Here is a 58,839-nt window from a genome sequence, read left to right as displayed (position 1 = left end):
AAGAGCGTGGGAGCCTTTATAGTGTGTCTCTGTAGGCTTGCTGATCAATAGCGTTGCTTTCTGTGCTTGCCCTCCATTTTAGGGGAGAATCTCCCTCTTGCACTTGTGCTGGAGTCCTTTTATGATCCCTCCCCCTTCCCACACTGCTGACCGAATGATCTCTATACCTTGGTACCTTGGGAAAGGCCTGATTTACTGAAACCCCTTTGGTTACCAACCCTCACCTGTGGCCACGCCGAACAAGGAGCATTTAATATTTGACTGTTCCAGAGCTTTCTGTAAACCAAATAAGTCAGCTCCAAGCCCTGCCAGCCCCACGAGCCTTGTGTCGTCCCAACACCTTCTGATCTGGGCCTTCAGGTGGGAGAAGGAGGGTGGCTCATCTGGACCCGCCTCTTCCATAGTCCCTCCTGACCTTTACTGATGCCAGCCACGTTCCCTCTCCAGGCAGCAATGCTTTCTGCACTGCCTGGCTCAGGCCACAGCGCTGGGCCTTACTGAGTACTGCTCCTCAGGCTTCAGACGTGCTGAAGTTAGAGCAGCTGTGGAGTCTGTAGACAAGCTGTGTGCTGCAGAGCTGAGCTGCAAAGCTGAGATCCATGCTGTGCTGTGCTGAGGCTTGCAGCTCTGGCAGTCATGAGGTAGCAGACTCAGCCACAATTGTTCTCCAGTGAGCAAGGGAAACTAAGATGGTCATCAAGATGCATCTGCAGATTGCAGTCAGTCCTGCCATCCCTCTCCAGTTTTACCTCAGTTATGAGGAGAGAAAGGGAAAAAACCAAAACAAAACAAAAAAACCTGTTTGAGAAGTTGGACTTGGACACAGTGGCTGCTCACTTACAGACTTCTTTAGGATGCAGCTGGAGAAGTGGAAGTTTTCTTACATTGAGGAGTGCCAGGCATGATGAGAAAAATTGCAGTACTGTGTATGGAAGGGGTGAATTTTGGGGAATGGGTAAAAGCACTCCAACAAAATGAAATCCCTTTAGTGTAATAATTTTAAGTAAGAGGAAGGAGGAGACTAGACTAAAATTGCCTTTCAGTGAATACTCTTTGAGGTCATTTGGCTTTTCTGTTGTCATTATGGAAAAAAAATATATATCTGAACAGCATCAAAATGTGATATATTAACTAAATAATAGAGACATTTGTCCTTTATTTCTTCCTGTGAAAATCTCAAGGGAATGCAGTCCAGGTTTCATCCTTTCTGGATCTAAGTCAGCCAGAGTTGCATTTATTTTCTTAGCGCTGTTCTCATTCCCGAAAGGAGTGTTTATTAGAAATAGGTAACAGAAAGCAAGGTCATCTTGTGCCAAAAGATTCTTCTAAATCTGATGTGTTTTTGCTTCAGGAACTTTAGATGTACAAATATTTCTGTGGGTTTGGGAAGGGAACGAGCTGTTTCCTTTGAGGTATCAACACGAGCATTTGGGGGCTAAAACCTTGTCTCTGCTGGGACACTGGAAGAGAGTTCTAAGGCCCTTATGTAATTTAGGGCTCATGTCAGTGTTGATGAATGGACTTTAAGAACTGTCAGCCTTTGTAGAAAGCCTGGCTAGGGTACTGGCGAGCTTGGCACTTGAAGCCCAGATCCAGACCAGATAGAGGCCGCACATAGGGAAGCCAGGCCAGGAGAATAGCGGAACAAATTACTAGTGACACCTAAAGGAGGAAAAAGAATTTAGAAAACATCACGGATTTGGTGTTCATGGTTTGATTGCCACAATTATAAAACTACATCAGTTTTCATCAGGTTTTCACTGACTGTTTGACTAAGCTGGATCCTATTCTAAAGTATAGGGACTGTGCTTTTGATCATTGGCATTGCAGTGAATTGAGGGGGAGGGGTAAGGAAAAAAACCAGAAACTTAGAACTAATAAGTGAGAGATTTTATCATTAAAAAAAAAAATCAAATGAACAACTTGTTCTGCAGAAGGGTGACGTCTTTTTAGTTCACTTGTTTTCAAGTTGAGCCTTGAGCCTGCAGAAATTCAACTTTTCCAGTGAGGAGTGAGTGTGGCTAAAGACGTGAGCACTCACTCTTCTCCCCGAGAGCCCTGGGCTGACAATAACACTGCTTTTTCTTGCCCTGTGCAAGGCACGGCTAATGGACCTGATTCCTCCTTGTGGAGAAATGTGTTTTCCAGAACTATCAGAAAGCTGGTGCCATGGCTAGCAAAGACTTGTACAATTTCCCAATAAGAGCTGCAGAACAACCTGCAGCAGACAGTGAGGGTCTGCAAAGCAAGTGTGTTTGTCTTGACACTTACCCCAAGGGGATTTCCAGTTGTTTGCTTGTCTTTCCTCCCTCTTCTCCTTCAAACTACCACATCTCTCATCTGATAAAGGTGACATCCAGACTGATGGAGATATAAATGTACCTTCTGTGGTTTTTATATAGTTACCTTCCCTGGGTAGTAGTGCCTATCTTTAAGCTGTTTGCTTTCAGGGAACTCATCAGTTATATGAGGAAAGACTGGCTAGCCAAAGCTTTTTTCACTTGGAAGAAAAAAAATATCCTCAGTACTGCAGCTGAACAGACTGACATTCAGGAGTAGGTATCTTTCCCTGTGAGTTACCAATTCAAACTGTAGCTGAATGAACAGGGCCCAGAGCTGATTAATGATTTATGGGGAACGGATTGATGTTCTAGTTCAAGGGTGAATTCACATCCCAGCTGGAGCTCAGTAGTTTAGCTGTCAACAGTCCCAGGAAAATGAAGCAAAATAGATCCTCCTAGAGGACTGGAACATAGTGGTAAGGGAATCTGAAGAAAATACTGCACCAGCAATGTTTCACTTCATTCATACATAAAAAGAGAGGGTTTATTTCAGTGGTAGCAAAACTGGCAATGCAACAATTAGCTGTGCTACTATACAAGCTCTACACAAAATAATTGTGGACTTGCCTGTGAAACATTTTGTGTCATAATCCATCATCTTTGGGTGATATCTCTCCCTCGTATGGTTTTGTGACCTTACCTGATAGTCTTTGTTATGGACGCATAACAGAAAACACCGATGCATAAAAGAATGAACAAAGTAGGAAGGCACCAATCATATGGGATTTATAGATGGAAGAAAATATTGCCCTTACTCAATCTGTTTCATGGGGTGCATACTTGTGGTCTAGAAAAAGTGTATAAACACAGTTACTTGCATTTGAAACAGATAAAAACTGTATGTGTTGATTTATGGCTTAAAAAGTCTTTTGAGAGGCATATATCAGATTGAATGCTTGGATTCTGTTTTTAAATCAGTTCAATGCTATGCTTGCATTATAATAAACATTTCAGAGCAGAGCTCCTGATGTCATTCATGTGTAAGGTGCCAAACTTGGTACCTTATACAAGGTGTTGCTATTATTCTCTGTGTTAGAGATGTAGTAAGAACCAAGAAATCTTTACCGTTGCAGCTGACTGTGCAAGGGGTCCTAGTTCATTTCGGGGAGTAAATGAAACAGCTCAGGTACTACAAAAAATTTATTTGAGCTGACCTGTGTAATTTTACTCCCGAAAATGAAGTAGGAGTAATCCCATTAAAAACTAATTTCAAAACCTTTGAAAGTCCACATGTAGAGGGAAGATAGTATAAATTTAGTTGGGGGAGGAAGAGAGATGGGGGGGGAAATGGTTTAACTATAGGAAACACAAATATGAATTGTATTCATCTCAGGTTATTACTACTAAACCCAAACCAAAACCTCCGAGCAAATATGGAAAGAATCCACACCAATTCTTGTTAAGGGAAGTTACACACCTCTCTGGCATTTCATTTTCATGCAGGTTAATTTTAATCCATTTATTTTCATGATACATACATAACACAAGAATTTGGAGCAGTAAATAACAGTTATGTTGCATGTCCATGCTGAGGTGCTAAAAAGCAATTTTATTTAAAAGCATTGTATTATGCATCTACCCCTTAGATTGCCAAAAATAGGAATGCACATGCATGAGATGGGAAGACTGAAGTAGGACTCGGGACTGATAGCACTGAGGCTTTTGGGGATGTGTCTGGTTTCACAGGATAAAGATCACTCCTCCATTGCCAGACCAAGAAAGCTAACCTATGCAATTACGAGAAGGGGTTGGGATCCGTTCAATATAACATTTAAAAAATGTAATGTCCTGCTTGGTTTTCAGAAGGGGCAAGACACTAGCAGATAAAGGGAAACTACGAAGTTTATAATTAGAATTTCAAATTACTGTGGCAGTTGAACTACCTAAGGGTTTATAATTTTAGAAAAAAATTTAAGATGCATTGGTAGATGAAATATGCACATTTTTGGATGCCTTTGAAGAAGGGCATGCATGTCTCAGTGACATATTGACCACATTAAGGAGCAGAATACATTTAAACATTGCTGATAATGACTGAGATTTCTACAGGGAGTAGGGTCCCTAAACCATTTCCAAACAAAACTGAAGTGGGTCAAATCATCTAATGATTCACTGCAAGAAAATTATTAACATTTCCTCTGATCTCTGAAGTTATAGAAAAATCAGTGCCACTGCGGCTAACTTTTCCGTAACACTAGAACACTGACCAAGCATGACTTTCGATGAGCCAGAGACATCTGTCAGCAATGAGTAACAAGTAACGCGTCATCCAAGCAAAGAGAGTGAGTAGGTCTCTCCGCTGTCAGTAAAGAAGGGAGAGGAGGTTGTTTTGGCACAACACCTTTTACTTCAGATCTGAGAACTTAGTTGTGATAGTTTCTTTTACTCTTAGGATTGCTCCAGTCAACACTCTGCACTAACTATTAAGCAGTTCCATTTTGGATTATATAATTTAAGCAAAAATATTAAGTGTTGCACTTTTTTCAGCTCTAGTCATGGAGCACAGCAGTGTTGGCTCTGTAACTGTGACTGACAGCAGTGTCCCTGTTATCTGAAGTACTGATGTGTTTGGGGAAAAGCTGCTCTTCTACATTCTCTTCAGATTGATGTAAACACCATCAGTATCAGCAAAATTATCTTCTAACATAGGAAAGAAATATTGATTTGTATCAGATAGTGTTATATTATTAAGGGTATTTAAATCAAGTGGTGGTCTCCAGAGGTTTCTTTTCCTCATTTTGATTGTTTCCTTTTTTATTGTTACTTTTTATTTTAAAAAAATTGTCCAATTCTGCAAAACAAAGGCACTAAGTTAATCATTAATTCACAAAATATCCAACTAAATATTCTAAAACCTTCAAATTAAAACAAGTGAAGGGTTATTGTTTCAAACTGTGAATTAATTCTGAAGTGACAGGTAGATGCAACCATTTGTAGGATTTGCCTATACTTCCTGAAAGACAGATGTGCCAGTTTTCCATAGCTGACGATCAAACTGCTTATTTTCTTCCTGAGACCAAGTACAGCACTTGAAACTCAGACTTGTGCTGCTTTTCCTTACCTAAATGGGAAGGTAGGTCCCACTGAAGAATGGCCAGTCCTGAGACACGGAAGCTGGAGCTGCTGTCCTGGAGGCTGGCACTGCTGTCGGCGCTGTCAGCCAGCCCTGCCTGAGGTTTATTAACAAAGAAGAGGCTAGAAAAGTTACAAAACTCCCTGGTTCTCCGTGCAGCTGCTTAAAATAGTTATTAGCAATATGAATGCTGCTGGTACTATTTTACTTAAAAGACTCACTGAGAGGCATAACCGCTCCTCTAGGCACAGGCCTTTGAGGGACCTTCACAGATGCAAAGGGCATGGTGACTGGCTATAAATTGAATAACCTTGCCAAAGAGCTGGCTTACTTTTAACCCTGTTTGCCTCTAGATTAGCCATGGAGACTTCTTGTACAACCTTCTGCATTCCTGATTCCACAAGAGGTATTCAGGGAAAAGGGACACGTAACAAAAACCAGCACGCCGCAACTCGGGCTGTGCCACAAGGGAAGGAGCACGATGAGTATGCTGTTACAGAGGGAGAGTGGTATATCTAAGATTCTAATGGTAACAGACAGCTTTAGGACTACTAGTAACAACAAAACCAGAGAAGTAGTTTGGCGAGGAAAGAGAAGAATGTTTGAGTACTAAAATTGTATTTATTTTATTTTTTTTTTAAAAAAACAAAACCCAAATTGACCAGTGCATGCTCACACAACAGACTTGAAGATCCAGCTACAAAGCTGGGCACAAATGAAACCTGTCTCCAGAAGCAGCATAAAGACTGCTAGTTAAGTTTTTTGAACACAGCCACCAAAGTAATTTCTGACATCTTTATGTAATTTACTGAAACAGCAAATTCTGTGAGCTGTGATTTTAGGAGTGCTGCTGGTTTAAATGAGCAGGGTCCCTTGTATCACAGGCTGCCACAAGGTCTGGACAAAAAGCAGTCAGCAGATTTTTCAGAAGCTGACTGTCAGCTGCAAGGTTAAAACTCTTCACATAGGAAGCACAGATTTCTTGGGGATGGATTATTTCAAGCTCCTGGAACAAACTCCCACAGGAAGCAATTAACACCTTAAATATCACTTTTTTTTCAAAACGCACTTTGACGTTGTTTTTATTAACAAATGAAGTATATATAGGGCATTAGAATAACTAACTGTATTTGACACAGTGAGAACTTGCTGATTGATGTACAGGAGAGTGCTCACATACCAGAACTATAATTAACACCACAACAAATATATTTATTGACTTGGCAAAGTCAGAAGTTCATAGTAGTAGTGTGGAGTAGCTTACAACAGTCATCTGAGATAATGAAATAACATTATTATTTTTTGATAACATGGTCTAGGTTATGCCTGTTTTTATTGTGACACTTTTAAGGAACAGATAACTGCATTTCTTGTACAGATGTTCTGAAAAAAATCTAGCTGGGGAAAAAGTATTGCCCTTAGAGCAAAATTAATATTCAATGTTGAAGAACAGTGTGAAAAACACTGCTGAAAGATTTATAGTATGCCAGTAATTCTTATGATCTCACAGTTTATTAACAAACCCACAAGAAGTGTGTTCTTTTGGCGTACATTAGGCCGCATTTTGAAGACTTATTATTGCTTCACCAGTTTCCAGAGAGGACATTTCTAGAGGCAGAGACCTACATCTATAAAGAAATTTAGTTACCTTCTCTCAATGCACGTATGTGCTCTCCAGAGCTATCATTACTAGCAAAACTTAATTATATAATGAGATTCTTTAAACTACTAAACCACCCCTATTTAATGCAATTGTTAAAAATCGTATTTTAAATATGTGCTTATAAACTAGTTAAGATCTGTTCTGTGAGTATGACTTGATTTCTTCCCAAACATAACAGTCAAAGCAGTTACAATAAAAAGTGCATAAAAAATTATTAAAGATTTTACAGCTTGAAACTGTGCCTGAGAAAAGCTAAATTACTGTATCAGCAACTTGTACTGAAGGTATCTTCAAGCATATCTTTGGACCATCAAGCAAAGACTGCACAAATCTGAGTACAAGTATAATGACTTTGGTAAAATAGAAGGGTAAGAACTAGAAGCAGTAGTTCTCTTGCACTAAGGCTATTTGTCTGTGGTCCTAAAAGGCAGTTTTGTCCTTTTCAATTTTGTTAAATGAAGATAGTCTGGCTTTCAAGAAGAACACATCTCCTAAAGACATACTTGACCTTTTCTTCAAGCTGTTGCTTTGTTTACTGTAACAGAACTTGAAAATGCTATGCTTTTCAGCCAGCTTTGTCATATACCATAGTGAATACTGCATTTAGAATGTAATAATGTGAAACTGACCCCCACCAAAAATGTAGCAGGTTTTAAGGTTTATTTCTGAAGTGTCAATATACACTGTATTAATTACAGATTTTTTTAAAGTTATCATATTAATGAAAGGGGTTTAAGTTTAATATAATGACAAAATTATAGATATGAAGATATCTGAATGTTGTAACCATTCTCTGTTGTCACGGTGCCATCCGGGTAATGGTGTTTCAGTCTTTATTTCTGGCCAAGTTGGGACAGCTAAACATGAAGAGACAGAAAGCCATTAGGTTGCTAATCTTATTCTTTCAGTCAAATTAATATCCAGTTCATACTGTAAATATTTCTGTCCTACAAGCTTTGTTTGTCTCTTACAACCCAAAGTATGGTAGTAATAGAATATTTAATGCATACCCTCACAAGAGAGGATCCGAGCTTCAAATCTGAAGATTTGAATAAAACTCAGAGGTAAAGGTGCAGCATACACAATCAAGTCAACAAAAAAGTTAATTAAGCTCATTGAAGAGTTATACGTTGATAAGTACCATTTGTCTCCTTCAAGTGCAACAAGAATTAATTTAGTTCTTTAAAATGCAGTTTTGAATAACGATTTATTCTCATCTTAGTTGGAAGTAAAAAACCACAGGTGGTGACAGCTACTGAAGGGCTGCTATTTGCTGACCCCCATGAATAATTTTTATCTTGCATTTGTATTGGAATGAGGGATAGAGAAGTAATTGTGATGACAATGTTTTTACCAGCACCAAAAGATTGATTTTTAGTATAAGTATGGGCATCATCAGGCTCCCAGTAGGCCAGTATAGCAAAATTTACAACAACGGCTTAAGATCACAGTTGAATAGCAGTTTTTAACTTGTAAAAGTCACTAGAATACCCTGGGAAGATATGCTATTTGATAAAGTATCAAGAACTGAGTACTTTTTTTCATTAGCATTTACATTCAAGGCAGTTATGAACTTATTCACCTCCATTACCTGTGAACTCACATTGACAATACAGGCCTTCAAAAATTAATTAAAAATAATGTGTCCAAACGCCCATTTCAATAAAGTGGAAATAGATAACAAGAACATGTAACAATCTTTCATGAATTAGGGTTTTTTTGTAAAAATCCATGGAGACATGTAAAGGTAAGTAAGTCAACACACAGGTAAGCAATAAATATTACAGAGGTTATCAAAGGTACCTACCTGTTTTATAAACTGTGTAGCATTAAAAAGTTCACTGCAGCCATACAAGACATGTTTGCCTTGTTTACCCTAAAAACCAAGAAAAGTCAGGAAGAAATCATGTGTTTAACAGAGTAGCAGAAGTGGCTTAAACTAACTGTAAAAAAAAAAAAAAATCTTGATGATGTTGAAGTCTTACACTTTTGGGTGGAAAAACAGTTGTTACACCAGAGGAAAAAAACCCTGGAATTAAATTGAAGTGGAAAATGAGAGACCGGAGGCAGAAAGTAAGTGGGAAAAAATGGGGCATTTTACACATTAAACTCACTAAAATGCTAAGTTCTCTGACATATCTATGAATGGCTTGTGGAAGCTAACAACCTTACTTGAGCAAACCCTACCCCTTAAGATAACTGGGCCTTGTGCTAAGAGTAGTAACAACATATTTACTGTTTCTGTTGTTAGAGCCTGAAAACTTCAATCTGTAATTCAATTCCATATGATGATGACGTTAAAACCAGAACTGTTGTTGTAAAGGCATCTGAAACAAAACGTTATGTTGATTTCAATAATAAATCTAGTTTGCAGTAAGGCTACCAAAGTGCTATGTTAGCATTTTGGAAGTGAAAACTAAGTAATACATGGCTTCAGATTGAGTTTATTTCTAGTGTTGGGCTAATAATCCCATGGTTCCTCAAAATTCAAACACAGATTTGAGAAATCTGTTTCACTGTTATTTTGCATTTTCCCATATTAGTTAGGTAAAACTTACTGAAGAGCAAAATAGGAACATAAGCCTTGACAAAATGGTCTTGTTTCATGTATATTACCAATCGTACAGTTTCAGCAGAAATTAAGAGCAGCAGCTTTGAACAGTGCTTAGCTGGTAGTCACATGGTAATTGTGGAGATGGTAATCCAGGTTCAGGTCCTCATCTTTATTAATTTGGAGTGGTTTGCAGTAATAAGCTATTCTTGTCGCTGAGCAGGATCTTGAGCTTGCATCTTCCCAGGTTTCAGGCCAGGTTTTTCAATCTTGATGGCCAAACAGGTATGGTTTTGATCTAAACTGGTATTTGACAGTTTCCACTTTCAGTAGTATGACTGAATAGCTTTTGTTTCTGCCTAGGACCCAAAAAAATATTAAACTATACAAATATTTGTGAAATGGGACTGTTGCCTTTCAGGCAGCTCTAAAATACATCAACGTACATGTCCAGTCTGTCATACGTACTCTTCTAAAAGTGCATTTTTAAAAATGTGTATGCTTTTTATTTAATCACTTAGTCTATTCAAACAAAGAGCTATATACCCAAGTAATTACTGGAGCCAGGTTGAAACTGCTTAACATCTGGAAAAAAAAAATAACCTCAGTATGCCTCAAAGTCCAGAATTTCTTAATGACTGGAAAACTGCATTGGATTTAAATGTCTTGTGATAAATGACAATGTCTCTCAGAGGCAGATTGGAACAGATTATCACGCAGTACCTTTCTAACCATCTACAAAAGGAAATTAAAGGACATGCTAAGTTCTTTTGTACAAAACACTATGCTAGTCTCCTTTTGGAGGTTCTTTATGGCTTGCAATTTTGATGACATGTTTTCAGCATGCTGAACTGAACTTAGCCAAATATTTATTTTAAGGCACAATCTGCCTTATTGACATTATAAATATTTGCTTTTTGACCATGTGAGATTGTCCATTCTAGCACAGAACTGCAAATACTTGGATTTGAAGGTTCCTCTTAATTCTCCTACAAAGAAACCCCAGAATGTCAAAGCTGAATGAACATTGCTTCCTGTTTTAGAAAGTTTTAAAATACTTTCTCTGTGCTTTCAGAGGCAAACTGGCAAAACAGATAGTGCTTAGAAAAATAAAACAGTGAATAAAATCTTTGTGGTATCTGCTTGCAAGAACAGAGATGTTGATTTTTATTCTGGAGGAAGACTGGTTGAATATTAGAATAATTAATAAGCTACATCTGTTGAAACCACAGATGCTGGAAATGTACCACATGGAAAAGCAAATTTTATTGGATAAGTCTGTAAGAGTCACCTGGGAGAGGAAGACAAGTCTCTGGGGGGTGGGAGATGGAATTAAGGCTTTCATTAATCTTTCTTGTTTTTTCAAGAGCAATGGCTAAGTGGAATAAAGGTGTGGGAGTCTTCCCCCCTTGGGAGGTCACTGCCTGCTGACCAAGTACGCCATCTGATTGGAGAAATGTCCAGCACCCTTCAGCTGTGACAAATAATGATGAGGAAACCTCCATCCACAGGTTCCATAAGAAGAAAAACTACCTTCAACCTCTGACTCTCCGAAAGATCTAACATTGCCATTCCCACAGTTTCCAGTTCCTTCTGTCCTCTCCATCTGTTTACAGGATCTCCTGTTTGCCCTCTTATTCCTCAGAAACTTCAGCTTCCTGACATGCTGTATGAAGTGCCGAGCGTTTAACTTTACATCATACTAATGCTCTGTATATATACATTACATATATGCATACACAGGAAACCTCAGCTGTGCCAGTCTGCAGCTACATATCAGAGAGGTGTATTAGCCTCTAGGGGATTCAGAGTTTTATTTTAGTAGGAAGTAACAAACATACGTCTTAAATACACACTGCTGGGCATCTTTTGAATTGATATGGCACCTGACCTGGCTTTTGGTAAACTAAGGAGGAGGTCAAAAGTTTAACAATGCATTCTGTTACAGGCAGCTGCCCCCCTGAATGCTATAATTAGTTATCAAGAACAGTGATAAGTGCTAAGCTGAGCATAAATAATTTTTTTAACTTACATTCCTCTTTCTCTCCTTTCCCCTATCCAGACCAGCTCTCTTCCAAAATGTCTGCCTGTTAAGAGGGGGAAAACAACCCAGCACGCACATTCTGACTTTATGTTCTTCAATATTCACCTGGACATAAAATTCTCATGTGCTCGTTTTGTGGAGGAGGTGTTTTTCAGTCAGGAATGCTCCCTATTTATTCTTTTGTGTGAAAAGCCTCAATCCAGTCCACCACAGGACAGGATGATCATACCATGAACAAGGTTAAGATTGTGAAGGAAGAATGGTATGCTGCTGCTCTTAAACAATTTATTACCCAATTCAAAATTTTATCAAGGTTCTTTTTGTATTTATTTTATTCCTGGAAAGTGCTTGAATCCCACCCCTGCCCTCCAATAACTGTGGTGATGTAGTGACTTTTCTCCATCCACTGATTTTTGGTATATATGTGTTCTGCTGGGCTGGACAGCTGGAACCAGAGAAACGGAACTGTTACACCAGCATGACATATCTGGTTACACACTTTTGTTCTTTGTACATATGACACCCCTTATGATTTCTACATGCAATCAAATGATGCCGCATATCAGGAATGAGCTTCCATTAACTCAGTGAAAACTTCTAAATGTGGGAAGTAACAAATGCTTAGATATTGATGCCACTTAGATCTGTGCTTTGACAGAGAGCATAGTATTTGCATTATGTTGGCTTCTATAACAAGACATTATGCTCAAGTAAGGTTGTTGTAAAATAAGATACTGTTATCTGTAGGCCTTGTTTTGAACTGACTTCATGGTTGTTGCAGTTGCAAACAAAAAAGCACTGTGTAGTACCTCCTTTGTGAGATTTATGAAAACTAGAGAATTCTGAGCAGTTCCTTACTTTCAAGGGTATGATACACTACAGCTGCTTTATTTCACAACAGCAATTGAAAACTAGTGACAGGACTCAAACAATATGAACAGCCAAACCGACAGCACTGGATAGTTCAGTATGGAAGACGGGTTAATTCAGTTAGCTACATCTGCTGACAGCTTGACAGGATTTTCAACCATTTTAGTGTGAAGGAAGACAAAATTAAACAGAATGCAGTTTATTTACTCAATTCAAAAGTGCCACATGAGCAAAAATACCAGAAACAGTAACTCCTTCTTGTTCTGAATTAATAATCCACATTTTATACTGATTTCTTACACACTTTTTTCTCAGACTCTGTATATAATAGGGATGTTAAGGCTAATTTCATAGACGTAATCTTCTAAATAATAAATGTTACTAAATACCTGCTGAAGCTGGTTTCTGTCAGGAAGTTATATACTACAACCGACAGAAGCACACATACCTTTATGTAGTCAATAAGATTTTGATATTCGATATAGTTGCCTCCTCCGACTACAAACACTATCGCCTAAAAGGCAACACACACATAATCAGCCTATGCATTCAAATTCTTAACATTTCAGTAGTAAACTGTATACCATATCATTAAACCTACAGTAAAAATCATCCTAATCACACTCCAGTCTAATAAGAACTGGAAGCAGAATCACTATCTTCCTACCTGAGAGAATGTAAGAATTTTAGTAGGATGCAAAACAACAAGCTGAGAACTTTTATCATGCCACTATCCCCTACTAAGAAATATTTGAAACATACGCAGTTTCAACACATTACTTTCTTGTGTGGATATGTCTCCAGTGTCCATAGGAACAGATAAATATTTCCATGGATGCTTGAGAATTAATTTGGGACACAAAATACTTCTGTTATAAAAGAATATACTTTTTCATTATTTCCCCCCCCTCCTGCTTACTACTGGTAATAATCTACAATATTACAGGTAAAGGCCATCAGTATTTTCTGGGCTATGTTTAAAAGGAAACTTAATAGTTGCATCTTTCTGTTAACATTCACTATCCAATATTGTTTGGCTACACTATATGAATTTTACGTAGACTTTATGTTACTACTGACATTTTTGCTATGACCATCTGCTAGCCATACAGCACATGGTATTTCTTTTGTTCTGGAGCATAATTAGGACATTTCAAGAGAAATCTGAGACATTTGTATATTGCCAAGGCAAAGATTTTGCTTATGAAACTTGGTAGGAAGGTCAGATAAGTGAGACTTACTATTTGCAGATATTTATGTTGAAAAATACTGAAAGTTACTGGCATTTATACAAAATGACATTATTTGTTGTTTTGCTTTTTTCTGTTAGTTGCAGAGACTGTTTAAAATACTGTCACTTAGATCAGTGGTCAACACTGATGTTTAAGGCTAGACAAAGGATTAAATCTAGAGAGCATTCTAAATATCTGGTATAAAAATGGGGGTTTCAGATTGCTGAGTACTCAGTTATAATATTAATAAATCCCTGTAATTACCTCCAGAAGAACTTTCTAGATTTTTTTTTTCTCCAGTATTAGTTAATGCTTACACAGTCCTTAGAAGATTAAAAGATTTCTTCAAAATAACAGCTAATTATAATTAATACTAGATATAATTAGTCTAAGTGGTTTTTGAAAACACAACCTCTCATTTTCTTAATCAAGATCATAAAAAATGACTGGTACTTCAGGATTATTTTTTTTTTAACACATGAACATTGAAAAAATAATTTCTACATGACTTACCTCCTGGAATGGATTTTTGTTTCTTGGAACTGAGCTACAAAAAGAAGCACAAACAAACTACAACTTAAATTTTATTAGACATTAATATAAATATGCAAAATAAGTATCATGTACACATAATGATTATGGAATACTATATAATATTAGACAAAGATATAAAATAGAATAATAATTGCCTTTCTGCATTCCTTCTCCAAGTATTTTATTTAAACTATCTGTTACGGAAAATCATTCATTCTACAGGACTGAATACATGAGTAAATAGGAGTTTTACTTCACCTGTTTTAAGGTTGCTGTTTGAATCATAAGCTTTACAATACTTCTTTTGGAGCTTAAAAGCTCTGACTATAGTGCTGCTAGCTAGGAGCAAATACAATGAGTAAAAAATTTCATCAGCACATTAGCACAGTTCATGACACTTACAAATCCTGCCTACTGGAATCGTAACGGTAAGCCAGCCAGTTTGCAGCACCTGCACATAGACTTTGTGATGCTCCAAAACCTCAAAAGCTACTCTAGGCAGCAGGTATGTGTTCTGCTGTCAGGTGTCACACAGCAACATTAGGATTAAAATGATTTAAGGAGGAAGAGGTAAGTTTCGGTTTGGGTGGTACAAACTCTTCCTCATTTGAATACACAGTCCCAGCCCCAGTAAGGAAGCAGGGAGAGGGGGAGAAACCTCTTTTCCTGCATCACCTTGCACCTTCAGGAGGAAAGGAAAAACAAAGCTTTTTTCGTCTGCAGGGTCAGGCTGCTCTCCGCCCTTTGCTCACACCCCATCACCACCTTCTTGCCCTGCGCTGCCCTGCAGCCCCAGGCTGCCAAAGACACCTTACGTTCTAACACAGAACAAAAGCACTGCATTTTCCCCTTCAACTTATCTTTTCTATTCTTTCAATAATTGAGTTTTCTGAGTGACTAACAACAACTGACTCGACACAGATTCCAGTGTACCAGAAAAATAGGTTTTAAGATGGAATGGCTGTCTCCAATACATTGTTTCGATCTGCCATGGAATACGACAGACTCCCTGTAGGTATAACTGTTAGCCCAATTCTCTTGTTGTTTGAATATGACATGATAAATCCACAGACATTTTGTGTCATCCTTTCAGAGGGTAAGGCCTGTTTATACTTGACATAGGCTTTACACAGGATATAATGGTTCTGTTTTGCTAAGACTGAATTACAGTAATGCAGTTCCTGCTCTCTTTAAAAGATAATAGGTAAACATGCCCGTACTTCTTAAAAACAGGAGTAGGTTAGAAAAAAAACTAGTCACTTTTTAATATCATTCCATTAATTCTACAATTTGATATTTTTATTTTAAACTAGTAATATTTTATCAAGCCAGCTAACCTACTTTTTTTTTTTAATGATAAATATCTGAAGGGAGAAAGAGACAAACCCCTACACGGCTTTATTAGAGTTTTGTTGTCATGCTCAAATATGATTTAAGGAATATAACTTGAGTTTATGTACAAAACCCAAACAAACCCCAAACCAGAAACTAAAAGTTTTTCCCTGTGATGATCATTACAGCTGCACAGAATGGCACATTTATGAACTGCTGTAAATGTGCATCTTGACATTGTTTAACGCAACATAAGAACTACATGGAGTGGGTAAAAATGTGCATTTACATGAGAAAAACCCTTTGGCTTTAATAAAACAAATCTTTGCACTTTTGCACAAAATCCTCCAAAAATGCTATAAAAACTTAAGACAATGAAAGCTGCAATTAAAATGAAAAATAAAATACTGGCAATTTTCTTCATTGATGCTTTCAAAATCTGCTTATTTTTGAAATGATATAGACTGTAATAATACTGTCCAACAAAACATATATATATATTATCTGAATTTTCTTTCCTATTACTACTTAATGCTGCTAGAAATATATTTTCCATGTTTCAAGAATAGAGGAAGCAAGGGCAGATTTTAATGCCAATAACTAAAACCAAGTTTAGACCTACTTTATCCATATTTGTCCTGTAATAAACCCCTGCAATTAAATGAGCTGACTGTTTTCCCACAGGTTTGATGAAAATTATGTTTAGAAGGTATGTTAAAAGGTATGTTCTGTTTCTAGGACATTAGAGGTGAGATTATCAGCCACAGTTATTGGACAAAGACATAAAGCAAAACATAGGAATTTATAAACTTCTAGTGTAATTCCTCTTATTCTCTTTCACTGGCAAAATAAACTATACCCGATTCTCCTTTCATATGCACATGAATATAAAATGTGCACCTGCCTACATAAAAGCAAATACAGTAAATTTTTAATTACTTTCTGCAAAGTTATTAAAAAATTAGTAAAGAAGGGTTGTGTTCAAATTAAAATTTTGTTTAAAAAGAAATAAAGAAATTTTGGAACTCTATCCAATGACTTTTTAATTTAACTGTGAAAACCCACAAAGATTTTAAGAAACCAAGCAGTAAAACTATAAAGAATTCTAACATTTATTGTTGCTAAACATTAGTACAAATTCCTGTGCCTGAACTGATGTGGATGTTAGCAGCATGTTCTGTCACTGAAACAAAAAATTTTTTTTTGCAGTGTTATAAAAGTTCATCTGGTTGATCCAAGTTCCCGTTGTGAATTTCTTCAACACCAACTGTCTTGACTTAGAATTAATGATTAGAATTAATTACTTGTAGTTGGCATGTAAAATAAAACCAGATTTCTTAAGTTAGCCTTTTCACAGAGTACGAAGAAAGAAGCAAAACTTATACTAGACTCACCTGTCACTGCCTCGTAGCATCTTGGGGTCAAAATACCGGTAGTCGTCTGTCTCCTATTAAAAAGTATGTTTTGATCTCAAAAGATTGGAATTTTGGCTTAGGAATTTCTGCTTGTATCTATTACATTAAACATAATTCAAACCAACATCGTTTCCCATTTAGCAGTCACATCATTCAAAATTAATTGTGGTGTTCACTAATATTTATAATATTTGTGCTAGCACAGAATAAACAACAGCGAAGGGTGCTATTGAGCTTTCTGTTTCTCGTTCATCTAAAACTGACTATTACATATTTTCCAAAAAATACACTGGTTGCATAAGAAATCCCAAGATAAAGGCCGTATGCGGAAAGAAAAATTAAGGTGTTACCAGCTTTAGAGGAACACCACATGGTCAGTTATAAATGCTAAAATTTTCCAGGTTACAGAGATCTGCTACTGATTTAATATTATAACACAAAACACTTCTATGGCACTGAATGCTAAATACAAGATAGATCAAAATCTGCTACTGTTATGTAACTTACCCTTTTCATTTCATGATTTATGACTACTATTAAACAAAAATTAAGCTCTTAAAAAAGAAATGAGTTCCACAAGAATTTGAAAAGTCTGACTGTCTAAACTATACAAAAAAATTTTTCTTCACACAATACACTGAGGTACTTCCAATATTTTTATTGGCAACAAGCAGGATTTTTGCCAATTATTACACATGAAAAACAAAACTTCTTACTAACTCCTTCTGACAACTACTTGGCTTTCTTTTGTTTCTATACTGCATTTTCAACCAGGTACTGTGAAGTTTGGTTTGTGGATAAACTGCACGCAGGACTACAGCTGATTTAATCTGGATGCTTAAATGCATGATCTCTGTGTTTTGATGATTCTGTAGATCAGAAATAATTCTTCTTGAGTAGTAAACAGATTATCTGGGGAATTTATTAGAGCTCACAAAGTAAAATTACCTCTAATACTACAAAATATTTAGTGTAAATGTGGTGGCTACACACACAGAATAAATATTTTATATTAAGGACATTTATGCAATTACATAAAATGAGTCTCTTATCCTCAAGTTTGTCTTTTCAAAAAATTCAATTTAGATTTAATTTCATGCTGACCCTCTGTAAAACGCTTTTATATGCTCCACTGGGAATTTTAACTGCATTTGTAAAGTCTGCCAGCATTCATGATTTTGGCAGCCTTGCACATAAAGGTGGTATGGCAACTTGGAAGTAATGAAAGAGCTGGGAATGGAGAGATATCGCTAGACTAAAACTGACAAAGTATTTGAGAAACCTTTAACTCGGATAAAGAGCTGCAGCTTCGCTGCTTGTTAGAATAAATTACAGATTAATGCCAGAACTAAAATCAGAGTTAAAAAACCAGTATTACAAACATTTCCTCCTGAATGTATTACTGCTGTGTTTTTTTCGCTCTGGGCTTGTGTACGTAGACATGAAAAGTGGTAAAGTAATAGAAATGTGATAAGCTAGTTTATTTTTTTGTTTAAATATTTTTGCTGAAATCAGTTCTGAGGGTGCAGGGAAAGAAACCCTACTAGTTTTTATTTGCTTTAAGAAATAGCTAGTCTGACAATAAAAACAACTGTATAGTGGTTTCCTGACACACAACTGAATTTGTGACTTCCCTAAGTAATTCAAGAATAAAATTAATACTTTTGAAATTATGACCTTAATTTTCAAGACTTCAAATTAAAATGGAAGACGACCCATGGAACTATCCTTGACTTTCAGTCTGTATTTCTTTTTTTTTCAGAAGCTAACATGACTACTTTGGATTAAGGAAACCCACCATTTTTAGAATTTTTCATTTTAACACATTAAAAGGTAATCATACAGTATATCCTAAGCCTGAAAGATACCACATTCACTGAAAGATTCACAAATAAGATTTATCTACTTCTGAAGTCAATACAAATGTACATATTGTCTTGACAAAGACTAAACCCTTTTGGGACTTTGTCACAAAAAACATTAAAGGTTTACTTATCCGAGACGGTCCTTATTCAAGAATCAAACCTTTTTCTAGAAGATACTAAAAAGAACTTCCATAATACTATGGTCAATTTCATATCTAGGGGTTAAAATTTGTGTATACTTGACAATATGTGACAATATTTTTAAGATTTAAGGTTTTAATCACTCTCTTTAATTATTCCAAAACAGAGCAACTATGTATGACTAGAACATTCCTTTATTAAAACATAATTCCAAAAGCAATTGCTAAAAAATCTGCTTTGACCAATAAATATTACTATTAAAAAAAACCGAAAGTAACAGATTACTGTAAGGTCATCAACAAACGTTTCTGAATAAATATTTCAAGAAAAGGTGTAACTACAGTTAAACAATCTACAGACAAATTTAAACAATTACAGGATGGTGTTACTGCCCATAAGAACTGTTCTATCTGCTTCTGAAAAACTTGTAAGGCACAGGTGTAGTCTCACTCGTCCTTCCTTGTGAAACAAAAGCAGCAGCCGGGACAAGTAACACACAAAGTGATTGACAGACAATCCTACAGAGCTCTGCACAGCATAACACTCTGAATAGGTTTAAAATTTCAACTGACAATAATATTTATGAATGTTGGTGATACAAGATTGTATATTTCACTATTAACTTTGTTGCATTTTATATTTAGAGCATAATTTAAATTATTTACATTTATTGTAATAATTGTTTGACTTCTCAATAATTTGTTCTAATTTTGCATTACAACTTCTGTCTCTAGGTACATTCCATGCACTGATCGCTGTGGTTAGTAAAATTCAGTGAACTATAACAGAGGTTTTTTTTCTGTGTTGTAAAAAAGATGAAAGATTTCCCCTCCCTTTATGTTTTGCCTGCAGGGCAACAGTTTTCTATTCTAGGGAATAGAAAAAGGACTTCAAACATCAGAAGACAAACAGAGGCCACAGCAGTGTACTTCTACACATCGACCTTTTCCAGATACAATTTCCCTTCTGTTGATGGTACAGCAATGCTGCACATATTCCACAGTGACTCTTGGGCTTGCTTCTGTTAGCTGAAACTTCTCAAAAAGTTACTGTCAATCTTCCTGCAGCTAGGTGAATCATTCTTTAGGGCTTGCCTCGTCTCCTATGACTTACAAAGTAGGACTTCCTGTGTTGGGCCATGAATTCCAGTCTCTGAGATGGCAGTGAGATATGAAGCTGCTGCCTGACACATCAGCTCACTCTACGTTTTTTCAAATAAGAAGATCAACGTTTTGTCCAAATGATCAAAGTGATCGTGGCTGTTTACTACTCAGTGAAATATGACAATATTGAGTCATCAAAAAACCCCTTCTTACTTAGGAACTTTTCCAAATCAATTCCTGAACTTGTAGCCTGGTGTTTATTTAAAAAAATAAAGCTAGTGTGGTGGTGTTTTTTTCTTTTTTTTTAATAAAGTTTCAATTTTTTACCTACTTGTAAGTTATCTCTAGTTTTATAATTTCAGCTTTCTGTATTAAAGTGTGTGTGTGTGTCCACCACCGTGTGTGACTCTGTGTTTGTCCGTCACTCCGTGGGTGAGTGCGTGCGTGTCTGTCACTATGTTTGAGTGAGTGTGTCCGTCACTCCGTGTGTGAGCGCGTGTGTCTGTCACTACGTGTGTGTGAGTCTGTGTGTGTGTCCATCACTCTGTGTGTGCGTGTCTCTGTCACTCCGTGAGTGTCCGTCACTCCATGAGTGTGTGTCTGTCACTCTCTGGGTGTCTGTCACTCTGTGGGGGGGGGTGTGTGTGTGTCCGTCAATACGTTTGTGAGTGCATGTGTCCGTCACTGCATGTGTGTGTGTGTCCATCACTCCGTGGGTGAGTGCGTGTGTCCGTCACTCTGTGTGTATGAAGTGTTCTGAGTGACCTCTACCGGTTGACTAGCTAAAAGTAGCCCTGTACATCTTTTCGAACTCTTGCAAACTGAGACAACAATCCACTGCCACTGAAAACAGTGTTAATTTCTTTACTTGTTAACAGAAAGCAAATTTTCTGCTAACAAACACTTCTGACACAAAACCAACTCTGCTTGCAAAATGAAGACTAACATGTTTTCCTCGAAACCACAAAGCTTTAAAGATGTGGGAGACAAAAATCTTCTCTAACATACCTCTCTGTAACTACCTTATTTCTGAAACTGTGCTCTTAAAAAAAAAAGTCACCTTGATGCAAAGAAAATTTCATCCCAAATCACAGCCTCAAGATTTTATCTGTCCCACCTTTCTGTGTGAAGGCAGTTATACTCACAGGGTTCGACTTCATCTCCATAAGGTTGTCCAATATACGTGTGACTGGTAGATTCTGAAACCATAACGTGAATTAATGGAATGCTGAAATGCTTTCTAAGAATTAGTCACAGGCACACTATTATTTATGTAATAGCTTATAGAGCATTGGAAATACTACTTTAAACAGTTTTCCTCTTATATTTTGCAAAGGTTGAGCATTTTATCATCACTTAAATTACCTTTCGTTACAGAAAATACAAACATCTGATGAGCATCTAGCTTGGAGATGAACAGAAAGTGCAAAAAATGTGTGAAGATAGGAAGAGAGTTGTATTTAGGTACTACCAATACAGGCAGACATGTGATGATGTATGATTTCTTATATAAAAAACACTTTGCAGGTTAAGGAAAGAACTTTAAAGCTGAAGGTAAGAATTAAGGGTGTGATTCTGAAAAAGAACTCGTGTTGTCGAAGAAGTGGGTAAAAAAAGCAATCCTGGCAACAAATGTTTGGATGAACTGGAAAGGAGGAAACTGAGGAGAGACTCAAGATTATTTTTCCTTATTTAAGATGGGAAATGTTAGCTTGGGCAAAAGAAGTATTAAACAGTCAAACCACTTTAGTTACAATAAACTGAGGGAGAGTTTACATAGCAACGGAATTGGAAATGTGTCTTGTTGACAGAATATATCAAAAAAGGACATTCCAGATGATGATCTACAAATAACACTGAAAAATGCTTAGTAAAAAACCGATGTAACTTCCTGAACGACCAAATGAGAAATAAAAGCTAACTTGAATAGAAATACCAACTACATCAGGCTTAAAAATATGAGGAAGAATAGCATTTCATTTGGCTACCTCAAAACACCTGGAGAAGGAATTAAAAGCCAGAATAAAAATACCCTGAAAACATCAGCATTGTGGCTTCTTACTCACTCAGAACCCAAAACAAAGCAAGACACTTTGTCAAGAATTATACTAACTTTTTAAAGCCACACATGTTAAAAGAAATTACAAAATGTTTAAATGAAGAATAGGAAGTCTCATTTACAATGCAATTTTTACCTATTATCACCGGTAACAGTTTATGTGAAGGTCTCTCGATAAAATATAACATACTGGCAAGCTGCATATTTAAAACAGTTCCGTCAACTATATTTCATTTATAAACAGTTTCTGTAACAGATTTGTAACAGTGCGGTGCAACTTATATCTACTCATAGTGAAATTCCCACAGAATTAATTTCATTGACTCCCCTACAAAAGCCACAGACACAATTTTTTAAAACTTTTATGTGAGAGCTGATACTTTTCATGCATAAATTATGTGTATAACAGGATGACCAAATAAACAACGGCTATGATAAGATTAACTATGTCAAAAAGCTGCATATTTAATTAGAGCAGAGATTTCATTTTATTTAGCTCTGATATGCTGTATTTCTAAATTAAATTCTGATCCTTCCACTAAGAATTATAATACAATGAATGATCTTTTTCTTAGAAGTCGTGATATCATAATATTACAGAATTAGGATTTTTAACTGTAAATATTTATTTATTGACATCTGACAGAAGTGCATATTAGAGAAAATCCTCTACAGGGAAGCAGATTTCTGTGAACCACAATTCAAAATTTCAGACACAATGAGTTATACAACCAGTGTCCTTTTTTTGTTCCTTGTTTTCTTTTGGCGGGGTGTACACTGAAACTTGCATGCAAGTTATGCTCAGAAATATTTTCTAAAGTTAAGTGAATATTTAAGGGTGGCCATGTCATTATAAACACACTGATTTTCAAGAACATTTCAAGATTATGGGTGCTGTACATTACTCATGTGGGAAAACCAGAAATGGCTGAATTGTAACTGAACAGAGAAGGAACACTTTCAGCCTTTCAATCACTCTGGAGTAGATGCATTTAGTAGATGATGTTCTAAGTAAACACACAGAGGGGTTTTTTTTGTTTATGAAGGTCTAGTCTATTCCACAGCTGCTCTTTTCATAATACTGAAATCAGTCTTAATCACACGTAACTTAATTCCTTACAAACAGAGGTATTCAAAGAAAATTTGAACATTATTCATTACTTGTCTAAGAACTGAAAGCTACAAAGTGACAGCCACCAGCAGAGGCTGATGTTTGTTTTTTTACTGTACAACTGATTTTATTAATATGACAGAGGTATTGAAAGTTGTTTTTCTAAATGTTTATAATGCTCATTTGTTAGACTTTTTTATTGGTCTTTAAACTTACTTGTTGCTTTAGTACCAAGTTCTTCACTCCTTCCATTACAAACTGTGATCCAGTATTCATAACACGTGAAAAGAGACTGAAAAACAAAATAAATACAAGGTGTTAAGACCTTCCTCTTCTAATTTGCATTCTTAAGCTTTACAATGACATCCAGTTCCCATTAAAGTTGATGGCACTTAAGTACCAAGTCATTCAATTTGTCATGTAATATATTCTTCAAACCACATGGCAACCAAATGTAGGGGTATACACCTATAATCTAGCAGTTAGATCCTCACCTATCAATGGGAGTCTTGAGTTCTAGTCTTTAATCCACTGAACAGTTTATTTTACAACTTCAGTAACGCAAGGATTTGAGTGCTCCTTTCAGGTGGGTGTCCTAACTACCAGAGTTAACAGAGATGCTCAGTGTCTCCAACCAACAAAACAGGAATTTTTCCAAGTGAGACAGCACTGGGATTCTCTCTAGCCATACTGCGCTACACTCTCCTTATGACAGTGACAGTGCATTCCTGAAAGTAAAATTGGGAATGAGCATTCAAACCCTCTCAAGCATGGAAAGACCCAAGTCCATATCCTGTACGGGATGTACGTGCCCTGAGCACAGTCATTATCTTTTTGTGTCTTGAAAAAATAACTACACCTTTCAACAAGCAGACAGCCAGCCCAGGACATCCTAATGAAAAAACTGTGTTCTTCCATTCCTGACAGTCCCCAAGCCCTGGAGAGAACCAGTTCTTATCTGCTGCCACTGACTAAATAAGGCTCAACATGATGGCTGTCTTGGATCCATTTCCTGATCCCAAATTCTTCTCCTATGAGAGTAATTTAATGTTCAGGTGCAGATACCACTATATTAAGTTACTTTGTGGATTTAGTCACAGATCCTTTTACTTCCCTGTCTATAAGTTCTATGGACTGTTAAGGGGAGATGAGCGCTTGTAATTGTCTGTATTTTAAAATCTTTTACTAACAGGGAAATGTTTTATTCTGGGCCTTGTATAGCACTAATCACACTTTCAGTACTACTAAAATAAGCTAAAAGAACCCAAAGGCTTACAGAAAATTAATCAACAGCATACCCCAAAGGTTTAGGCGTAGTGTTTCCATAGCTGGTTGGAGCTGAAGCCATCTTAGTGAAAGCCCTGTGAAAGCAGGGATAGAAATCAAATGCTTATCTCACCACACATGCTACTGTAGAAGGTTCCACTCTGATCATCTGAAAGTGAAAAAAGATCTGCTTCTCAAACTCTTTCATGAAGTAACTATTTATTACATGCATCCTTTTTGTCTAGAAATGCAAGTTAAGGAACTGAAAGGAATCAAATTTTATACTTAAAAGACAAAGATGTTATTTTCATACCATGTAAAACTAGAATAACTGATAGGCAGCATGGCCCTTTGGTATGAACCAAATAAATTTGGAGTCTCAACTAGCACAACTTTTCATTTAATTCAGTACATTGTTTCTGTCTTGGATCATTAAGTACACTACTATGTGTACTTAATGTTCAATACTGTTCTGGCATTACTGGAGTTTAGTTTTAAAATAAGATTTGTATGTATTACCGTAACAATGAAAGCAAAAATTTAGCCAGAATTAATGTTTAAGGATAATTTACTATGTATGAGAACTAACACATAATTCTTTGATAACAATGCTGAGCTCTGTAAAAGTAGACAGTTATAGCCTCACATTGGAGAAAAAAGAAATTACTTACTTCCATTGTTTTATGTAGCTCAAAGGAGCAAGATTACAACCTGCATTCATCAACGCTTTTTTATACTGCTCCAAATCAATCTGGAATTATGAAGCGGAGAATTGCAAAAGGTTGAAACTACTCTTAACTCTCTTTAGGTGGTAAGACAAGATATCCTTATCTAAATATTAAATCAGCAGTGTAAAGGTATAGCATTAACTAAGACTTATAGTTACTTTTTAACTTTAATCTCATCTCCTACCAAGTATGAAAATATAATTTAAAATGCAATTTGCTATGAGCATCTCTCATTAAACTTAACAGTATTTATGGAATTAACCTGTGCATTTTCAGATATGGGAACAGACTTTTACATCAGCATCTTTAAAAAACCTGATAGAATACTGGTTTCTGTACAATGTCACAACAGCAAATAATAGAAATTAAGGGGAGTTAATATACATTTTCAGAATACTTTCTCTTTGCCTAACCCAGCATATTTTTTGTACCACATAATATTTCTACAGTATAATAAAAATCTTCCTTGAAATTAAGCATCATAAATTCAAATGAAATATTAAGAAATTGTTTCCTGAATTACTCAGATATTGGTACAAGAAGCACTTCTCCTTTATTCATTTGCTAGTCAACTGACCCAATTATTCTTGAATATATAAGGACAGAGTGAAAAGAGTCATATTAACATTTTGGTTTATCTACTTCTATTGAGCAGTGGAGCAGAATAATAGAAAGCCTGCCAAGATGTATCTTGCAATAACTCTGAACTAAATATTTTGAAATATAATCTTCCTTCTTACTAGTCATGCATATCCTTTGAAATGTTAGCTAAAGCTTTGTAAGCAGATACCCTGATAATACTACAATATTTATTTAAAGTTTTAATATTTCCCAGGCATTTCATACTTCGCTTCAAAGAGAAGCAGAAATACCTATTTAGTGCTGAAACAATACAGAAAATCCTGTGTGGTAGAACTTGGTGCTGGAAGCTGTAAAGAACATACATACCTCTGAAGGTGCCTGAGCTGAGCTTATGTAGTAGATAAGAAACAATCGCATTTTGTCTTCTGGAGTTCCCGCTGCAGTGAAAAAAAAAAAAACCACCTACAATTGTAACTATGTTGCCATGCTAATTGCTCTTCAGTAATAATATATATGTACATTCAGACCTTTAGTTACAACAATAATTGTTGTCTATAACCATGGCCTTGTTCGGTAGGCCATGAAACCGTAGAAAAGACATTTAACGATGTTATTAAAAGTTGGGTTACACTGGCTCACTGTTTCTGAAAGTTAACTTACACTTCCCCCTTTCGCTTGTGGCAAATATTATTCTTCAAATAACAGACTAAATAAGTTATGTAGTGGCGTTACATCTTATTCTACGTAGTGATTGCAACCATTAGCAGGGAGTACATCCATGAAATGGGATACTAAAGAAAAATCATAGAAGTAAAAACCACAGCACATTATTTTTTAGCTGTACAATTTGTTTATGCAGCTCTATGCACTGAAACACGCGAGATCTGCAAAGGCACTTCTGTGAATTTCTGGTCAGGAGAAAAATCTTCAACTTCCAACTTGTCTTCAAGGACTTCACCTCCTGAATCGTATTTTGTCACACCACTCAATGGAGAAAAACACTGCTACAAATTCTTGGGAAGCTTTATCAACGACAATCAAAATCCATCTCTGCCTGATCAAAACAATGATGTGGCCACCCCTGTGTTACTTAGACTATAACCTGCTACAGCAGACTTTCAACACTATCTACATTTTTCGAGAAGAGAATCCTATTAGTAAACACCATAGTTTCAACCGAAGATTGCAGAAGTACAACTTCTCAAAACAAACATTTCAAATTTGTAATCCAATACTTCATTAAAAAAGGCTGATACTTTTAGATATAGTATAGCATTTTATAAAAATACACTTTCTTGTACTTGTGGGTAAGAAAAAAGATAATTTCTTTCTGGTTTTTTGTTTGTGTTTTTTTCCCCCCTCTATGGACTGGGGATAATTTTTAGGAGATCATCGAATCTAATCTGCAACTTTTGTTTATATGCAAGCATATATTTAGTTTGGCAGAAGTTAAGAGAAAGCACTTGTCATAATGAACATTTAGGACTTGGTACAATTTTTTCTGGGAAATAAATTCTATTAACCTTTACCAAATACCAGTAAACCAGAAGATCAAGAACTGAAGAAACTTTGTATCTAAACCAAAAGCCAGCTTTCAAGGTAGATGTCCAAGGTAGATAGAGTTCACTTGGGTAAAAAAACACTTAAACATTCTAAATATACAGTGTAACTGACTTTGGTTTCTGTAACTGACTTGGAAACTTGGTTTCTAGCTTGCCAGTTTACAGCTTTTTTCAGTACTTTGCTGATCACTAGGTTTCAGTTTCAACTGGAATACTCTGGCACTCGACAGCAATTCCGTTGCTGGGCCTCTTTACCATGTCCACAATACTCCTAGGTGGTTTGTGCTCAGGTAAGTGTAAGTGATATTTTGTCTTACTAAAAGATAACAAATTAAAAAAAAAAAATCTGTGGTTGTATTGTGTACACTTTACTAAATCTTAGGAAAACCACTTTGGCAGTAGTACTTTACTCTTGACATACTACTGATGTAAATCATAGCTGAGATAAACAGCTGTAAGGCTCAGGTCAGTTGCCTGCAGAAATGTTCACTATTTTTTTTTCTAGGCTATGGTCTGTGACAGCATAGAGGGGGAGTGCTAAATGTTCTGAAGAAAACTTAACTTAGTAAGCCTAGAACAGAACAATGTTATTTTTCCACTCAAAAAACAGCAGGCAGCCTTTAGGGCTACTGATTTGACTAGAGCAAAGCAAAACCAGTAACTCCTGTTTTGTCACTACTCCAAGACATAATAATATCCACTGAACTGGGAGGCAGCAATAGCCCTGAGTGGTAGATTAGTACAACATAGAAAGAAATGGGAAGTCTGAAGCTGTTAAACGGTCAAGCCTAAGTGCTTCTGTGAAGAGCTCTGCAGGTATCAGCGTCCACAAGACAAGTATCCCCACAGATAAAGCAAACAAGTAGCTCACCACTGAAAGCATTGAAGACTTGATGCGTTATTCCTTGAAAATGTTTTCTGCTAGTATTTCTCAATGAATCACGCAATAGGAAGCTGGTCAGTTTTACAAGACAGCATGCCTGGAAATAACCATTATGATTTAACTTAAATCCTTTTGTTACCTAAACTTACCTTAAACCCAGGCAACACGTATGAAATGCTAACGTGCTACTGTGAACACCTGAATACTTCAGCTTATGAAGGAAAACTCTAGCTTGGAAATCTAATTTTTCTCTTGTGTAAAACCCAGGAACTTTGCTGATAGGAATGTTGATGTGATACATCAGGCTTTGGAAAATAATTTGCTTTATACTCCAATCTAAAACCGCATAGAAAATGTGGATTCAGGTAAAAAGTAATTGATCCAGTGAGAAATACTAGCAAGCATCGTAATTTCTGTTTTCATATCTAAGGTCACACAAACATAAAAGCTGAAATCAAAATAGTACATGAACAGTTAATTCTGAACATGGAAAAGGACTAGTTTGTATTGATGCTTCATAAAAGTACAGATCATACATATTCTTATTAGTTTCATATTAACAATTAATGTCTGTACTGAACTACAGACTGATGCCTGACATTAGATTTTCTGAAAGTCTGTTTCTAGACTTGATCCAATATAAAATCTATAAAATTTTATCTCAGACTTCTACCAACCGTGTAGTATTTCTTCTATTGCCTGTTGATTCTATAGCACAGACAGAAATAAAAGATATTTTTTTAAAAAGTCAGCAGGTTTTATATATACTCTTTCTGTAAATATGAATCATTATACAAACTCCAAGCAGACATTATATCCAGTATGTAGCTACAAGACTACCCACATAAGCATGCAGTAACAAAACATTTTCTCAAAGAGCATACTGGGAAAAGAGCAGGAACCCTGGGTCTCTAAATGCTTGAGGTTTGCCGATATATTTGCCAATATGCAGGCGTGCCAGTGTTCATAACTCGGGTTTTACAATCTTGCTCTGCAGGTTATTTTGTTCCAGCCAACTAGTATCAGATCATATTGAAATCCATCACAGGATTGTGACATACCTCAGGTTGTGAGAGACTGAAACAGGAGCTGATGTTATGATACTATGAAAAGCTGAAAACCTCTTCTGGTCTCAGCTTTTTACAGAAAGACCCCTAGTGACTCCTGCTAATAGAGACTCGGAGTAGCACCCAGTATGTAAAGCTTTCTTATGTATGAACCATACATCAAACAGAAGCTGGGATGCACTGCTCTTAGATGATGAAAACAGACATGCCACAGCTGGGTTAATGCATCCAAAACTTCAGGTGAGTCTCTTGGTGAACTGGCTGATTTACATCTTGCTTCCCTTCTCTCATCCATCTTTTTCCTCACACAAGCAAGAGCTACTACAACCCCCGACCTAACAAAATTCTACAAAAAGCCCTTTTTCATTCTGTCTGTGAGGTACATATGTGTTATAAAACATGCAGTGGGATTCTAAAGAATCAGTATTGTTCAGATCACACATGCTATACTAATACATACTGGAGAAGCACAGAAGTTAAAATATTTTGACCTTCAAAATCAAGGAGTTAGTTAAGGATTTCAGTGGAGCTGTAAAAGTTGCCAATATTTTGCATATTACTCATCCAAAATACTAAACTCTTCAGACTGCCACTAAAAGTCAATAAGAAGCTGTTTTCTTACCAAGTCTTGCAGAGCTTGCACATGAGCTCTTTACTAACCCTTAAGTCCCAGCAAGTATAGATTTTTTGCATATCATAACAAATTTTATACCAAGTTCAGATGTAAAGTACTCACCATCTGGGTCAGAAATCATGTCCAGAAGAGACTTATCCAAAGTGGATTTGCTCATTATTTTTTCTTCATATTCAAAATACACATCCAGCTTTCGACTCTGTTTAAGAGTGATAGGGTTACTATCTTAACACTGTGAAAGCGTTATTTCTTTCCACTTTAAAAAGGTATACGGTTTTAGTTAGCAACACTGTTTTAAAAATTTATTTTTAAATACAATTACCAGTAAAAATAACTAATGCTTGCATTATAATATGCTTTTATTAACTCTCAGAAAATTGATGTTTATGTAATTCTCATATTAAAAGTGAAAATGCAAGTTAAGCAACGAATGTCTGACACACAAATATTAAACTGGGCGAGGAGCTTTGTTTTCAACTATAGTTTTGCAGTAGTTGACAACTTCATAATTAGATTATCTTGCTAACACTGGAAAAGACGTCTCTTATTGTCTCAATGACACACACAGATCAAGTTGTGAAAATCCTTTTTGAGGAAGGATGGCACAAGGACTGCACAAAATTAATGCGGCAAAAGCTTTTTGGAAGACATTACATGGCCATGCAACTAACGACTGTATTGCTGTACATCTGCACAAACAGCCAAGCTTGGCACTTCTTGACCACCGCATCACAAACTTACAAACTAAAGACAGAAAAACACATTCCAAAACTTATTTTTAAAACCTCCATTACATCACAGATCATTATGAGTGTTTGAACATTAAAATGTAGCATCACAACAAATGTTACAGCTTCTCAGCTTACAAAACCCTCCTATCTGGTAACTAATGAAATCCTGGTGTTTGGACACATTCTGCATTGGCTCAAAGAAGAGAGCAGAAAGTGGATGGATTTCCATCTCATTGCCTTGGAGGTGTTTCAGCTCCACATCATACCTGCTAGGAGACTGAAGTGATATTGCCAGAGTGAGACAAGAGTCACTAGGGCTTCTGTTGGGTTAAGAGATTTAGGAAATTTTGCCTGATAGTGCCAAGGCATGCAAAACTGCTATGGCAGCTTCTAACCCAGTGCAGTGGTTGTTGTAATGACAGAAACATGAAAACTTTGGAAGTCTGGTTTTCATATATTTTTGAATCTAACTAAAAATATTCCTGAGATCACAAATAAGGAAATGGAATTCTAAAAAAGTTATTTCACACACCCCCAAAGAAATGGAGGGGGGGGGGGGGGGGGGGGAAGAAGAAAAATAAAAAAAGAAAAGGTATTTCTCCAGCCTAAGGGTATTAGGATATTTCACCTTTGAGTATTTTAAGTTCATCAAAGAAGCTGGACATGAGAATACAAAACAAAAGAAGAGGTAAGTCACATGAGTATTTTAATACTGAAAGCCTTTGACAATCAGCTTATGATGCAGGTAGCCACTTGCTTCCCAGTATTATTTATAGAACGCCTCTTTTTCTCATTCACCATCTACTGAACCCTGTATTTAGCCAAAAGCTAAAGTAATTATCAGTGCTTTTGCTACTGTAGTTTAAAGTCTGAACAGAGCTGAACTACCAGCCTTTTTACAACTTCTTACTTCAGATGCAATTTGGTATCTGGCGCGTCAGACACGTTCTGTGACTTCAGTTCTACAGCATCTTGGAGACTATCTGCGTTACAGTTTCCTTAACTCTCTCTACAGAGATAAAACAATTGCAAAGAAACAACTACAACTTTTTGAGACTTTCCATCACATTCACTTGCTTTTTGTGTTTTAACTACATTTGGATCTCCTTATACGGAGCTAAATTCAATGTTTTTAAGTTTAAAATATTTTTCCCAGACACAGGGCATGCAACAAAGAAAGGATTGTCTTTAAATCTGGAAAATTCATCTTATTAAAGCAAATACATTATTGTTGAATTTGGCAATGCCTGTATTATCTTAGGTGGCAATCTGTTTAAGACAAATTTATTCAGATGGCATGTAAAAAAGTACAACATAAAAAAGAGAATAATTCACTATGTTTACAGATCAGATTTTAAATAAAATTATATAACTCAAAATGAGATACTTTCAGTTGTAAGAACAGATTTACAGTTGTTAACTTATTTGGAGCACAAACTAGATAAAATTCTTCACAACCTTCTTGCAACTTATGACTGTTTGGCTAAGACTACCAAACAAACCAGACTTAACTGCAGCAAAGAAAACTCACTGGTTGCATATATTTGCTGTACTTTGAGCATAAACTGACACATTAATGGTACATGTACACTCATTCTCTTCAAAAATTTTAGACAATAACTGTTGAAATGTGAACTTAGCACTCTTTGTGAAAAAAAAAAAAAAACAAACTGAAAAACCTAAAACTGCAGGTCCTTTATTTCTATCCACAATAGGGACATCAGAGGTAAGCAGCAATACAAAACGCTCAGTACTCTCTTTTTGATGAGACATAAGCACGAACTAAAGAAATGGATCAACATGGCAAGTCTGCTTAGCTTCTTCACTAGATAACTAATCAAGGTTACTAGCAAAGATGCCAATTAGGGCAGTATTTTTCTTGTACTGTTCTGCTAGGTGTTAGATGGACATCTAATAAAATTTCATGTGGATTACTGAATAGCCTTAAATACAGCTAGTTACCTTTTGACAGATTTCCCAGATATGCCACATCAATGAGACAGTTACTTCCCGAAGAGCCAACTTGTCTAATAAGTGCTGATAAGAAGCAGATGTCCCATTTAATTTAAGAAAGTGCACTTTTGCTCACTCAAAGGCAAACTCACAGACATGCCAAGAGGAAAAGCTGGGGAATGGGAGCTAAACAATCCTGTAGATTCAACAAAAAAAGACAGCAAATAAGAGGTTCTTATGGGTGCCAAACTGGCAAGCAAGGTGCAGAAAAATAATAATAAAAAACAATATCAAAGTCAAGATGCATTTACATTTGTGGTTATTCCCTTTCTGCCTCCTGCTCCTGATTTCCTGATATGACATCTTATTCCACACCAACCTCATTCAGGAGACCTTTCTAGCTCTCAATTCAGGGACAGGATCTGTATTGTAGTTAAAACACTATCCTTCAGCTTGCCTTTTTTTTTTTTAAATATATTTGTGAAAGCTCTCAACTTAGCATCTTTAGAAACAGGCTGTTTGCAAGGCCAAACTTAGTTTAGGGAAAATTACTGAAGTGCCTGGGAATCTCCACCTGAACACTGTGCTCCAAAACAAATAAAAAATTCCTTCTTTTTTAGCAGAAAAGCAGAAGCGGGACTCATTGGAATCTCTTAGAGGGTCATTTTTGTAAGGACTTCTAAGACTATCCTATCATCTCTGCAGTACAAAGCTGCTTCCTTTTAGAGAGAGAGAGAGAAAGAACATGCAGATGAAAATAAATTTTCTAAGAAATTAGTGGGAGGAATTTCTTACAGATACTGACAGAAAACAATCAGAAGTAACAGCCCCTAGAATGAGTGAGATTGTTCAGATAATTACGGTGTGCTCCTATCAAGAGGAAGAGAAACTCTGGGAGAGGCTGAAAGTGGCAGCTACAGCCAGTTCCCTTTGGCTGAACTGCACAGAATGATGCTGGAAAGGTCACTGTAACTGAACTCAGAAAAAGGTGTTGTTTACTGGAAAGTTACACAGTTACCAGTTCTGGACTACAGAAAAAAAGCCTGGACCACTGTGACATACATATTTCACAAACACATACCATTTCTGTTCACACGGTAAGACAAAAATGCAACCTCATTTAAAACAGAGTAGTTAAAACAGTGGAATTGCTTTACAAAATCTGAATTTGATAATTTGAAAGGCTACTGGCAATCCTAATAATAGAATCACTCAAAGTATCAGGCCTCGAGATAAGCAAAATCAGAGGTACATGATATGAAAATTATGCAGAAATTACAAAAAAACCAACCCAAACCAGGCAAGTGTAAGTAATCTTAAGACAGACAGAATCAGAGAACCATAGAATGGTTTGGGTTGGAAGGGATCTTAGAAATCATCGAGTTCCAACCCCCCTGCCATGGGCAGGGACACCTCCCACTAGCCCAGGTTGCTCAAAGCCTCATCCAGCCTGGCCTTGAACACCTCCAGGGATGGGGCATCCACAACTTTTCTGGGCATCCTGGTCCAGTGCCTCATCACCCTCACAGGAAAGAATTTATTTCTAATATCTAATCTAAATCTGCCTTCTTCCAGTTTAAATTCACTGCCCCTTGTCCTGTCACTACATGTCCTTATAAAAAGTCCCTCCCCATCTCTCCTGTAGCCCCCTTTAAGTACTGGAAGGCTGCTCTAAGGTCCCCCCAGAGCCTTCTCTTCTCCAGGCTGAACAACCCCAACTCTCTCAGCCTGTCCTCATATGGGAGGTGCTCCAGCCCTCTGACCATCTTTGTGGTGCTCCTCTGGACCCGTTCCAAATGCTTGATGTCCTTGTGTTGGAGGGCCCAGAACTGGACGCAGATACTAATTTACATAAAAATATGTCACTTAAATTCACATGCATGGAATTCTATCAGGCTGTTATCTAATCTATCTCCTCTCCTAATTATCGTTTTAGAAAAGTGCATGTGTACATCTTTTTATATGCCAGGATTTAACATACTTCAGTAATCCTAGTATTCATGCAAAGATAAGCACTACCTGAAACTCTAAGGCAGCTAGGAAGATATCCATAATTCTAGTCCTAAATCAGTTATCTGTCGGGTACAGTCCCTCAGTTACCAGCTTCTTCAGAGAAAAAACAATCAATGCAAAACAAGGATGCATTTGTTCTAAGCACTGACAATAAAAACTTGAGGGTTTACTTTGTGAAAAAAGTGATGCATTCTTTCCATTATTTCACTAAACACTTAGATATGCCAGAAAACTGCCAAGACCCCTAAGTGTGTGATTAATTTCTGGTTTCCTCTTGCTGTGTCTTAGAAAATGATCCAAGAGAATGTGGAAAGCAGCTGTAAACTGAACACTAAAATTTGACCACATGAAAAATTAAATTCACTTAGTATATTTAAAGCAGGTCTCGTAGCATTCTTTGCACTGATTCTCATCTAGGTAATAAAGAAAAATGCTCAAGTACTTCATGTAGTAAAGAAACATAATGAAAAAAGCAGTCTATATTAAAGTATGAATGTGTTTCTGTATTATTTTAAAAACAAAAATATAGTAACCTGAAGAATAGCATGGTTCTTCATGGGCTCTTCATGACCCGAGCACTTGATAAAAAAATCCTCTCCTGTTCAGTTTAATTATTTAATTGTATAAAAAACCTATTAACCACAGCCTCAAGGTGACATGAAAATTTCTTTTAAAAGACCCGGCTGAGAAATTGCTCTTTTTGAGAGTATTTTTGAGGAATCCATTAGGGTATGAGGTAGCATATCATCCTGCACATTAAAATTCTGCAGCTCAAGATACAAAGCTACTTTTTGTAACACTGGAGAGTGAAAAGAGGGGAGAAAACGGACAGGACAAAGCAGTTGGTAGAAACTCTCCATTCATTCAGTGAAAAGGCTTTACTGTAGGTAAATTCCAATATAAAAAAATGTGTCCTTCTGCATTAGTTTGAGTTTAAGATAGTTTCTTAAACATCTGGAGATGAAGGAAGTGATTCTTCCTGAATCAAAAGATGGTACACAGATGCACACATCATCAATACACTGAAGAAACTGCATGCCCATTTGTCTCACAATCTTCTTTGAAGCTCTACAATAAGAAGGTAAGGAGCCTGAATGCTTTGCAATACCAGAATGAAGAATTATTTATGGAGAAATGGATCACCACCTACTAGGAACCCTCTAATAGCAGGCTCCCCATCAGAGGAGAAAGCCTAAGGGCTAGTAGAGCACTACAGCAGAGCGACTCTAAGGTAATTCCTTCCACCTTGAGGTAACAGAAAAGTGTGTCACTATCACTTAATGGACAATGAACAAGTGCATCTGACTCAAGTCCGTTGCCAAGAGGACACTGGCGATCAAAAATTATGTTATTGCCATTCCACACCCTGCTCTGAGACCTGGCTTCCATCCAACAAATAATATATAAAATACTACTGGCGTAGGCCTGCCATCACCATCTCAGTATCTCTTTCTTAGAAAAGTGAATTTGCAGACAAGGCAACAAATAAAACATTGTCAACTTCAATTGTTTTTCAATGGTATTCATGTACTGCTTTTAAATTGCCAGATATGAAATTTGACATGCCTAATACTGCAAAAGTACATAAACTAGCCCCTACAGTAGAGTCAAACATAGAGACACACTCACAGGTACTCCCCAATTTTATGAATATGTATAATTAATTTATTCATTAAAATTCATAAGGAATCCTTTGTTCACTTATAGTACCTGGTTTCAAAAAAATTGAGCTGCAGTAATAACTGAGGACAGACCTTATGCGCTTTACAAATGTTAAAATTAACTTCAAAACACATCGCCTTCCATGAGTTACAGGTAGCATGGGGTAAAATTTTCTAAGTATTGATTTTCAGTGAGACTTCTTGGTGCTTGAATCACTTTCAAACACAGAATTCCAGTGTTTCTGAAAGCCTCATCTATAATTTCTGTTCTTATACTGTGAAAACAGATCCATTTTGCAAGTTATTCTAGTGGTAACCATGGTCTTCACTTGATACTGAAACCGTCTGCAAGTTCTCTGATAAAAGAGCAGCAGACTTAAACAGAAAAGAGGACAAGCATCCTTCTGAAGTGCTTAAATGATGCACAAGCCATCTAACACAGACCCTGCTGGAAAGATCGGTTTAGTAACTTGCATCATTACTGCCACAACTCTGGGTATCATTTTCGTTGGTGAACAGTAAACAGTACCCTTCTGATAAACACATACAGAACAGAAAATTGCTTAGACTGAAGTCATAGCTGGCCATGACACGTCTCTAAAATAAACAGAACACTTCCCTTAAAAACTTACTTTAGAAAGACTTCAACCCACAATAAAGATTGCAGCCATCATAAAAAAAAAAAGTATACTAGTAAATTCTGATAAGAAAAAAATTGATAGGTTTACTTCACTTTCCATGCAGAGGCATTCGAAATTCATTCCCTCTCACCCTTCAACACTAAGTAATGTTATACGGTGACTTCTGTAAAAGGTAGCACAATTGAGAAGGCTCACAATGTTATCTTACTTCACCTGCTCAAATTTATTTCTCCAGGTAAGGAGTACCATTGACAGAAAACTGAAATTGGAGAGCCATCATACCTTTATATGCTCCAAAACGGCTGTTGCAACATTTGTATGAAGATCAATGAGCCTCTTCTTTTCCAGAAGTTCTGGAAGAGAGCTGAAGAGATTAAATACAAACTAACCTGCTGAGTTGCACTGTTATCTGAATTGTGTATTGTATACAGTCGGTACAAAAAAAATTTATAGAATCATAGAGCAGTTTGGGTTGGAAGCTATTGTTAGAAGATTATTAAAATCTAAAATTATAGAATACAGTAGGACTGGAACTAAAAGATAAAGTATAGATGTAATGATTCTCATAACAGAAGGATGTTATCCACATGTAATGTAGTAAAACAGGATTTTACTAGCAAAAAAATACAGACAATGTTGGCAATTTAATAATCCTATCGAAAACTTGTGACCAACAACAGATATATGCTCTGCTTACATAAACAAATAATCTACCAGATTTATGGTTAATCTAATCAACATTTAGTTAATGTCTGACACATGAAAGTGTCAATATCTGCCAAACAATATCTGTCATAAAATAGCAAATAATTATAAAATAATTATAAAATAATTTTAAATATTAATAACAACTCTCAAATAAACACAGAACCTCTGGATGGCCTGGCATTTGTGAGAGGTGCTTCTGCACAGAACACAATTCTCTATGCAGGATTCATGATTGAAATATTTTCTGTTGTGAAATGGGAAACTGAACGGTTAAGTTTACTTTGCAAAAAATTTGTTACTTAAAGTGTTGTGATCTACATGATTTTCACTGCTGGCACTTGATTTTTTTTTTTTTTTTGCTATCAGTTTAAAGCTCTTGATGCTTGTCACTTTCATACCTTGCTGCCTTAACCTGAAAGCCAACACAGTGAGAAGTACAAAACTTTAAAACTTTATAGCAGGAGCTTAGAAACATCTGGTTGCTTTTTTGAAACTGTCTGATCCATCACACATCCTTTGTAACTCAAATCGAATTCTAGCCAGAGCACAGCATACAAAACAACTTTTGAAACACACAAAGAGACAACTAACTAATGCAGAAACACACTGGATTTCACAGGATGCTGGGCATATCACCCCATCTACCCTCAGAATAATTATCGTTCCTTCATCCTTTTGAAGGGACCTCAGCAAAAGGCAGCAAACTGAACATCTCCCTTCTCCAAGGCATCAGTGGAATGAAAAGCAAATTTACAATGAGGAACAAGTCTGAATCTCAGACTTGCACTGTCATCCATGGTGGCTAGGTCTCCGAAAGCAGGAGAGTAAATTCTCCATGTGGAGTTCCATATGACTATAATCTTGTCAACAGATGTTATAGTAACTACATTAATCAAAATGTAACTAATTAAACACTGTACAAAGCAAGCACATGCTTCAGGAAGAGGATTTCACTAACAATTTTTTTAAGGAAGGAATGCAGAGGTAGGTAGTTGTGTTTTTCTGGTGGAAGAGTATAAGCAAATCTATGATGCATTTAGATCATGTGGCTGTGCTGAAGCAACACTCCAAAACCACGTGTAGAGGGCTCACACACACATGCTGTGGAAGTTACATGTGCAAGTGTTTGTTTAGGCCATTGCATTATACTTTACCAGAATTATAAAGCATTTAAACTCCATTATTGAGCTGAATAGCCTACTTTTGAGGCTATTTATTTCAAAGGATATTAAAAGTGAAATGACAGAAAGAATTAGAAATGGTTCCCAACTAATTAGACAATAATGCATTATTGATTACTTACCTGACAGCTGAAGTTAGCTTAGCTGTATTATCAGAAAGCATACTTATTGCTCCTTCATCCTCCCCTTCTATACCCTGGGTTTTGGGGAAGGGTTGGAAATAGGAATAAAATAGTCATAATAAATACAAAGATCACACATGCAAATACAGTCAGCACATTTAGAACCTGTTTTCTCATAATGGTGTTAATGTCTGGATTGTGTTTGACAGTTACTATGGAAGTTATATAAATGTAATGCCACTAAATGCAAGAAATTGAACCTTCTCATGAAATATGGTACTTCTAGCCCTAGTTTTAAGGTGTATTATGCCTAAAATTCAGCATGTTCTGACAATTTTTGTGTGGCAGGTGACAGAGTGGGCTAAGCATCTCTACAATACATAAACCACATACAGGTGATAAAACTTACCATGATACTTTTAAGTCTTTTGACTTCATCTTCTTGGGCTCTGTACGATTCCAGTTCTTGCTGAACAGACTCAGCTACCTCTGGAAAAGGACTAATGGAATACTCTGCATTAGGCTCACTTAAATCACCAAACTCAAACACTGGAACCAGACAGGCTGCATGACAAAGATGATCATGTTTTCAGAAATATCAATACACAAATCATGCAGGAGTATCAAATCAGTGAAAATAATGAGATCTTACTGTAGGTTTACTTAAACCTTTTAAGATATGTTCACTGCTTTCAATATTTTTATATAATTTTGATATGAACAATTTTGTGCTCTGCAACAAAAAGCTAATACATAATTAATATGGACAATTAATATTGTCAATGATTACTCCTTAAAAAAGAAAAAACTTCAAACATATTTTCAAAGAAGCTTAAAAATATAACTACCATAATATCAAGAATACTTAGAATTTATATTAACTAAATTAATATAAACTCTGTACCTATACAGCTTACCTGCCCTTATGCTTTTGCCAGAATTTATCAGATGCAGTTAAATCATAGGACTTCTTACTTTTTTTCTTAGGTCTGGCACCTGCTGGAGAACTTTCTGTTCCTGTTGATTCCTCCAAGTTAACCCTGTTCAAATGGAAATCCTAAAAATAGAGGAATTTTATGTAAATATTTGACAGTTTTTAATTATTTAATCAGTCTTTTCTACTCGACCAATTATCATCTAGAATATTTTCTAAAAAAATATTAACACAGCTATTTACTAGAATTTTTCAAGAGGGCAGGAAACAGGTCACTAACTAGGTAATAACAACAGCAATGCAAGAACTCCAAAACTAATCACACTTATCAACAAAACACCAAACAAAGCAACAAATGTTAAACAAAGACATCTGATTGTCTCACATGCAAGCAACTTTTTAACACTGAACTCTGAAAACACTGTTTTCTGCATTGAAAATAAATTATGTAGCAATAACTGAGCTCTCACAACTGACTAAACTTTGAAGTATCAAAAGTTTCTGTGTTGAAGACAAAAAACGTTTCTAAGGCTGAATTTCACTTACACAACTACGGCAAGTGTATCAAAGCTGCTCATGACATCAGCAACAGGAATACCCACTGTGAGGGCTATTTAGCTACACCTCCCCAGCTCTGTCCCTGTGTTTTCAAACACTAGTGAAACAGTGACTGTATAAGGCAACAGTTTGCAACAAAGCTGCTGTTTCTCCGTATAGCTTTTCTTCTTCCACAGATGCATGAACCTAGAAACTACATCTTTTTCCTAGATGACACAGTTACGCTCACATCATGTCAGCACAGTGCTTCCTGTATGTCTTCCCCTTCTCTCCCCCAATGCTTTTGCCAAGGACAGCTCTGTATTTTCTGCAGCATACGTATTCCCTCTGGTTTTCAACAAGATTAACAAGTACTCCTCTTGCTGACTTTATTCTAACCCTTTCCAAGAACATTTAAAGTTTCAACGGTGATCTTTGCTTGGCAAATGATGATAAAGAGACTCAAATCTTCAACTATACAGAATCTGCCACAATTCTTCCAGAATACATATTTTTTCTAGAAATAAAACTCCACTTTATTATGTTCATTACAGTATACAGAACCAGATCACTGTAACTGAAATGGTAAAATAAAATTTTAAAATATTTCTAGTTATCTCTTGTCAGAGTTCACACTTAAAATGATATACTATAAATGATCCATGCCAGAACAGAAACAAAACCACGTAGCTGCTCAAAGGAAGCACATGCAGTCAAGGAGCGTGAACCTCATCTTACAGGATATGTCTAATGTATCAGCAAAAAAAGAGTATTTTTGAAATACATATGTTTAATAAAAACTTAGAGGAAAAAAATATTTGGTTACAAACACAGCTGTAATTTTTAATGGAGATCTATGTTTTGACTCAATTTAACTCACCAGTGACCTGAGTTGCCGAGTTAGTTTTGGCATTTACAAGTTTTACCAAAATGATTCTTATAGATTAGCGTTCCTCCTTTCACCTCCCCATTTTGGCTTTCTATGCCTCTAATTATGCATGTTCTACCTTTTGTAGAAGTCTCTTTTTTTTTTTTTTTTTTTTTCATGGCAAGCTCTTCATACAAGCCTGTTTATGTGTAGAAACACCACCATTATAATCTAAATGGATACAGCACACAACTTTGTGGTTGGGTTAGCATTTAGTTCAACACCCCACAGAATTCCTGGACTATTGTAACTAGAGCTTAAATGAAAAACAATTTATTTAAAAGTACAGTTTACATAATCATCACCTTGGCAACACTTTCACGGTTACAATTTATGGCCTTTTAAAAGCCTACTGTGGTTATTTCATGAAATACTACGCTCAGTATGTGAAGAACCTGGCACGCTTGCCTTTAAGGTGAGTAACTTGACTGGTTTTGAAATTAAACTTTTGTCCTTTACATGGAATCATAGGTCACTTGGTTACAATTTCACTAGACAAATTCATAATCCTATCAACTCAGTAAAAAATTATACGCAACATGCAACATTTAACAAGTTGTTCCAGAGAAAGCTGGAACTGAAGCCTGATGCAGTACAGATAAATATCCAAGGATCCTCAAATCATTCTTTTAGTGTTACACTACCACCCCTCCATATTTGTAGCACTCGTCCTCAGCTTCCATTACATCTTTGATCCCTCTGCATCTTGATGCACCAAAGCCCTACCCCAACACATGCCTGAGGCAGCCCAACACTACCTTCTCTACCTTGCAGCTGAGTAGGAGGCAACTACATGGAACTTTGCATGTATTTACTATGTAGTAAGTGAGCATTTGATGATTAAGTGGTTGGCAGGTAACAAACCAAAATAAGTGTAGATCTTCTGCAGTAGCATTTACACCTGTAAAAATTCTAATTCAGGTTTCCATCTCCTTTCACTGATTTTCAAAAGAAACCTGTAGAAATCCAGTACTTCTATTGGCAAGTCTCAACAGTTCAACAGTTATTAGAGAAATCACAGTGCAAAGGATGTTTTTTTCATATATGCCTTCCCTGAAGAATCCAGGCAAAAAATTCTTTATTTGTAAAAAGCACCCTTAAGCTTAAGAGGAAGGGACTTTTAAAAAGGAATGAATTACCTAAAATCGAATTTTAAAGTGTCCTAAACCATCCCATCAGTGCTAAAATATTTCTGTCGTAGCAATCCAGCTTTCTGGACAACACTTGTAGGTATGACTACAGTTCACAACCAACTTTGTGAATGTGCATAATTACCATATATATTTCTCTAACAGTCTCAATAGTAAAACCAAAATATTTCTCAAAGCTAGATGTTGAAATGATTTGCATGTCTAACTCTACAGTACAAAAAAGCCTTCAGATAGTAATTATTCTTACTCATATTATCCTCTATTATTTAGTCAAGAACAATATACAAAAAGCATAAATCTTTGGTAAATAGTATTTGCTTTGAGCCGAGCACATTTCTACTACTGGTTTTATAAAATAAACTTGAGAAATTCAAAGTGGTTTAAGGCTATCTGAATTTAAAATAAAACATATTTTTAAAAATCTATTTTAGATTCGTCTCAGCAGGGTCACATACCACTTGGTATCTCTCTATTGAACACCTGCACCACCTCGTGGAGAAAAACAGAACTAGGTATTTTTAGAAATTCAAACTAATACTAAAACCTGTTTTAAAACTTATTGAAAGCATTTATTTTTCAAAACTGAATTGCACTTAATGGAGTTTGGAGTTTAAATAACATAAAAGATCACGAACTACTGAAGAAAAAGCTAAGACTGCTGAATTACCTATCTTTTGACAAAATCAAGATTTCAACTTTTTAACCATTTCAGATGTTACTGCTAAATAAACTTTCTAGAGAAAATCCTCCAATTTCTATTTAACTAAACAACTTCCAAATAAAACAGACAATGGATTAAGAGAGAATCTGGTATTAAATTTAATAACAAACTGAGTGGAAAAAATAGTTTTGGTAACAAAATCAGATTTATTCTTACCAGAACATCATGCACTAAAGCTTGGTATGTCCAAGTATGATGTAGAGGAGTTGCTAAATCTATGTTTCTGTCAACAAGGACTAATAGGGGCCTTTGGAAGCTGAAAAGATGACACTGTATTAGTACTTCTTTAAACATGTTTAGAACATCCCAGTAACATCTTGAGTGATATCAGCCACCTTCTACATGACATTTCAAGTTAAAAGCCAAACTGCCTACTGCAGAGTTCCTCCAGCCTTCCCCAAACTATCTGAGGCTGATCGCTGCCATAAATTTCATGAATCACTTGTCTTAGTAATGATAAAGAGATGACTTTATTTAGTATTAAGTGAAACTACCAATGCATAAATATTGAGCAGAAGTCAAAACACTAAACAGTAACTAGTCTTTTAGGTATTAACTAATGTCTCTTTATGTGGATACACATCTGAGTTCCAAACAACTGTTTGAGTGCATAATATTCAACCTTAATCCCCATTATGAACCTCAAATATAAAATCTCTCTCTCAGGGGTTTTTAGTTTCATTTTTCTCTTTCCTTGTAGATGAAGTCCACAAAGAAAAAATTATGAACTTCTGAGATGCATTGTGGTAATTACATTGATACTTAATTTTGTGGAAAAAGAACGCAGACATATCTAAATGTCTTGGGTTACAATTAAACAAAAAATTTATAGAATATAGGAAGGCTGTGAATTGACACAACATTATTGCAACCATTTCCCTTAAGCACATTAACCCTACAGCAAATGTAATGGCTAAACTACTGTGTATTTGAACGGAGTAAAAGCATGTTAATTCCATGCTCTGGACTTCCTTGCAGTAAGTATTTTCATGTAGATATATTATCACAAGAGCCTTAGTAGTATGAAGCCACTTACCTGCTTAAAAGTTCCCCTGTTTCCCTCTCCTTGCATTTTGATTTTCTGAGGGTAATGATGCTATACTATTAAGAAAACAAGCCACTCCTCTGAAGGAAGAACAGCGGTTACAATTCAGTTCCCATGACAATGAGGGACCTGGTATTTTGCAGCTATTCTCTCTCCTAATACCTTTCAATCTCAGAATTTGAGATAAAAATATGATGGCTATTTTTAATCCAGTTAGATCATAACTGTTTCCTTCAGCTACAGTCTTCCCAATACCTCTCCTCACCTTTTCACATACAGTGTAAACTCCTGTAGTACATTTTCCTAAGGCATCCTGTGGAGTATTTATCGATTTGGGGCAACAGTATACAGGGGAGGCTACTGAGAACACATTATCAGATGCATACAAGCATCCACAATGGCTTTTTTCACCCCTCTTTCCACTCAAAGGATTTAAAAGGTCATAACTTAACAGTCCTTAACTATGTTAATTATCCTTAACATAGTCCTTAATTATCCAGGTGGTAGTCCTTAAGCAGTCCTCCTCTGGTAGATATAGAGATCAGCTGAGAAACATGTGCTTTTGGCATAACTACAACCAATAACAGTGCTCACAAGTGAGAAAAATGGGTATTTCTTTCTTTTTGATGGACTAAAGGTTGCCAACAGGTATGGTGAGACATCCAACCTCATATTGTGGTCCTGTAATCTGAGTGTGTTTGCAGGAGCTTGGTTCTTGCTGGGTTTAGAGGGTTAAAAAAACTACCTGGTTTGTCAAATAATTTTTGTCTCACTGTCCTAGGACTGCACACTTACTAGCTATAAAAGTTTTCAGACCGGTTATGCTAGGAGATTGGAAAACTCCCTGAAGAGTATATAAATTCTTTTAATACAGAATTCGAACCATATCCTTGTAAATATAGTTTTCAGGGCAGTGGTGACTTATCCTAATGAGGTATTTCATACAACTGAAATACAAAAAATAAAAATACAGTTATTACAAACACCATACCTGAACTGGCCAGCTCCAAGTGTATCACCTGTAAAAAGACTGTTTCTGGCATCTCTTAGATTCTCTCTGAGCTTCTTATCTAATTTCTGAGAGGGGAAAAAGACAAAACATCTTTTAACAAACTGATAGTTTCCCAGTCTATTCACATGATCAACATTTAAAAATTTATTGTTCTGTTTTTATAGTCTATAAATGCCTTAGCTGCAGGAAGTCTAGGTCCACTGCACATGGGAAGAAAGAAATCTCTTCCTTCTATTTTCTCCCTCCAGCATTTTTATCTGTACCCAGGACTTCAAAGAAGATGTTTCCTCTATGTCCACTAATCTCCTCCCAGGCAATACCCTCTCCCCAAACACGCGAATAGAAAATACCAGTAGGAGGCACCAAGAGTGAACCACAGCACAAGCAGCAAAGTGGTCTGTCAGACACTGCCACACAAAGTGTTTCACAAAAATGAGATTACCCATAATCCAAATGCATGCACACTGAATGCTTGGGTTTAATCAGTGTCAGTATTAAAGCTTCACTGACAAAGATGTGAGGAAGATGGAAGAAATGAAGCACAGGGACTCCTAATGAAGACAGTGCTGTAGAGATTTTTCATTGTGATTTAGTTTGGTAATTTCATCCCTACTTGATGATCAAGTTCAATGTCAGTTTAGTAAAAATGTCTTGCACTTATGCGGTTTCCATAAGTAGATAAAAATGTCTTACTAAGACACACAGAAAAACCCAGGCCAGACAGCCACTTTTTAAACTGTGTAGATATAGTTTAATGGTTGTAATGATAACGTCTGTCAGAAAATCTTGATACATTCTAGATTAGAAATGATTATTCATGTTTAAGTTTCTCATCAGCTGATTCCATAATATTACAATTTCTATAGATCAGTTCCATAGAACTGAAATCAGAAAGGAAAACTGGTGTATCTCCTTTCCAGTTTTACTTCCTTCATAAAGAAAAGGATGCAATGACACTACATCTCTGCCTAATATTGAGAAAAGTAAACAAGCTGTTAGGAAAGCTTTAAAACAATAATAATTGTTTAGAAATTAGTATCTTACCACTGCCACCATTTCAGCTGCAGTTCCTCTTGAGCATCTGATTATAGGAATAGCTCCTAATAAAAGATACATTTACTTCTACTTGCATCATAATTTTCAGATTACAAGTTAGTGTACTTTTCATAAAACAAAGTTTAGTAACGTTCTGAGATGAAATTTTTCAAGTGGACAATACAAACTTATATTAAGTTTGTCTCACAGTCTCTACGAAACAAAAAAATATTATATAGAAATATTAAATAAAGTTTTACAAAAGTGAATACCTCATACAGGAACGTATGAGAAGTATAGTGTACACTAGAAAACTAATGTACTGTGGAGTGGACAAACTTTATCATATAGAAGCAATAAAAGTTAGTTTCAAAAGGTTAGAAGTCCACTGAAAACAATAATAAAAAAATTATAAAATAATAACACAAAATACAATAATAAAATAATAAAAAATCCCAATAATTAAAAATAATAAGTACTATAATACCACCACCACCACAATATATCAGTTATAACTCCCTGAAGGGCAATGTTATTTTCAAAAGCACATTTTCCACGGGCTTCCAGGTTTCAAAATTGTTACCTACTGTTTCTCACTAATCTATATAAATATTAAAATTACAGTACCAGAGAGTTTAAGTGACTGACTAAAAGAGATTTAATTTGTATCATGCTAACACCTGAAAGAACTCAATAGGTCCAAGGGAATCTCTCTTGAACAGACTGCCCCATCCATAATGATCCCCAGCTGCCCCTGTAGGAATGCTATCTCAGACTGACTGATTTCAGTGAGAACTTAGATTAAATGTTATCATTATGAAAAAAGTATGGGCTAAGCATCAAGAAAACTCACAATAAAATACTAATAAAAAAATTATCTTCCTTTCCTTGAGTTATTTCAGTTAGATCTTTGCAGGGTTTGTGTGAGTTTTGGTTTTTTTCTTCTTTTTGTGTGGTTTTTTTTTAAGAGCTACAAATCAAAACTCAAAGCACTACTGATCATCATTGAAAACTAGGACTTTGTAAAAACAGTGAATCCAGACCTTTGCATTTCAGTATTCTCCCATCAATACTGAAGACTAAGACTCAAGTCTCATGTACGACAGCCTTTATTATCTTTTGCAGTGATGTACAGCAATAATTTGAGCAAGATCCTTAACACACCCTATGAGCTATTAAGATTTCTGTCACAGATCTAATTCTGCCTTTAATTTGCTATATGAAATCACTAAACTTCTAGGTGTATCACTGAATATAAACCTTTTCTAAAAGGAAAACATACGGAAAAATGCTATAATCTGAAAACTTACCAAGTGTTACAAAAAAACAGAAGAGACTATCAACAATAGTGTCCATTATAGTTTCCATTTCTGTGTCTGTTATATCTGGTCGGTTAATGGCTAAAACAGGGTGGAAAAGAGTTAAGAACAGAGTTAAAGAAGTTTATACCACTTTAATACTGAGAAAGCGATCCTCCTCTTAACAGCTTTTTTTGCAGAAGAGATCAAATTATGAAACGCCCCTCTTAGCACATCCATTAGCTCCCCCCCTGCTTTTTTTTTTTTTTTTGAGTAAAAAATTTGGAGAACTTAATTATTGCTCACTGTATAAGGTCAAACACTACCCAATCTTTTCCAATTATCTCTGACAATGCATACTGTAACTTCTGAATTGTCTTAGTATTGCATTATTAAAAACCTTCTAGAAAACCATGTTACAGAACAGAAATGGCCATCCACATGGAAACCATTTTTCAGACATAAAATCCTCAAGAATTCCTTGTGTAATTTAAAGAGAATTGCAGTACGCAGCTACCTATATTTAAAGATTCTAAATCCCATCTCTTGTAATGGAGATTTCTTTTCTTTTTTTTTTCCTTTTTTTTTTTTTTTTGTTTGTTTTATAATAAATATACTATCAGTCTCTATGTTAGGGATAATTCCCAAGTTCTAAAACATTTCACATTACAGATAGAAAGACTTCCCTCACATATTCAGGTCAGAACAAGAAATGTGTAGCAACATTTCTATTAAATAACTAACACTGACAAGAGGATAATAGCCAACGGGAAACATCAAACTTAATCTTATCGTAGGTCTCAAGTCAAGCACTACCTCAGGACTCACGCCCTAAATCCCATCTTCCTTTGTTTTATTTTACCTTTAAAAATTTCTCACACAATTGCCTGTCTTATGCTCCTTCTTCAAAAACAAACAAAGCTCTGAACATTAATAAGCCTTCCATCCCAAATTTACGCATGGCCAGCCATGTCCTCTAAGAACTTTAGAGAGATGGATGATATTAACAGTCTCTATGAGCAGCTATACTTATTAAGTCAAACTTTTTACTAGGCTGCTGGGATGACAGCAGCAATAGAAGTGCCCCCCTCAGTATTTTTTTTATTCTGAGTTCAAGTTTCCGAAATACTAGCACCAAGAAAGGCAGACTGTTCCCAATATCTCTATTTTTGTGTAATGACTAAGCTTTGGAATTAACTGGGTCTATCATTCTGGAGTTATCTCCAAATAACAGTTTCCCAGTTTACAGGCAGGAGATAATCTTATTTTTACGCCCTTGCCTTTCTCAATTTTAAAATTTAATTCCCTCCTTATTATTATGTTTCAGGTCCTCACTTATGATGTTCCAGTAATCTGCACACTGTCAGTGCCTTCTAATTTTGTGTAACATGCACATTTTATGAGCACATTGCTTTTTTTTGTACCACAGCAATCAACACAAATATTCAATATTACTGCTGAAGTCAACCTTTGAGAAACTGCATTAATAACCTTTCAGTAAAATGTTCTATCAGGTTTTCTATATATTCTTCTCTCTGCACTGTAACAAGCTTATGGCGGATGCATCTATTGCAGAAAAGTAAGCTTAGGTCTCCTACATTTTCTTGTTTTACAAAATCGATCCAGATTTGGTAAAGAAACACTCAAATAGCATCTCCCCTTGTGCACCCCCACATATTTTCCTGTCTTGAGTAAGAAAAGCAGGTATTGTCTGGTCACTGTCTAGAAGATACAAGAAACTCTACCAGTTAAAGTCATCCTTCTTGCTTTGCATCCCTTAGAGTAACTTTCCAACTAACCATTCACACAGAAACAAAACACTTAATTCCTTAAGAACTGAAGAAGGGGTTATGACTAAATAGCGGTGCCTGAACACAGCAGCCACCCACAGTATCTGTCTACATGTGGAAAGAGTAAGAATTTTTTCCTATATTATTCTGAGTATAAAAAGCCCTGCTATCTATATATGCCTATACCCCAGTTTTGCTTTACTAGATTTGTTATTTAAAAATGCATAATTATTTCTCAGTATTACAACAGCCATGTAGTAAAGTTACTGAAATTAATATCTAAGAACTGCTTCCTTCATGACTTTAAACTACACAGATTATCCTGAATTCTGAGCAGATCAAAGCAAAATAAAGTCATTGCTTGGTATTAGATACAACTTCAAAGTAAATTTCAACTTTAGATATTCTGGTATAATTTTTATACAAATTTTACTTACCACGATATGAAACAAGTTCTTTGTTTTGGTTACACAACACAAACATGTCATCTTCTAAAGTAATAAAATTAAGATATTGGTCAAAAACCTAGAAATCAAAGGACAATGGTCAGAACAGTCCAGAGTGAAGCATAAAAAAACCTTTCTGTGATTTATTCCTACTTCTTTTTGAACCTTTTACAGAACTACCTAATAAAAGAAAGAAATGGAACATATAACATATGAATTAAAAAGCCTGTGCAAGGATTGAGTGATAACACAAAATATCAGAGCATCTGAAAAGTGCTAAAAGAAAACAGTCCAACTACAAGTATTTCTGTACAAATAAAAAATTTCTACAAATATTTAGTAGCCCATCATCACTGAAAAAACACATATGGAGAACATTATAATACTATAGGTTTATTTTTTATTAATATGAAGGACTACAACACAAACAATGCTGAGCTCTCAGGCAGGAGAGAGGAAAGAGGGCAATATCTACATAACGAGAGATTATAGTTCATTAATTCTGATTTTTCTGTAACATACCTGTACATTAAGGGAAAAAAAAAAATAAACCTCTCTATAGAATAAACTCTTAATGGGACATCACAACAGAAAAACAGATTTAAGAAAGCTAGTTCACAGTGCTACACCAGTTTATTTTGACCTAAGGCTTAAACAATACTAGTAGTTTTCATTTCACAACAGTTTTTCTCTCATGCCAGCAGTACTCCCTAACAGGAGTGAGAAAAATTGAATGCATGTAAGTATATATGCAAATAATTAGTTAATAATTTGCACGTTTGGCTACAGGCATTCAACAAAATTAAGAGGGTACGTACCTGACACCTGCCTTTAAATTATGAAGGTGTAGGAGTGTACTCAATAACAGCGCAGATGTATGAAACACCCACCTTTACAGTCCACTACCTATTTAAAACGACAAATGCACTCATACTGCACTTTTCATGTATTTAGGAGCTAAAAATCCCATGCCATTATATATGCACTGGATGCACTAACTGAGATGATGAGATTGGACATACTCTGAAACCACAAGATTTCCCCTTATCATTTAGCACAAAGGTCTTGCAGGACTTGGACTTCTGACTAAGCTGAAGTACAGTACTAAGCTGCATTACTGAGATTAATGTAGCTTCCCTTTTTTTCCCCCGTAAATCTATGCCTGACATTGAATCTAGCTAAACATTTATTTAATTAATGATTCATTCAGAAAAGCTGTGTATGGCACTGAAGTGGCCATGTAAGAATGAAATAACACCTGTAAAGGTGGTAACTTTAACATCAGAGACTGGGGGATTTTCTTACCTTAGCCACTTGAGTTACTGCATTAGCACCTATGGCAGCATTTGCAATATCTTCCAGTTTACTTCTTGAAATGGCAGAAATAAAGTTTAAATAATAAGATTCATAAAGCTGGTTTCGAAGATCCTAAAAGGAAGGAAAACCACAACCTTTTTCCTGAATAAGTACTAATACATTTCTGACTAATTAAAAAACATTGATACTTTTACTCTGTGATGTTACAATTATCTGTAGACAAACTAAATTTTCAGAAATGCTTAGCTGTTCATACAGCCCTGTATGCAGTGTTTTGACAACATGACTAGATAAAAGCAACCACACAGAGAAGTGCCAAAAGCAGGAAATGAAATTTAAGCTATCAGACAGCAACTACTATTCCACACCTTGCCACTGACCAAAAATACCCTTTGCTCTTTTTTCTCCCTTTGGTGAACACTCCTCATAGAGAATTTGAAAAACTGAGGTTAGCCTAGTTCAACCCTCCCACTCAAAGCAGAGTCAAATAGAGCAGGTGTGGCTGAGGATTGTGTCCAGTCAAGTTTTGAACATCTCCAAGGATGGAGACTCTACAAACTCTCCAGACAATCTGTTCGAGCATTCGGCCACCCTCATTAAAATAGCTTTTTCTTATATTTAAATGAAATTGCCTGTATTTTGGGTTGTGCCCACTGCCTCTTGTCTTTTCACTCCCCAAACTCTGTCTCCAAAACAGAGGAGACACATTTACCCTTCTGCTTTCTGGGAAATTGAAGTTTTGCATGTAAACATTTTGGGTAATATTTTACTGACAAACATGTGCTAATATATAAAAAGTGCAAGCAAGGGTGTTCAGACATGCACAAGGACTAGATGTAGAACAGTTACACCCCGGTGAGCACAGGACACTTCACACACTCTGTTTTGTCCACTCATTTGAAACATTAAGCATGCAAGTTACCTGGCACATTCTGTCAATATTTTCTTCTGTTGGCATTACAAAGTAAACAGCTGGAACATCTGGAATAGCATCTCGATCTGAATGCAAAAGCCTGAAAGGAAGATAAAATACATCTCTAACGTGTTCCTCCTCTGATTTGTGTAAAATTATAAAAGAAGTTATTTATTTGTAAAGACACATTTAATTCCCTACAATTTCTCACTATATTTAGCTAGGTTTTTAGCAAGAACAAGATATGAAAAAATAGCAAAAATCATATTTGTATAATTTTTGGCTGAATATATTAATAGATGTCTCTGAAGTTTATTCAAAGCTTGAGAAAAGGCTTCACAAATCTTCAAAAGTGGATTAATCCGTTCAGCGGAAGGTAAAATACCACATCCATAAAGTTCATATGCCCATTAAATTGTTGACATGATAACAAAAAACCTGCATATATCATACTATTAAACTTGCCTTTTCTGCTTGCAGGCAAGATGCTTACGTGTTTCTCTCACATTTCTGCTGACATGTCGATATGTTAAACTGTGTTTATATTTCTAGCCTTCACTTAGTTAATAAAATTTTGAAAAAAATAAATGTATCTTCAAAGTTTCTCCATGACTATTACCATAGCTAAGGAATGACAATGAACTAATAAATGCAATCTGGAGAAAGAGAAATGGGAAATCTCTTAAAATAGTACTTAAAGATTCCTTATGTTGGATAAGAGACAAATAAATTCTACGTGTAAAAAGACAGGCACAGAACATGCACAGTCCCATGACACGGTTTGTGCCAAAATAATTTTACCATATATGAATACAGAGGGATTTGTACAAACAGGTTCCAAAAAACACCTATTGGATAATTTTTATTTTTGAACTGGGGTGTCCTGAACTTAGTAAGAAATCCTGCTAAACAGTGTTTGGACTTACCTCTCCACTCCCTGATTCTGAATAATACCATTTGATTTTAGGAACAAGTCAGGGTATATTCTTTATTTTAGTAGTTATTTAGTGAACAATTTTCAATGTTTTGTTCATGATTTTGGGGAATATTAAATAAAGTTCTTTTCAGAAAAAAAAAACCAACACCATTTTTGAAAAGTACCTACAGATGCAAAGTGATCCCCATATCTCTCAGCTCTTTCACTGACAGCAAAGGTGAGATTATATCTTGGCCAAATCTGTCATAAATGAGAACCTGAAATAGATACACATCTTCTTACAAAGTGCTGTAAAAATGGATACTGTAGAATACAGGATACAGTGGATACAGGAATTCAGGCTTAAGGAACTACTACACTAACCTGAAAAGTGCTAAACATTTACCAATTTATAGTAAATCATGAATTTGTTATGGACTTCCATTTGTGCTTACTAATAAACAAATTGGGAAAAAAAAAGAACTAAAAGAAGCTCAATTATAAAGCAGAAAAAATCATGACTTCCATCTCCTGAAAAATGTCAAACAGGAATCTGCACTCAGAAATTTGTTATTGTAAGTGCAGAATTTCTTTGACTGCATTTGGGAGGAAAAAAAGGGAGAAGCAGAGAGGAAAGAAAGGAACTAGTTAAAAAAGACAACAGAATAGATGAAGAGACAATATATACTTTGTACTAGCAAAAACTTCTCACAAATTACAAGTTACTCACTTTTTAAAGCTAATAAAGGTAGCTTGATCTCAGCTTGTTCTAAATTTAAGGCTATCAATAGTTCTTCCCTTTCTATGGGGTTCTTTCTGACTCTCTGAGTTCACCTGTAAGGTATCATGCAAGTTTCTGCCAACAGGTATCAGAAGGACCTAAGCATATTTAAAAAATGTCCTCCTCAGTCACTCACTAAAATATTGCCTAAAGAATCAGTTAGTCATTGGGTCTTCAAGCAGACAATATCTCAAATATGTATTTTTCTCAGCAATTCTGATACTGAATTCTGTATATTCATAACACAGGAAAAAATATTTTGTACAAGTTAAATACATAGAGAAGATACTTGAGTTAGTTAAAATTTGAAAATCTTAACTTTTTTGAACACTATAAAATTCTCCTATTCCTGTTCAAATAGTTCTTACCTTCCACACTGGCTCTCCTGTGCTGTTTTTAACAGGAGGAACATTGAAGTTCAACATACGTTTCAAAGCCACTGGAAAATAAAACAGAATAATGCTTTACTGTCTTTACACTTCAACAACAGAGATTAAACACATTAGCAGGATTTTATTATGCATTTTGTTTGAGAGGAAAACCATCACAAAATATAAATGCAACAAGTCGCATTTTCATTATTTTTACGCAGCTTTGACTGACTAGTGGCACACATCAGCTAGAATTTATGGGCTCTGGAAGACACTGCAAAAGAAAAGAAACAAGTCCCAAAACATGACGAAAGAATCTCCCTCCTCAGTTATACGGGCTATATTCTGTTGCAGTTTGCCTTAAAAATAATTTCAGTATCTTCCTGAAAGTGCATTCTGTACAGTAGGAGCTCGTTTGCTTTGTTCCCCTGATCTGCTTTTCCTACCTCACAGGAACATCACTATACACACAAACAAAAAATACCTTTACACCTGACTGAAACTGATACATATTTTGAAACATTTTGAGAACTCCTAGGAAGAAATTGCTGCCTTAAGAGGTACAAAAATACCTCTAGTTTGCAGCAGGAAAACTCTTTGAAACAGGAATAAGATTTCATTTAACTTCCCATTCAACACAGGAACCAAAGCAGATTCACTCACCTACCTCCAGCTTACAAATCTCCTAAGTAAGGCGTCCTTCCTCATTTATCTGATTAAACGATACACTATGGGCTGCCCTCCCATCTTTGACTGGCAGCAAAAGACTATTTGCATTAATATCAGTTAATGTCTATTCTCTTCAAACTCGTAAACAAAATCATCACAAAGCTTTGCAAAGAGAAAAAACTTCCAGAGGTCAGGGCAATGTATACATACCACTTTGCTCCTGAATGGAGAGCAGCAGAAACAGTTAACTCCTGACTGCGGCTGAATGAAGCTTGGGAGCACAGTCAGTGCAGTTCCTGGGGTTTACAGTATCACAGGACCGTTCAGGCTGGAAAGGACCTCGGGAGATCTCCAGTCCAACCTCCTGCTCAAGCAGGGTGAGTTGTGAGGCCAGGACAGGCTCCTCAGGGCTTTATCCACCCAGGTCTCCACGGATGGAGATGCCACACCACACTATGCAACCTGTGGCACTGACTGACCTTGTAGTGAAAAAGTTTCTCCTTATATCCAGTTTGAACATCTCATTTCAATTTATGCCTGTTGTCCCTCACCTTCCCACGATATGCCACCATGAGGAGCCTGGCTCCATCTTCTCAATGCTCCACCCCGCCACAGGTACCAGGGAGCTGCTGTTAGGTGCCCCCTGAAGCCGCCCTTTCTCCGGGCAGAACAAGCCCTGTCCTGCAGCCTCACCTCACAGCGCCCCAACCCCTGACCACCCCGGCAGTCTCTCTAACTGCTGAACACCCTTCCTGTATGGGTGACCAAAAACGGGACATGGTATCTGGACACGGTCTCCCATGGCTGGTCGGGGGGGATAACCACTCCCCCTGCTCCTGTATGTGCCAAGATGCTCCTATGTGGGGGCACGCTGTGGGCTGACCTTCAGTTCGCTCTCTGGTCTGCCAGTCCCCTGCACTGTCACCTGTATGTTACAAGGGGTTCTCTCTTTCCAGGTGCAGGAATTTACATTTCACAGAATCACAGAATGTTAGAGACTGGAAGGGACCTCGAAAGATCATCTAGTCCAATCCCCCTGCCGGAGCAGGACACCTAGATCAGATCACACAGGAACGCATCCAGGGGGGCTTTGAATGTCTCCAGAGAAGGAGACTCCACAACCTCTCTGGGCAGCCTGTTCCAGTGCTCTGTCACCCTCACTGTGAAGAAGTTTTTTCTCATATTCAAGTGGAACCTCCTATGTTCCAGCTTGAACCCATTGCCCCTTGTCCTATCACTGGATGTCACAGAGAAGAGCCTGGCTCCATCCTCCTGACACTCACCCTTTACATATTTATAAACATTGATTAGGTCACCCCTCAGTCTCCTCTTTTCCAGGCTAAAGAGACCCAGCTCCCTCAGCCTTTCCTCATAAGGGAGATGCTCCATTCCCTTCATCATCTTTGTGGCTCTGCGCTGGACTCTCTCCAGCAGTTCTCTGTCCCTCTTGAACTGAGGGGCCCAGAACTGGACACAATATTCCAGATGCGGTCTCACCAGGGCAGAGTAGAGGGGGAGGAGAACCTCTCTTGACCTACTGACCACACTGCTTCTGATACACCCCAGGATGCCATTGGCCTTCTTGGCCACGAGGGCACAGTGCTGGCTCATGGCCATCCTGCTGTCCACCAGGACCCCCAGGTCCCTCTCCCCTACACTACTCTCCAAATCTGTCACTGCCAAATTTCATAAGGTCCCTGTTGGCCCATTCCTCTTGCCCATCTAGGTCCCTCTGAGTGGCAGCTCTGTCCTTGAGTACGTTAACAGATTCCCCTAGTCTTCTGTCACCTGCACACTTAACGAGAGTGCACTTTGACAGGTCCTGCAGGTCACTGAGAGATTTTAAACAGGACAGGTCACAGGACAAGCCCACAGGGTGCTCCACTTCTTACCAGCCTCCAGGTATAACATGTCTGATTAATCACAACCCTCTGAGCCTGACCATTCAACCATTTTTTTACTTACCCAGTTGTCCGTCCATCCATCCAGCCTATAACATCCTAACTTTGACACAAGAACACAGTGTTAAAAGCCTTGCTGAAGTCAAGGTAAATGACACACTCCGCTCTCCTACTGCCTACGAATCCAGCCCTTTTATCACTGAAGGCAATCAGGATGGCCAGGTATGATTTACCATACATAAATCCATGCTTGCCTTCTCCTTTACATGATGAAAAATATTTTCCAATAGGATTCACTCCATGATTGAATCCAAAGTGACACAAAGGCCTTGGAGAATTTACTGGTGTAAATCTGTAATTGTGTCCATCACCACTAAACGACCAGCTCCGTTTAGCAATGACCCAACATTTTTCCTTATTCATATTTTTGCTGCTAATGTCACAGCAGAAACTCTTCTCTTTGCTCTTGACATATGCTGCGCAAGCCTCAACTTCAGCTGAACTTTGGCTTTCCTAACACCAAGCAATGTTTCTGAAGTCTGTCCCTGCTTCCCCTCCTGTCTGCTGCCTTTTCAAACCACATTGCCAGCAGTGAAACTTGACCACGGCAGGAACCAAGCTAGCAGTGAGTGCTGGGTCTCCCTGGAATCCAGCCTTCCAGTTGCTTAATACTTTTTCCTTTTTTTTTTTTTTAACCTGAAAGCTGATTACGGACTGCACCTGGAGCCTCTGCTCCCTCACCGCCGGTGACATCTTCAGCCATACGAGCAATTTTGTATAAAGCTGCACAGTTACATATTTTGGTACTACTGGATCTGAAGCAGCTCCTTGTTAGACTTTACCATTTAAGTTAAAACTGGCATAAGTTCTCTACTAAGGAAGACGGTAATGAGACTAGTGATGTGCTGTGACAATCATGACAAACATTCAGCAAGTCTCTGGGTTTCTTTTTTGTGTTTATATTGCCATTTCATTTATGTTTAGGCTGAATGCTCTCTGGGGCAAGGATCAGGTTTTCACTGTGCTTGCACAATGACACGCTTGGAGTGGTTATGAACCAAGATAAAGGTCACAACAGATGGTGCACATACATGGTAATAAAAATATGAAATCTTATTATGATCTTTCCAGTTTTAGGAGCACCTTTCAGTTGTTCAATCTACCTCCTCGAAAATTACATTCCCAATGGAGGACAACATGCATTCAGTGGTAAAGGTTGACTGAAATAATCAAGTAACGAGGTGAGGCACAACAGAAAAGAATACGAGCTCAAAGGCAACGGGCTTTATTAGAAAGGAAGATAAGAAAAGTAAAGGATTGCAAAGGAATATCAAATTAATGCTAGATGGCCACAGGAATAAGATTAGACTTCTGGTACAGAAAGATGGAGAACACTAGTAAATAAATATTTAAGGTCCACACAGAGGCTCATACTGAGATTTTTAGGCAGATGATTTTACACATTTCATGTCAAATAAATGCACCCAGAATCCTCTATACCACCAGACAGGTACTGCAGTTGTCAAGGAGCAGGCAGCAAGATTACAGCTCAAACTACTGACAAAAACTTTGGCAAGCAAGGGAAGCAGAGGACTACGGAGTCAACATGCTCTGTGCTTTAGGAGCACGTTCAAATGGGTGGCTCAAGGCTCCACAAAGCAGCATCAAGGCAGAGAAAAAAGGGTCAATTATGGACCCGTAGGGATGTGTAAGGAGGAACTAAATAACAAACCCTTTACCCAAAGAAAACCTCCTGCATAATTACTCGTAGTTGTTACTCCCGTATTCTCGATTTCTCGAGGGTCGGGACATGCTCCGAGGCCCCTGTATTGTGTTAACAGGAGCACCACCGCAGAAGCTTCATCTTTTCACCATTAAACGCTATTTCCCGTTGATCCTTACAGAAAGGGTGCTGACACGGAGGGAGAGCACAATCCGCCCCCACGGCCGCGGGCGCAGGGCACGGCTCACTCACCGGGGGCGATTCCCACACCGCGGCAACACCTG

At 36.7% G+C, this 58,839-nt stretch overlaps 1 protein-coding gene across 2 annotated transcripts; it reads right to left on the bottom strand.

Annotated features, from left to right (window-relative positions):
- Positions 1-7,725: 7,725 nt before the first annotated feature.
- SCFD1 (sec1 family domain containing 1) lies at positions 7,726-54,327 on the bottom strand. Of its 2 annotated transcripts, XM_010085822.1 has the most exons (24): positions 54,260-54,327; positions 53,300-53,388; positions 52,204-52,294; positions 51,270-51,392; positions 49,956-50,043; positions 47,741-47,830; positions 46,440-46,495; positions 45,375-45,460; positions 43,495-43,594; positions 39,985-40,124; positions 39,477-39,567; positions 39,068-39,141; positions 37,339-37,420; positions 30,160-30,256; positions 26,278-26,348; positions 25,273-25,352; positions 24,634-24,696; positions 23,552-23,627; positions 21,311-21,364; positions 17,036-17,088; positions 14,289-14,322; positions 12,992-13,057; positions 8,886-8,954; positions 7,726-7,935 (listed from the first exon to the last, which is right to left on the bottom strand). In XM_010085822.1, the coding sequence occupies exons 1-24, from the start codon at positions 54,314-54,316 to the stop codon at positions 7,912-7,914; spliced, it is 1,854 nt and encodes a 617-aa protein (XP_010084124.1). In that variant the 5' UTR covers positions 54,317-54,327; the 3' UTR covers positions 7,726-7,911. The 2 variants fall into 2 exon arrangements, with proteins under 2 accessions (XP_010084124.1, XP_010084126.1); XM_010085824.1 differs by lacking the exon at positions 53,300-53,388 and having other exon boundaries at positions 54,260-54,303.
- Positions 54,328-58,839: the final 4,512 nt, after the last annotated feature.

Source organism: Pterocles gutturalis, unplaced genomic scaffold (assembly GCF_000699245.1).
Source record: "Pterocles gutturalis isolate BGI_N339 unplaced genomic scaffold, ASM69924v1 scaffold24500, whole genome shotgun sequence".
Classification (NCBI taxonomy): Eukaryota; Metazoa; Chordata; class Aves; order Pterocliformes; family Pteroclidae; genus Pterocles; species Pterocles gutturalis.
The sequence above is the reverse complement of the archived record's forward strand: the minus strand, read 5'-3'. Positions and strand labels throughout refer to the sequence as shown.

What these genes read in the sequence shown, in the direction of transcription:
- SCFD1 (XM_010085822.1), bottom strand. Translation starts at nt 54,316, where the DNA reads ATGTTGAACTTCAATGTTCCTCCTGTTAAAAACAGCACAGGAGAGCCA. An exon ending in CAGTAACTCAAGTGGCTAAG is followed by an intron (nt 50,044 to 51,269) that starts GTAAGAAAATCC and finishes TTTGATTTCTAG; the next exon opens with GTTTTTGACCAATATCTTAA. An exon ending in CCGTTTTGGAGCATATAAAG is followed by an intron (nt 30,257 to 37,338) that starts GTATGATGGCTC and finishes ACTCTTAAACAG; the next exon opens with AGTCGAAAGCTGGATGTGTA.